General features: G+C 35.3%; 7 protein-coding genes and 1 long non-coding RNA gene across 13 annotated transcripts; 3 read left to right on the top strand and 5 right to left on the bottom strand.

Annotated features, from left to right (window-relative positions):
* Positions 1 to 248: 248 nt before the first annotated feature.
* LOC144544699 (putative disease resistance RPP13-like protein 3) lies at positions 249 to 5,586 on the bottom strand. Of its 2 annotated transcripts, XM_078293254.1 has the most exons (5): positions 4,804 to 5,574; positions 4,414 to 4,635; positions 2,112 to 2,882; positions 1,347 to 1,626; positions 250 to 743 (listed from the first exon to the last, which is right to left on the bottom strand). In XM_078293254.1, the coding sequence occupies exons 1-5, from the start codon at positions 5,199 to 5,201 to the stop codon at positions 381 to 383; spliced, it is 2,034 nt and encodes a 677-aa protein (XP_078149380.1). In that variant the 5' UTR covers positions 5,202 to 5,574; the 3' UTR covers positions 250 to 380. The 2 variants fall into 2 exon arrangements, with proteins under 2 accessions (XP_078149379.1, XP_078149380.1); XM_078293253.1 differs by having other exon boundaries at positions 249 to 1,626; positions 4,804 to 5,586.
* A 5,441-nt stretch (positions 5,587 to 11,027) lies between these two features.
* On the bottom strand, positions 11,028 to 16,525 carry LOC144544119 (uncharacterized). Its single transcript, XM_078292530.1, has 6 exons — positions 16,467 to 16,525; positions 14,876 to 15,151; positions 13,414 to 13,482; positions 12,921 to 12,986; positions 12,249 to 12,340; positions 11,028 to 11,314 (listed from the first exon to the last, which is right to left on the bottom strand). Exons 1-5 carry the CDS (start codon positions 16,523 to 16,525, stop codon positions 12,328 to 12,330), a joined length of 483 nt encoding a protein of 160 aa, XP_078148656.1. The 3' UTR covers positions 11,028 to 11,314; positions 12,249 to 12,327.
* A 4,634-nt stretch (positions 16,526 to 21,159) lies between these two features.
* LOC144544680 (uncharacterized) lies at positions 21,160 to 22,425 on the bottom strand. The gene has a single exon (XM_078293236.1). The coding sequence runs from the start codon at positions 22,156 to 22,158 to the stop codon at positions 21,274 to 21,276; it is 885 nt and encodes a 294-aa protein (XP_078149362.1). The 5' UTR covers positions 22,159 to 22,425; the 3' UTR covers positions 21,160 to 21,273.
* A 3,665-nt stretch (positions 22,426 to 26,090) lies between these two features.
* Positions 26,091 to 29,677, top strand: LOC144544682 (uncharacterized). 5 transcript variants are annotated; one of them, XR_013508301.1, is made up of 8 exons: positions 26,091 to 26,624; positions 26,706 to 26,850; positions 27,143 to 27,203; positions 27,538 to 27,593; positions 27,713 to 27,786; positions 28,182 to 28,266; positions 28,492 to 28,788; positions 29,393 to 29,677. It is a non-coding gene; the product is annotated as an uncharacterized LOC144544682 (long non-coding RNA). The 5 variants fall into 5 exon arrangements; XR_013508299.1 differs by having other exon boundaries at positions 27,102 to 27,203; XR_013508300.1 differs by having other exon boundaries at positions 27,099 to 27,203.
* Positions 29,678 to 31,600: 1,923 nt separating this feature from the next.
* On the top strand, positions 31,601 to 34,298 carry LOC144544433 (Plant invertase/pectin methylesterase inhibitor superfamily). The gene is made up of 3 exons (XM_078292943.1): positions 31,601 to 32,134; positions 32,310 to 32,745; positions 33,332 to 34,298. Exons 1-3 carry the CDS (start codon positions 31,622 to 31,624, stop codon positions 34,000 to 34,002), a joined length of 1,620 nt encoding a protein of 539 aa, XP_078149069.1. The 5' UTR covers positions 31,601 to 31,621; the 3' UTR covers positions 34,003 to 34,298.
* Positions 34,299 to 37,866: 3,568 nt separating this feature from the next.
* Positions 37,867 to 39,105, bottom strand: LOC144544118 (uncharacterized). Its single transcript, XM_078292529.1, has one exon. It carries the CDS (start codon positions 39,103 to 39,105, stop codon positions 37,867 to 37,869), a length of 1,239 nt encoding a protein of 412 aa, XP_078148655.1.
* Positions 39,106 to 41,467: 2,362 nt separating this feature from the next.
* On the bottom strand, positions 41,468 to 43,305 carry LOC144544151 (uncharacterized). The gene has a single exon (XM_078292563.1). It carries the CDS (start codon positions 43,207 to 43,209, stop codon positions 41,656 to 41,658), a length of 1,554 nt encoding a protein of 517 aa, XP_078148689.1. The 5' UTR covers positions 43,210 to 43,305; the 3' UTR covers positions 41,468 to 41,655.
* A 10,732-nt stretch (positions 43,306 to 54,037) lies between these two features.
* On the top strand, positions 54,038 to 56,652 carry LOC144544163 (uncharacterized). Its single transcript, XM_078292574.1, has one exon. It carries the CDS (start codon positions 54,142 to 54,144, stop codon positions 56,461 to 56,463), a length of 2,322 nt encoding a protein of 773 aa, XP_078148700.1. The 5' UTR covers positions 54,038 to 54,141; the 3' UTR covers positions 56,464 to 56,652.
* The last annotated feature ends 769 nt before the right edge of the window (positions 56,653 to 57,421 follow it).

The following is a 57,421-nucleotide window of genomic DNA, read 5'->3' as shown; positions in this document are numbered from 1 at the left end:
AGAGAGATAGGAAGAACAAAAGAGCAGCGAGCTGCTTTTCTTATACTTTTCTAATAAGAAAAGCAGCGGATACACATCCAGATTGGAATGTGCATACATCGGTTCACCGTGGATCCACTTGAAAATAGGAAAAGAAAATTGATTACCATTTTTTAGAAATAAAAATTATCGTGCTATGTATACTTTATCATTAGTGCACTCCCAACATAGTTTTATTTGCACCGGCCGTACGTTAGCAATCTATTTATGTTCATTATTTATAAAAATAAAAATAAAAATAAAATTTTCAATCACCAAATTAAAAAAATACATCAGAGGCAGAGTACAAAAACAAGAAATTAAGAGGAAATTACAATGACAAATATGAAATTGGAGTGAAATTAACGCAAATGGATTTGAACATTTGAAGGAACAACATCTTTGAGTAAGTTCATGACCTCAGCATCTGTCTTACCCCCACAACGCGAGTACACCCACCGCAAATTTTGAAGGTCGGTTAGGTGTCGTAACCCCTGAGGAACACACAATTTTCTACACCTATAAATTTCGAGCTCTGTAAGAATGGGCATAGCACCATCCTCTATCTCCCAATCCTCAAAGGTCATGTCCCAAAGATGCAAGGATTCTAGCTGGTTGAAGCCTTCAGCTGAACAACTTAGTTTTCGATTAGTGAATGCGTTCTCTAGATGGAGCATCTTGAGGCATGGTAGCTTCTCCAGTACTGACATTACATCTTGATGGAACTGGTATTTACTAATGGAAAGATAAGTGAGGTGAGGAGGAAACATGCTAACATCAATGGCTATTTCATGAGGGGTCTCGCATGTATTATAAAATGTGAGACATTGTAGATTCTGATAAAATGGAAAGCACCTCATGTCAAATATGTGTAACAAAATATGATTACCGACTATTTCAAGAGTGATCAGGTGCTCTAGTGTGCCTAGGAAAGCAACAACTGACCCTGCTGTAAATGATTCGTTGTTTACTAATTTTAAACTACGTAAATTGGGTAGATGAGGTAACTCTTTTTCCCATGATTCTGTAACAAGCATCTGTGAAAGTGTTTGCAAATTTGTTAGTTTTGTTGATGGTGGTATTTTGCAAAAATCTTCAGCATTGACATGCCTCAATGTGTTGATGTGCCATAGAGAGTCAGTTACCGGTATCAAATCTCCGACCCAAATCCATAAAGAAAGGGTTTGTAGAAACTTCATAGCACCTAGCTCTAAACATCCCTCCCACTTGTCACTTCGATGCCCAACAAGATGTAGATATCTTAACTGAGTCAATCCCTCAAACATTTTCAATTTTATTTTAGTACTGCGTGAGGTTCCTGTGCTTACCACTTTGAGCAGTCTTTGCTTTGAACAATTTGGCATGTATTTATCGCCAAAGTACAACAAAGTGCGGAGGTTTTGGCTCAGCATGAGTTCATCACAATATAAATGGTGAACTGCCACACGACGCGCCCCACTCATGAATCGTTGGTCATCTGGATTTGAATACACCACGAGAAATTTGTCCTCCTTCGCTTTTTGGATAGCGAGATCCCGTAGGAGATCGTGTATGTAGCAAAACTCAATAGAACCATCATATGATCTAGATTTTACATAAATCATGCTCCTGTACATACAATAAGAAAATTGTATTTAAGTAGACAACCACATCCGATTAGAATTGCTCATAAATGTCATAACTAAATTATGGGAGTTCACATTTTTCTAAGGTAAGCAGTTAAAAAAAGTACTGATTACGTATTATATTATTAACGTTCATAAATTTTCTATACAATTCTGATGAAGGAAAATAGTGAGCTTCAAAACAATTCAATTCAGTTGCATGTTATATACATAACTAATGTGTTGATTGCACTTTTTTTTTCTTTTTGCTTTTTTCGGTGTCATTTATTTATTTTCCCTTTGATTCTCTCGTAGTGCTCCTGATATTGGACTTTTGTTGTATCTAGATGGGTTAGTATCCATCAAAAAATAAATAAGTTGGAATTAGCACTTGCACAATGAAATTAGCATGTTTTCTAAAATGTGTCAAGCATTTTTTGAGTGAAGGTTGGAGTTAAATGTGTAAAGCATCAAATAAAAAAATAATACCTCTGCACAAGATCCTCTAAGAAACTCTCTGCAGTTTCTTCCAATGTTCTGTTATCTTCTTGTGATATGAAACCCTCCGCAATCCACATTTGAATTAACTCTTTAGCTTTGATCGCATGGTCCTTAGGAAATGCAGCAAAGTACATAAAACACGACTTAAGAGCAAACGGTAGGTCCTCATAACTAGTGCCTATAATCTCGCTACATTTCTTTCCATCGGCATGCCAACTCATTGTTTTTAACACCTTACTCCAAGCATTATAGTTGCATGGCTTTTTTGATAATAAACCGCCCACAACCACCAATGCGAGAGGCAACCCACCACATTTATGGACAAATTGATTCATGATTTCAGAAAAACCATGAAAGGCACTATTATTTGGATCATGATTAGGAAGAGCCTTTTTCAACAAAAGCTCGAAGCTTAACTCATTTGTTAAGTATTCAAGTTTGTATGGTTCACATGTAGGATCTGCATCCTTAGAAACATCAGAAAATCTAGTGGTCATAAGTATTCTACTTCCATTATTATCATTTGGAAGCGCTGCTTCAATTTGGATCCATAGATCATTTGTCCAAACATCATCAAAGACAATGAGGTAGGTATTGCTTCTAAGAGACTCATGAATCATGGTAAGAAGAGCTTCTTGATCTTCTGGTTGCTTGCTGGGATCGAGTTGTTTCATTATTTTTCTCAAAATGTCAATTAGTTGGAAATTTTGAGAAATAGTAACCCATATACGAAGTCCAAATCGTTCCTTGACATTGTTACTATATATGAAATAAAATATGTATTAGATTATAGTATAGCCACAATTTAAATATGATAAAATAATAAAGGAAAATATGTAAATTAATTAATGGACAAATTAACGCGCAATTGAAAATTAATTATGATTTTTATTACCAATCCAAAGGACTATGATTTGAATTCTAATTAATAATAGGTGTGACAATGCATGCAACCATTATATTACAATCGAAATAATAAAGGCTCAACTAATTATTATGTTTAGGTTTGGATTGGATCATTAATATCTTATTATTGGACATGTCAGATTCGATCCGACATGTCACTTCCTCCTGAATGTTCGTTTTTTTTGCTAGCTGTAATATCAGTAAAAATTCATCATTATCTAATTAATTATATTTTGAAATACTTTGTTATTAATGATTATGGTTAGTTTTATAAATATATAGATATCTCTAATAATTAGTAAGATATTTTATTCACATAATTTAGCTGTCTAGCTGTTGTAACGACATGAAGATATTAAAGAGCGAGTTAGATAAGATTATTGGACAGTAAATTAATTGAGTGAGTCTATGGTACTATGCATATCACGGGTTGGTCCGTGCTACGGCTCAATATTCGAGTTTTCAAAATCTTAATGGTTGATTCGAACCGTTCATCTTGTTCTCCATATTAATATGTGTTTGGAGACCAAATTTTATATTTTTTGAAACTTTTTTTTACTATTTTTTTAGATATTTAGAAAATCACTTGATCTGAAAATTCTAGACCATCCAAAAACAATGATTTTCAATAAATCTAAAAAAATAGTAAAAAATTTTTCAAAAAATGTAAAATTTGGTCTCCAAACACATATTAATATGGAGAACAAGATGAACTGTTCGGATCGACCGTTAAGATTTTAAAAAATTAAATATTGAGCCGTATTACGGGCCAAATCGTAATATGCATAGTACCATAGACTCACTCAAATTAATTATACACTTCCTAAAAAAATGTACCATATTCTTTTTTTGAGTAAAAAAATGTACCATATTCCTAAAAAAATGTACCACATTCAACAACGTGTCACAACCATTTACTGACGAACCGTTGGATTCTAATTTTGCAAGTTCACATCTGTTCAGTCAATTATTGTCAGCCTTACAATAATGAAACGTCTTAAAAATAATATGGTCTCGATTAACTAAAATTTAAAATTACATGAGACAATCATCGATTCGCAAGACAATTTATTCGAAAAATGTAGTTGAATGAGTTTGATAATTTGGCAAATCGATTTATAATTTCTGTGAATTAATTTATAAAAGATGATATGGTATATAAATTCTGTAAGGCTTGAAGTTGAATACAACGCTAGCTGGTCAAGGTAGCTAGAAGTTAGAATCAAATTGGAAAACACTTCTTAACCAAAATTATATATAACTCCAATAGTTTTATTAATTGTTGCAAAATAAGAGTGTAATTAATCAACTTGAATGAAATAATCAAATTCAATAATCAAAGTAAATCACATTAAATAAGTAAAACAAAATATATGACGCATACCTATTGTATATTTTATGTGCGAGAGTCGTCTTTCCGAGCCCACCGGGACCCCAAATTGAAACCACATAACATTTTTTAGTGGTCTCATTGAGCAACTCTTTGACAATATAGTCTTGATCCTTATTGAAACCAATAACTTCGGGATCAATGTTTGGCAGTACGAGTGGTCTAATGGGAAGTTGGATCTCGCCACCTCCCTCGCCCAGATTATTGATTCCATACCTATAGAGACAAATTTATAAATTTTGGATTACAAACATACATTTAACATTTTATAAAAAGACTGAACTATATAAAAACTTTTAAAAAGTCATTTTATATAATTAAAAAAAAAAATTAAAGGAGTGGCTTTTTTTTGCCGAATTTAAACATAGATCCGCCTCTACATACCTAAGTCTGCTCTTCTCGATCTCTTCCAACTTTGTCTGGATCAGACTTATCTCATCAAGAAGTTTGTGTACATCCGGGCCTTTTTTTGCTATTTTAAACTTCCTTTTCATTTTCTCCATCACACCGTTGAATTTTTGTGGTTGTTGCGGGACTTCCATGAGAAATGTGTCAATGACATCTTCCATTGAGTATGCGATGTCTCTCACCTCCTTCACCCAATATTTTTGTTGCTCATCTGTTATTTGTTTCTTATCAGCATCTTTGAGAAAAGCCTGAATTCGGCCGAGTTCACGGCTCACTGCCTCAACTTTTGCATCAACACCATACAAGAGCAGAGCCTCTTGGACTACAGCGTCAGCGAGCTTGGCCAGCACAAAATTTACAATACACTCAGCCATCCCGTTTCTGTATGATATGTGGCAGGTGAAACTAAGAGAAACCAAAAATGTTGGTGTAATATGAGAAATGATGAGATAAGAGGATCAGAGGAATTTAAATGCATAAAATGACCGGTGGTTGAGGCATCAATTCAAAGGTTAATTAATTAATAGATATTGAATTATTGGTGGTTGATGCCAGCAATATATATTTACTGTGAATAACAGGTTCAGGTTTCATTAAGAATTAATATATATTTGTTCACTTCAATTGACTAATCTTGAGAGCACGTATTTTCAAACGGGAGGTGAACTTAATTATTAAAAATGTTAATCTCTGCGCATTTGCATGTGCTTTCAATCGGGAGGTGCACTTAATTATTAAAAATATTAATCTCTGCGCATTTGCACGTGCTTTCAATCGGTCGGTGCACTTAATTATTAAAAATGTTAATCTATGCGCATTTGAAGGAACAGAGTACTGGACTACTGGTTCAAATCACGGAAATAAATCTGCTATGATCCGAACTGCAGGAACAATAATTCTGAAATTCTTATTTTTTCAAATTCAGTCGTTCAATTTTTTCTGTGCACTCATCTCCAAACAACTAATTTTTCTGTGCACACATCACAAAATAAATCAACAGATGAATTTGAAAAAGCAAGAATTTTGAAGTATTGTTCACATGTGAAGAATCGTAGCAGATTCGGATCCATTGAGTAGGCAATACCGATGTGTACCCAATTAATTCTTCAAATGGCCTCAAATTTGTGAAAAAAAAAGCGGGGTTCTATATAGTGTATATTGATTGACTCATTAAGATTTATATGTTAATATAATACAAAATATTTTCAGATAATATAGTACAAAATACGTAAGTTTAGATAACTTGTTATTTACAAGTGGAAACGTAAAGCTTAAACTAATGTATATCATTGTTTCTGTTTGTATATATACAGAGTCGGAGGCACATAGGTGGCATGGGGGTCACCTCCATTTTTTTTCTAAAACTTTTGTATTTATATATGATTTTTCTATGTAATTTTAGTATGAAAATTGACCCCCATTTTTTGTTGTGGTATCGTAAAATTAACCTCCATTTTTTGTATGAAAATTTAGTATAATTGACCCCTCTTCAAGTTTGACACCCATAGTTTGAAAGTCTAGCTCCGCGCCTCTGCCCTTGTATATATGTGCAAAAGTGAAGTTGCATTTTAATTTACATGTATATAAGAGCTGATTTCAAACTAAAAAGGAAAAAAAAAAACATTAGATAAATTTCTATGCAATGAAATATTTTATGAACAAAAAATTGCATTCTCAATATTAAAATTATTATTCTTAAAATAGTACGTATATCCCTTAAAAATATAAATCTCTGCGCATACATTTGTGCAACTTATCAACACAAAGCTGTATACAGCTGTGCACCATATTAAAATAAAGAAATTTTATGTATACTCCTCAGAAACTTCAAAATTACGTGGTTTTTCTTTTAAATTAATAATATCATATTTATCCTTCCAAATTTAAAAAATTCACAGATTTCTCCAATTTATGAAATTTAATATAAAAAATATTTTAAATTTATAAATTATCTATTTTATTATTTATTGACAACTAAGAAAATATGCAGCATGCTTAAGAAAAATGTCCGTTTTCTAATTAGTCATTTTTTCAAAGACAAAGATGATTTAATGAATCTTAGAGGGGGATATAATAATTTAAAAAAAGTTGAGGGATATACATGATATCCCCTAATTGAAAACGTATATCTATGCGGATTTGACCTTATTAAAAACAAGTAATCAGGATACTTGCACCTGCCTCTGGATAGTCCAGATGGACCTGTAATAATTAAGCATCATTTTCATAATTCTGAAATAAAGAAGTAGAAACAACAATCAAATACTCTAATTTACAGAAATTAAGTCTTCTAAGGTTAAGACAGTGTATTATTTTGTTATGTACTGAGTGTTTAAAGTGTTAAAATTGTGGATTAGTATTAAGCTTCTTCGAAGGGGTCAATAATGCATGAGATGCAATAGGGCTGTGTACAGGCTATTACTGTAATTAGGTTATTTGATGGTAATGGTCAATCTTTCAATATTTGATGTAGTTGTATTTTATTTTTTCCTTCTGTATGTTGTATGACTTTTGTTTCTCCAAATTGTGGCTGCTAAACTGTCAGAAATTATGCGTTGACTTATATATCAGTAAAGTCAAGGAATGACTGTTCTGAGTCAAATTGAAAGGCAAAATGTGCTTATTTAGTTTATTTTACTGAGTTTTGAGAGCAGAGTTGTTTTCAACATCTGCAGATCTCAGACAAAAAGAAGAACATTTATATGTAAACAATATATAGTGGTTGGGTTTAGCTTGCATAATAGATAGTGAGATGCATGATAATAGCAATTGATTAGCTCTGAGCACGTTGGATCCACAAAAATTTCATCATCAGTTAAACAAAGAGAACAAATACATATTTACTTGTTTGGATTATTTGTCTATATTTATGTTGAGGAATCTCTGTTGCAATAATCAATGAAATCGACAATCTTCATCAGCCTAATTAAGTTGGTAGATTATCAATATTGAGAAGTTAATGGAATAAAAAAACACAAAATTAAATGATTAGTTTCGAAGTATTTTAAAAAAAAAATAACTCTTATATCAAGATGGTGATTAACCTAAACAAAAACCCTTGCTCGAAGAAAGAGAAAAAACTGAATTTGCATTAAATCTAACTAAGATTACAATTTTAATTCTGTTTTCAGTATGAATCAACACCGTCTCATGGATGACTAAAAGTTCCAGACCAAACAATAGCTAGGAATAAGCAAATAAAAGAAAAATCTGAAGGAAGCTCACCTCGGTAGTGATTAGGAGGCTAGGGTTTTGCCCTTGCGTTTGCTCCTGGCCTTTGTCTTGTCCTTGCGCTTGGAGGTAGATGTAGAGGTAGAAGGGTGTTGGATGGGGAGCAGAGGCGAAAAAGAGGTGAAGATAGGGGAGAGGGCGGTGAGGGGAAGGAGAGGATCTGGAGGGAGGGGATATGGAGAGGAGTTTGTTTTTCTTTGAGAGAGAGAAACCGGTAGGTGTGATTTTATTGAAACATAAAAGCAGTCTACATTGATGGAAACAGAAAACTTACATTATCTACCTACCTACCTACAAATATCTTGTTTATAATAGTAAATTACAACAGACATGATTATTGCTATCTAAAATTTTAGAACTAGCATGTATTCCTACTCCATATTCATTTTGAACCAATTTGGATCCAATTGTTCTGCGAAATCCAGACATCTTGCAAGTTGTAACCCTTGTATCTCTTGCTCTGTTGTCAAACTCCTCCTGAATATGCTAGCCACCATATGCGTTTTTACCAGATGTTCCCTGTGTACATGCTCTATTGTTGTGTTCGCTTGCACCATCTCATATAATTTCACACATCACATCCACTAGTGGAAAAATTGGAATTAGGATCGGTTATTTACACACATTAGGATCGGAATTTAACCGATCTTGATCTGGATGATAATAATATGAAACTAATATGGATCGGTTAAACAACTGATCCTAAAAGTTTGAATTAGGATCGGTTGTTTCAAATAACCGATCCTAATAGTACTATTAGGATCGGTTATTTTAAACAACCAATCATAATTCTTTTTTTTTTTCAGAACCAACATTTTGTGAATCCAGATATAATGCATTACATATTATAACAAAAAATTTAAATCTAAAAAATTTAATATTACATATCAGGATAAAAAGATATTACACATGATTATTATCAAAGAAACCACCAATATTTCATAGCACAACTATAAAAAATCGCTTAGCAACGGAATTTATATTAGGCAATAAAGGTAGATCATTTAGTAAGCTTACAAGTTAGCATAGAGAACCTAATCATTTATGATTGCTGTTGAGATTTATGTATGTTTATTGTATTAATAGTAACTATAGGGTTATATTGGTAAGAAAGGAATTATAGAGAACCGTAGGGTTACTAATGAAATTTGTGATGCCTATATAGGTCCAAGAGAACAAAAGAATCAATGCAATTTATTTTTCCTAGAAATCCACATGGTATCAGAGCCTTACAAAATCTAAACCTAACCCTAGCCGCTACAGTGCCTCTCCGCTACAGTAGCGCGCCGCTACAGTAACCGATTCGCTACAGTATCGCGCCACTCGGTATTCTCTTCTTCTAAAGTCGGCTGGCCACCAAAGGTAGCCTCTTTGTGTTGATTTGGCCGGCGTGGGAGGCCTCTACCCCACGATACCCAAGAAGCGGGTTTGGATTGAGGTTTGATCGGGTTTTGAACTCGAATCTTGATGAGATAGTGTAGGACGCAGAAAGTTGCACGGCGTCAGGTTAGCTAACGGTGCGGGTTTTATGTGTGGGTGAGTGGAAATGCTCCCAGCTGGGTTCAGTGCTCTGGATGAACATGAGCAGGTCACCGAACTCAGGGGAAGGCATCCACTGGGTATTTCTTTCTGCATTCCTTCTGGTTTACCCCTTGTGACAACCTATGTTCATGATCAGTTGTCGGAGGTTTTATTATTTTCGATTGTGAGGACGTTTAACTCCCGACGGGCGCAAGCCCCTGCCGTTAATTACATCAGAAAGACCTTTCGAGTCAGACTGAATACCTCATGCATTCCAGGATTTGTGCCTATGAGTTGTGAACTGAATAATGGGGCTAAAAGAGGCTCATGTATTGTTTATTTTGGTCATGTGGTTGGTTCTCATTTGACTTTGGATTTCTTTTTGGTCAGTTACCATGATATATGCATGAAAATATGGATTTCATATTTAAAACATGAGAATGTACATGAGAGATATTATTTATGTGTTTTCAATTTGGAAGGAGCATTTAAATATCATTTTTTTATATTTTTATTTATAAAAATATGTCAAGAGAGGGACATTTTGGTCATTTCAGATTATAGCTGGGACATGGATATGTTCAAATGTTGTTTAGAATTATAGAGGATTGAATTTGGGTTTATTTGGAACTGATTTGAGTTGATTTGGACTTAGTATGAGGAAGTTATGGTCAAAAGGACTTGAAAGGACTTATTTATGAAGATTTTATATTTTTAGGGACTTGTTTGTAATTTCTGGAGGGCTTGGATATGTAATTTGGACTTTGAACAAGGTTTAGAATGAGACATGGGCTGACAGGGACCCTTTCATGAATATTTTACTAAGTCAAGGGTATATCTGCAAATGAATAAGGGCTTCGGCACATATTTTAAATTATCAGAGGGACTTATGTACAAAACATATTTCGTGAATTATTAACAGGGATCAAGAGCCATTAGATCATTATTTTGGCTTTGGGATTCGAATATATGGTTTCAAGATATGTGCTGAGCTTTGAGATATGAGTTTGGGGAATTTATGATATCGAGCTTATGGGCCTTGATAACATTGGGCTTCGACATTGGAATATTGACATATAAGGTTCGGGCTTGCGTTAAGATCTGCGCAGTGGCCCGGATAGCCTTATGACATGTAGGGCCCGATGATCAGGAGCCGTGGGTTATATGTTTATTTGTAAATATGTGTGGTAATACGTGCGGCGATACATGTGGCGGATCCAATTTGAACTAAATGTAAACTTCTACACATATAAATGATGTATTTAATCAAAGAAAGGCAGATTATTTGACTAGATGGTTCAGATTAAATCTGAATTTAGATCAATCAATTCCAGCCACACGACTTTTTGTCATCCAATTCAATTTAAGGTGCATAATATAGAGGAGAGATATAAAGTTACATACAATCGATATTATAGAGCTGAATAGACATTAGAAAATAACATGTCTTCATGTTGTTCCAGCAAAAACTGTACAACAAAAGAGGGATAACCATTTTTCATAAGATTAGCATATAAGATATGTTTGGAAGAGGGATAACCACTTTCCATAAATGTGCTATCCCTTTGAGACAAGTTCCAAACATAGTTTTTTTGTCATTGCAAAATAAGTTAAAAGTATTTTGTTGATGGGTATATCAACACAAAATGATAATTAGAGCTTATATACATGAAAGTTCTTGTATGATAACTGATTTTATTTTTCTGTCTTGTCCTTCGCTTTGCTGCTTTCACTACTGTCAAAAAAGAAATGTATTAGTTGTCTTACAATCTCATATTGATGTTTGATTCAAACATGATTTACAATCTCATACTGTGTTTCTTTTTGTTATTTATGGTTTTATAATATGCTTCACAATTGGGATATCAAAAATTATTTGTATTGTAGGAGTTGTGCTATCTTTTGATGGAAAAGCCTATTCCAGTGAGTATATTTAGGCTAGATGGCTACATGTTATATTTTATTTCAAATTCTTGTGATTTTTGGATATCATCAATTCCACGAAATCCAATGCCTTCTCAGTTTAATTTTTGTAACACGACTCATTTATAAAACTGTTGTAAGGTCATGCTCTTGCCAAATTATCTCATCAAGAAAATACAATACCTTTTCAGTTTTAACTTTCTTACAAAACCTATCTATAAGACTGTTGTAGGTCATGACATTGGACCAATACCCCTTGTATGCATTAAACCAATCTATAGGACTCTATGTACTCAATTTTTTTCAGCCACTGTGCATAACTAATATCCCTTCTCTTTCACGCTCTTTCATTGAAAAAATTGGATATGCTACTTGCTTAATAGTACAAATCGAAGTTATTATTTAAAATCGCAAACTTTATTCCAAACACTAAACCCTAAACCACAATTAAGGCTTGAAACATTATAACACAAATTAATAGGGGTTTGGTCTGACAGTGAAATTAAAATTAAGACTTAAAACATCAAATTAGGAGTTCAAACACCACATTACAAATTGTGAAGTAAACTAATATATTCTCATTTTGAACATTAAGCAGCCAAGAGAAAGAAGAGGAATAATCACATGATGGTCGGACAAATACTCGAAGCATTACATAGAAGAATTCTCTTAAATCTGATTTGAGATACAACTTTTGCCCCTTTTTTGTTGTTTAAGGATGTCAATAACAATAGTGTGGAGTTTACCTTATTTTTTGCTTCTTCGATAGATGCTCTGTGAATAGTTGTCTTCTTGTGTCCTTCGTATCCATTGCTGCTGTAGTGCTTAATTATCATATCTGCAAAGATAAATTGGTAGCAGTACTGAGCAATTTTTTTATTTGCCGAAATATTCGTGTTATGTGTTTTCTTGTTATGGAAAGTTTGGTTTGTCATACACACACACACACACACAGATATATATATATATATATATATATATATATATTGTAACCATTTTGCATTAAACAAAATGAGGAAAGAAAAGGGAAAAAAAATTATGTACATTTGTGTGTGTCAAAATTTATCAGTTAGTAGATGTAGTACAACTCTGTGGAAAAAATAGAGGTGTGGGAGATCATTATTGCATTTCCATATTATAACCTAATTTTTTTTTTTCCAAAAATGATGCATTTGCTGTTGAAAGTTTTTTAGAACAGTAGAAAATGTTTTTTTTTTTTTCTAATTTGAAGTTTCGTACCTGTTCTTTTCATAATTTTCAGCTCGAGTTGCTGGTGAAAGAGATAATTGTTTATAGGAAATATATTTTCAGAAATATGTGAAAATATTCACAGAACATTAATTTTTATGTATAGATTCTTCATATTTTTCACTTAGAAGTATTGTTGAAATTTAAAATTAATAATATTAAAAAAATACCTGGAAGGTTGTGCAAACAAATCGAAGAGTTTGATTAACAGCAAGCAGAGTGTCGTAGCAACAAACCTGTTGAGAGAAACATGAGAGAAATGAATAATTTTGAACTTTTTCTTATCAATTATATTCTTTGTAAATTTATTGTAGAACTATTGTCTAAATGTTTAATTAATAAATTAAAAAGTACCTAAAATGCTGTACAACCAAAACGATAGAAGAATTTATAACAGAAAGTGTTGAATTTCCAAGTATGATATTATTATTTTTTTTTAAGAAAGAGTATTTTTTAGATGTAAAAAGATCAGCACCTGATCATCAGATTCAGAGAAGAAAATAATGGCAAAAAGAAGTGAAAAAAAAAAGTGAAGTCCCTATGCTTATTCCTTTTGTAAAAGTTGCCAAAATTGTTTATTCTTTGAAATGGCAACCATTTTTTTTTTAACTTTAGACGTTATGCCTAATGTCAAATTAAAAAAACCTTAAAAAAAAAAAATACCTGAAAGGATTGCACAAACCAATAGAAGTGTCTCTATTTCCCAGCATGCAGGCTATCGAAGCAAATAAACTGGTAAAACAAATGCAAGAAAAAATGGCATCATGTTATGATTGTAACTGTATATACATATTAAAGAAGTCAAAGAGATGGTTATCATGAGTAGATGCTGATTTTGTTATGAATTTATATAAAAGGCAAATCAGAGGACTGTTTACTAATGCAACAATTTATATTTTTTAACAACGAGGTGCATTATATAAATTTAAGACAATGCTATAACAAATTAGGCTTAATAATAAATACAACAAAAGAAGTGTTTTTTTGTCATTATTTAGTAGCTAAAAATGTTGCTGGCAGAGCAGCTTTACTTTTTGAGAATGAAAATTCAAATGTGCCAATAAGCTTGAGATATATCAGGAACACCTAAACCTAAACCCTAAAGAAGAAAATTAAAGATCATACCACAATTGTATCAAAATCCTGCTTGATAAAATTGAAACAAAATCAGAAATCTCAAAAATCAATCATATCTTCATAATTAGAAAAAAAATTAAAGATCATACCACAATTGTGTACAAATGGCTAACATATTAGAAATAGAATATGCACACAGGTTTTGTAAAGTGATATTAAAATAAAGACTAATAATATATTTGATATTCTGATTCGAGAATATTACTGGTATAATTTAAGTTATGTATATTGTTTTTAATTTTTCTTAGAATTTTTGGCTTTATGTAATGTTGGGAGCATAAAAACCAGCAATTTCAACTTTTGAGGGGCAAATTGCTTATCCACAGCCAAAGAGAATGCTGATTTCGATAAAATGATATTACCACAGCCAAAGAGAGCTCTAATGCTTTTTTTTTTCCATTTGAAATCTTTCAAACTAAAAAAAAAAGAAAAATCAAACCACAATTGTGTACAAAAAAAACGCAAATGCTTCAATTGAAAATTCTGAAGGAGAGAGAATTGACAACTCTAAACCCTAAACCCTATATCCCAATTCCTAAGCCATAAACCCTAAACTCTATATCATAAACCCTAAATGAATCAGTTTTTAGCAACATTACCAAAGAAAAAAAATCTAAAGCAATAAAAAAATAAAAGAAATCGGTTTAGGGTAGTTTACCCTAAACCATAAATCCTATAAAATAAAACCTAAATCGATAAATTTTTCGCTATGTTATCAAAGGAAAAATCTAAAGCTGAAATCGATAATTCTAAAACCCTAAACTCTATATCCCAATTTCTAAGTCCTAAACCTTATATCATAAACCCTGAAGCAATCAATTTTTTAGCAACATTACCAAACAGAAATTCTAAAGCAACGAAAAAGTAAAACAAATCAGTTTACCTTAAACCCTATATCATATAACCTAAATCAATCAATTTTTGGCAACATTATCAAATAAAAATCTAAAGCAATGAAAAAGTAAAATAAATCAGTTTGAATTGTTACCTGGACGTGGCAGTGATCCGAAATGTTGGTGCGTAGAGAACTGATAGCGTGCTGGAAAGTGGAAATCGGGGTAGAGACGTATGGTCGGTCGTGCAGATGGTGATCGGACAGTGTGAGCTGGGTAAAGAGCGAGAGTGGTGATCGGACAGTGTGAGCGGGGTAGAGAGCGAGAGTGGTGATCGGACAATGTGAGCGGGGTAAAGAGCGAGAGCGGAGTGTCGAGCTTTTAGGAGTGATCGGATTTTTGCGTCTAGTGATTTTAGGAACGAAGAAGTCCTCAGAGTTTTAATTTTTTTAATTTTTAAGTTAATAGAGAGACGAATCAAGAAGTCTCTAGACTCCAGACTTCAGAGTTTTCATTGTTTTTTTTTTTAATTTAACTTAAAGAGACGCTGGTAAGCTGACTGTGGGATCCATTTTTCGGCTTCACTATTCATTTTACTGTAGATGAACAGTAAAATCGGGATCAAGAATTAGATCTATATAAGATAGATTAGGGCTGCAAACGAACCGAACCAAATCAAATTAGGCCAAGTTCGAATTCAAATTCGAAATTATTTCGAACCAAATCTAATTTAAAATTGAAATAGATTTCAAATCTAAAAGACCAGTTCGAATTTGATTCGGTATAATTCGAACTAGTTCGATTTGATTCGAAATTAGTTCGAAATTGAGAGCAATTCGAACTGGTTTAGCCGATTTTGCAACGCTGTCTGATGCAAAGGAGGGGTTAGCTGGCGCAGTTGATTTCTCGGGGCGAGAGGAAATGCCAAAGGAGCTGGTGCTGGTGGTTGTAGATTGGTCGGAGGAGAGACACTTGAGACGTGACTGGAGACGACAGGGGAGGAAGAGCTTGAAGAAAACACTGCAGAGCTTAACAGCGACACTAGGCATGGCTTTTTAATGGATGTGATGATGAAGATGGGATGAGAATAGACAATTGCTAAAACCCGAACGGGTATGACCCGTTTTACCCGACCCGTACCCGTTACCCGAGGTACCCGTACCCGTGCCCGGGTATAGGCGGGTAAACGGGTACACGGGTACGGGTTTGAGACGGACCGGACTCAAGGATTCGGAAAAAAAACCCGCCCAACCCGTACTTGTCTTACCCGTACCCGAAACCCGCCTACCCGCACCCGTTTACCCGACCAACTTTACCCGTTTACCCGTTTACCCGTTTACCCGTGTACCTTTACCCGTTTACCCGTTTTTTTTTAATTCAAAATTCAAAATTATTTTGCCGCCAAAAAAAATAGTATTAAAAACAGAAAAAAAAAAAACAATATTAAAAAACCAAAAAAATAAATAAATAAATAAAATACCCGTACCCTACCCGACTACCCGTACCCGTTACCCGAGACGGGCACGGGTTTGAAACGGGTAGGGTACACTCTTTTAAAAACCTACCCGACCTACCCGTACCCGTCTACCCGACTACCCATCCTACCCGTACCCGCCCTACCCGACTACCCGACCCGAGTATACCCGAGATACCCGTACCCTACCCGTTAGCAAACCACTAGATGAGAATGAGGTAGGAAGCAGGAAGCAGGAAGCAGGATTCTCTACTACCTATACTGGCACGTACATTATGTGGCGGGTGCACACTGGCAATAAAGGTCCATAGACCATGGGTCCCAATGTCATTGGTTTGACATGCGTAAGTACTGTATCGTAACATTCGGACTTGTGTCAGTGGAGATTACTTTATATTAAAGTAGACACTGGCAAGTGGTTCCCACGTAATGCAAAGGTCAATCTCGAATTTCAGTTCGAACTGGGCCTGGTTCGCGAACCCTACGAATCGAATTGGGCCTGGTTCGCGAACCCTACGAATCGAATTAGGCTTGGTTCGAATTCGAAATTGAATTAATTTCGAATCGAACTGGTTTGAATTAATTTCGAATCGAATTTTTTTCGAACTTTTTCGAATCGAACTCGAATTGAATCACGAATCTTGAATTTTTTGTGCACCCCTAGAGAGAATGAATGATATTTTAGAAAGTTAATCTCTTTATTTGAAAAATAAGGATATTAAGGAGGATCAAACTAAGATTTTTAACTTATTTTATAAGTGAGTATTAATTATTACTAAAATAAAAGGAGGACTGTTATGCACTTTAGTCGATATCGAACTATTTTTTCTATTATTTGCAATTAAGACTACGTTTATTTACAAGTTATTTGCATGATAAATTGACAATTGAGTACATATATTATTTGTAAATGCGCGTCGTATTATGATCTTTTGTTAACTAATTTGATATCTTCTTAATTTGAGTTAATTTTGTCTGATTTTTATTTTTAGTAACTCAAAATTTTATTTTTGAATAACATGTATAATTGTATATTTTTTTATGAACTAAACATATTATAACATTGCTACGATTCTTGAAAAGAAACTCCTAATTAAGGAGCCTTAACCTTTCTCAATTTTTTTTTTTTTTTGCTTTTTCTCCTTTTTTTTAAAAGGAGCCTTAACAATTCCTTTCTTTTATTTTTACAATCATACCCCACAAAAATCTAAAAAAAAAACCGTGACAATGCTATTGGTTCATATAGGGCATTTCTTCCCCTTTTTGTCATTCAATTTTTAAACAAACGGTGACATTACTCGCCACTGTTCCTTTAATTTCGAATTTGTTACGGCACGATTGTAATAAAAGAAGGAACTAAAAGAATCATAGTATTGTTAGGAATTATTTTGATTACTAAAAATAAAGAAACTGTAATTTTTCTGTTGATATATGTAGTTTATTATATATATGTGCTAAAAAAGGACGCGTCACTGACAATTGAAATGGAGAGGATACAGAGGACAGGTCACAAGGGGCACATCACATCACATGGCGTGTCCGTCCGGGATTGCCTAAAAAGAGAGGCATAATAAAAATATAATGGTTAACTTGTAAAGTATGAGATATTCATATTTTCTAAATAACGATATGTATATGTATGAGTATTGGCTAACGTTATCCGTAAAAAATAGTTATAATCTTACTCTATCATAGTATTATTATGGTTTATCAAAAGTACTATTGTCTCTCGTATTTCTATACAAATAATAGTATCACTGCGCTCCTTGATAGAGTAAAGTTATCTGCTAGCGGTATGATTACAAAAGTAATCATATTTGATAATCTGCTCAAGATCAAGAAAATATTAAGTTTGCAAGAATGACACACACCTACTTTGATAATCGGTTTCAAATGACGACTCTGAACCATTGAAACCTTTCTACCTTACAAGTGATGCGTCTACATGTGGAAACTTTAAATATTTGAATTAATTTAGTATAAAGTCAAGCGGTCAAAAAATGTTCTAAAAATGAATGCATCAAAATTAATTTATTAAGCTCCTAATTTTGACTGCTTGACTCTATACTAAATTAATTCGAATGTTTAAAATTTTCACATGTAGACGCATCACTCATAAGATAGGCGAGTTTCAATGGTTCGGATTCGTAATTTGAAGCCAATTTGACGGGTTTTAGACTTAAGTTCACTAAGGAGCTTGGTGAACTTAAGAACACCCTAGTCCTACTCAGCATAATAACATTGTAGTGGTTCAGCTTTAAGATTCGTGCCAGATTAAAAACAACTGCCCATATCTCATTCTACACCGTGAGGTATTGTACTGGATTTGAATTCCATCTACCAAAGGCCAAAGCAAAACAAAAATTCTACTCAAAAGAAGAGAAAAGAAGGAATGACTTCATGAATATTAATTTTAACAAACGCATATAGTTAATTTAAATTTACATTCAATTTAATGTGTATTTTACTATTCATCGAGTGATGATGATGCCTTTTATTAGGGAGATACAATTTAAATGGTACACTTAATTAATAAAGAGAGGTTAATTTCAAGAAATAGATATTTCAATAGTGAACATTTATGATGGGCCTTCAAAGTATTTATTGAGGTTCATGCACCCTCAAATGCATGAGTCAACAATGTGACCACATTAATAATTCGATTCTTTTGTCGTTTGGAGATGGACACAGGTCTCTTCACTGTACAATGATTTGATTATGGTGGTATGAAAAATACTGTTTACACTATCATCTGGGAAACAAATATTTCTCTTAAGATTAAAGTATTTATGTGGCTTGTTAAGGAAAATAAAATTTTAATCAAGGCTAATTTAGTCAATAGGGGCTGGCAGGGTGATATTACTTGTTCATTTTGTTACTTGCTATTTGATTAAATCTATTTCGACATGGATAGCTGATTTTAACAATTTTACTTTTAATTGTGACACTGTTTTAGACCTTCGGCATTTAGATGCTTGAATTCGTCTTAAAGATTGTAAATTAATAGAACTTATTCAGGCTGCTACAATTTGAGTTGTCTAGTTAGCTCGGAACAAAGTGTGTTTTAATAGTTCTGCCATACCTACTTGTAAAGCTTTGGGTTCCCAAATAATTTTCCTTACTTTTTTTTGATGCAAATCAAATATGGATGACTCTTTTTTTAAATTAACTTTAATTTTGTCTATAGATGTTACAAATTTAAATTAAGCAGGCAGCATTATCATTCTGTCGGATTTCGATACCCAGGACGGGGAAAGAAGCCCAAGGGATTCCGAGGAGGATCCAACTCTTGGACTAGAGGGATCTAATTTATCATATTATCTTCAATTCCGAGCTATGGTTGATGCCATCGATGCTGATTCTAGGAATTCAGATCCAGTGAAGTAACCCAATCTTTAGGTTTTAAATCGGGATCGTCTGATTCGAATCCGAGATGATCTATCCGAAGTGGAACGCACATATCCCGAGAAAAATTCGAATCCCGAAGTAATCTTGATCGACGGATTCGAATCAAACGGTCTCGATCCAAAACCCAAAGATTGGGTTACTTTAGGGGATCCGGACCCTGATTCTAGTCCTTCTTCGGCCAGTACTTCTACTTTTACTTAGACTGGTGGTTATTGATTCTCTTACTGTTGGCTGTTTTATTTTTCTAGCTTTATAATATTCTAGTACTTCTACTGCCATATTTGTATGCTCTTATGTTCTTAGATATCCCATGTTGCTTTCCAACTTGTGGATTAGTTCTTTAGATGTTGTTACTTTCCTTTCTGTTGTTGGCGATATTGTACGAACTATTTTGTTTTTAAGGAAACAGGTGGGCGCTCCTCACTTTGTTAAAAAAAAAAAAAAAAAAAAAAAAATCGATTCTTTTGCATATCCACCTATCTATACTAATCTATAGAAACCAAACATCACTGTTATTTTTACTTTAACAAACTAGAATTCTCCACAAAACTAGTTTGATAACAGATAGGGTTTGCCACAAAAAATATGGTCACCAAGTATTGTCACATGACACCAGCAAACTATATCAGTTCTGAACTTTGTAAAAATGCAAATTATTACAAATTCTATCTTTGCCATGAGAAAATTCTGTACAAATAGTCAAATACCAATAGTTTTGATAACATATAAGCACATGAAACAAGACTGGTACCAGAATTCACTGGTGCATGAGACAAGAAATAACATGTAAGAAATTACACACTAATTGATCCGAAAATGATCACTCATGCACAACGCGTCTATATACCAGTACTTGATCAGAACAGAAGAGACGAGACGAAATGTCGTTAGGTGGTCAAAATCTGGAAAAAGAGAAGTTGGATTAATGTGACAATTCAAATCACATGAACCAGTAGCAATAGTGTATAGAAATAATTATTAGGCCTACAGTTAAGGTGGTTGAGGGATCAGGATTTAATTTTTGTTGGTCTGGTCCCATAATCCCATTATGCATTAATACGAGAGGTTGACTAATATCAAATCAATTGTTTCTGATGTCCCGTGCAACTAAGTGGTTTTTCAATTTTCATAGTCCAAAAAATCAATCCAAACCGTTAGATGTAATTTGGTCTGGTTTAGTCTTGTTTTACTGTTTTGTTAAGTCACTATTGAATTTTCAAAGTGGCTTAATAAATAGTAAAAAATTTAAAAAAAATATAAAATTTGGTCTTCAAACACATTTTAATATAGAGATCACATCTAACAGTTTGGATCGACTATTTGGACTTTGAAAATTAAAAAATGACTTAGTTGCACGTGACTTCAAGAACAATCGATTTGATATTAGCCAACCTCTTAATACAAATAGCAATTAGTAAAAATAAAGAATGCTCAACGAACAACATAAAAATCTTAAGGCACAGTCAAAAATGAGCAAAGGCTTCCATTGATTGTACTTTGATCATATCATGTGTATCATGAGAAAAAAAGGAAACATAAACCAAAGTATGTAAAGATACTTCAAAATTTTGTGGATTTGGTGTTTTGATGTCCATGCCATTTAAATTAAACATGTACATACATCATTGAAGAGAAAAAGAAGAAGACCCATTAAGAAGCTGACGATGGGGGCTACTGCACCTTGCAAGCGTATAGAAGAAGCGAAAAGCCAAGATGAGCTTCAGGCATTGTGACTGTACCAGGGGCAGTGTAAAACATGAAGACGGCAGCATTAGTCCGGGACCCGAAGAGCCAGCTGTGGACGTCCCAGAGCACCTCAACAGGGGCATCGTCGACCATGATGGTCTGGTTGCCCCTGAATTTCCAGGGTAGTCTCTTCACCTGCATCACGCGCTTCTTGTCAATGCGGATCTCAAGACACGGCTCCTTTCCCTTGGAGCTGCTGCTGGGGGAGGCATCACATTCGCATTCGATGGCAATGTCATGCCACCTGCCACCGTTGCAAAAGCAAGCCCGGGCAGTGTAGACTTTATTGCCAGAGATATGCTGCTTTTTGGTCACACAGACAGAACTGGGGCCGGGGGAAGGGCTAGGGTTAGAAGCACCGGTTATGCGGTAAGACTCCTCGGCAAGATCTCCGATAAGGAGCACCATCTTTTGGTCGGAGATAATGGCAACATAGAATCCCCCTGATGGCTCTGGCCCAGGGCCGAGGCCAAACTGGGCGGTGGAGAAATCCCAAAAGACATGAAGCCGGAGAGTGGGCCCGCATTGAGTACTCTTCGAACCCTTGGGCTTCGACTTGAGCTTGATGTCAAGCAAGGAAAGCTGCTGCTTTTTGTGAGCAGCATAATCTATGAGAGAAATGCTGAGCCCAATCTGACCTAACACTGTCTTCGACCAAACCACTGTCATCCTGCATTCTCCGCCACGCTGCCTGTTACCATGATCTAGCCATGTTCGGTACACGCACGTCACCGCACTGCTCTGACCAGGGGACGATGAATCCGCGATCTGTACACCGCTCTCACCGAAACAAGAAGGGAAATCTCTCATTCTCTCTTCTTCTCTGATCGATTACAGTGAGCGAGAGTGACTGACAGTAACACCGACAAAGTAAAATGGGTAGTCAAGAATGTTTGATTGCCGCATTGGATAAAGAAATTAAGATCTGATGCAATCCAAGCACAGATCGGAAAAGGGGAAAGTGGTGAAGAGAATGAAAAGAAAAGAAAAGATTTTAATCTGTTGGGAAGGAATGAGAAGAAATCGACGAGAAGGGGAATTCTTTGCTTGTTCGTCGCTTGGAAGAAGAGACAGTTGGGTTGGGTTGGGTTTTGGCCTTACTTTCTTAGTACTATTTATATTCGATTAACCCCACAATATCTAAATATTTCGTTGCTAGATAGGGTCCGGAATTTATCCCATGGCCTGCTGTCCAAGAATTCACATCCTCTCCATTACCTGATAAGGGAATCTTTTACAATTAGTAGATCTCTACCGTTCTTTTTAAGTTGACACGAATCTTAAAGTCCAATAATACTACCTCCTGTGCTACCCTGAATCTCAACCCGACTGACATTTAATCTTAAACTGTAAAGTGAGAATAATCCTCTACAATATTTGAGAGGATACAAATCCGGTGTTCAAACTCCAAAGGTTTCCTGTTTCGTTAGATTAGGATGATATTTATAATTGAGAAATAGATCTTTAATTGTTTTGGAAACAAATATAAAAATATTTTGTCCTTCATTTGATAACATAACAAATGGTGAAAAAACAATTTTCTATATTTACCTAATCACTCAATTAGACGGTGTAAAAAGTCCTTTGGATGAGCTCCGGTTCAAAGGGCATCAGACAATACATTATTTTAAAAACCAGATTACAATTTTTTTTTTATAAAAACTATCACATCCGGACTTGATATTCGGTATTGTATTTTGGAAATTGAACTTCATACTCGGTATTGAGTTTGAACCCATTTTAATCTATTTTTCTCATTCAATGTCACTGAAAATCTTCGCTTTCATTTAATTAGTCAATTTAGATTTATGGGGGAATTTCACGTATACCCCTCAAAAACTTCAAAATTACGTATTTCCCCCTCTAAAGTTTGAAATTACATATTTCCCCTCTAAACTTCAAAAAATCACAAATTTACCCATTTTGTTGTATTTTATATTAAAACTCATTCTAAAATCTTAAAATACCCATTTTACCCTTTATTAAAAGCATATAAAGCCCATCAAACTCAAAATTGAATCTGGACAATTTTTCTACCGTCCAAACTGCTTTTAAATATGCGTGCGCAAGATCAACACGAATCTTGATGCGAACAGGCACGTATATTGATGTGACCTGCACAGATCTTAATGCGATGCGCACCAATCAATATTGCTTTAAGATCTGTGCATGCTAGATCAACACGAAATTGAAGCACTATGCACAGATCTTAATGCGATGCACACGGATCAAACAGTAGATGAACCCTTTAGATTTAAATTTGAGTTTGATGGGTTTTATATGCTTTTAATAAAGGGTAAAATGGGTATTTTAAGATTTTAGAATGAGTTTTAATATAAAATACAATAAAATGGGTAAATTTGTGAGTTTTTGAAGTTTAGAGGGGGAAATACGTAATTTCAAACTTTAGAGGGGGAAATACGTAATTTTGAAGTTTTTGAGGGGTATACGTGAAATTCCCCCTAGATTTATAGAATGTCCCTTGCTATCACATTGTAAGCGCCATGCGCATGACGCTTATACCTGTTGGGTGGAATTCGTATCCTGATATCTCAAACTTTGCGTGACTTTATGAAAATCCTAACCATTTAAATACGTTCTGCACGAATCTCAAAGCACACATAATACTGACCCCTACATCACCCCCGAATAGGCACCGGACACGTCATTCACGCACTCGTTGGGGTGCCGGGCAGGGGCATAATGGGAATGGAAATTGGTCGCGGTCACCGCCAACTATGGATTTCAAATTTTCAATTCCTCTCCTGTAGTCCTAGATAAATCATGGGATTGTTGAATTTTTACAGAGGCAGAGTTGAGCCAAATTATTTTTATGTTTATAATTATTTAGAATATAAGTATGATTTTCTATTTTTTTATGAGAAAAGCGTAGGAGATAGAAGCATACTTTGGAAAAATTATAGAGTTGGGTATAATTTTATAAACTTTGAATTTGAAGTATATTTTTATAATTTATTTTGAGAAAAATACAGTAATAGAAAATATATTTTCAAAGCTTTTTTGAACAGCTTTGCTACTGAATTTTAATTGGAAGGACCAAATCAGATCATCAGATGTTACCGAATTACCTAGGTGCTAAACTAAGCTGGCTTAATTTAATCGGAAGTTCAACTCCACGTGAATCATCTGATCTGAAATATACGGTTTAGATCAGTGTGGAAAAACCCAAATCATGATTTCTCAAAGCTGGAGTCTGGAGAGGAGAGTCCTTGTAAAATTAAAAAGGCCCAAAAGCCTGGAAATCCAAGTATGGATGGGCTTTTATGTTAGTAAATAAATATTAATAAGAGTTTGAGGGACTTTTGGGCCTTTAAATAGACTTTTGGGCCTTTATTCCAGTGCATTACACGCACTCCACGGGGTAAAGATTTTAACAGATTAGGTTTGGCTTCATGCAGCGCACTGACTATAGAATCAAAACAGGGCTGCACATGGTTTGTGCGTTGCATGAAGCTAAAACTAATCTGTTAATATCTTTACCCACTCCACGTGAGTCTGGAAACTTGAGAACATCTCTAGTCAAAAGTCAAAACCAAATGAAAAAAAAAAAAAATTGAGACGGGGTTTAACTGTTAAAGATTACAGTTGCTTTTCTTACATTAATACTATAGCTTGTAGCATAGAGCTGAGGTTTTTTGTTTTGTGATTGGCAATTATATAAAGAGTACCTTGTGCTCTGAAAAAGTATTCCTTGAGTGTGTTTGGACTTTGGATCGTCAAACAATATTCTTTGAGTGTGTGCTGATAATATTAGAAGAATAATAATTTAGTGTAAAAATGTTATTTGGAATAATACAAATATGGGTTTGATTGTATATTTTGGAAATGTGCTTTGATGAGAAAGTGCTGAAAATATTTCATTTAGAATGAAAAAGTGGGCATGGAAATATATATTTTTTATATAGAATTCGTATAATCAAAATTCTGCAAATTAATTGTAGTACATCAAAATAAATTCCATAAATTGCGAGAAAAGCCTGGCATTTTTATTATGCCGAACAATTAAGGTTTTTTTTTTTTTTTTGAGTAAATGTTGCAAGTTCAGCCATCCAACTATTTCAAATATGCAAATTTTCACACAAAAAGTATATGACGAACAATTAAGTTATTCATCCCATCCTTAATTTACAGAGAGCTCAGTCTCTTTTCCATCATTTTCCTTCGCCCCTGATGAATTGCTAAGATAAAAAAAAAAAAGAATTGCTTAGCAAGAGAGACTATGAGAGTTTATACAGAGAGAATTTGTTTACTTTTATAATATGACAATGGAGAATAACAAACCAGGTTTAGATACGGTGTTGGGTCATGTCTCATTTTTCTTTTCTTTTTTTTTAATTATTTTTACACAGTTTCTAAACTAAAAAACTAGTCTATCAAGTCATGTAACCAATTTTGATTAATACAAATTGGAACTATATATACTCTTAATTTTCTTTTAGAAAAAAAATAGTTTACTTTTATTATATCTCATGTGTGGCTCAATTTTCTCCCACTTATAAGGGTTCATGGACCGAATTCACATCTCCTCAGTTACCTGACTGAGTACAATTGAATTGGACGGTCTGAAATCTGAATTTTTAACTTGGCACGAATATCAAAGCACAAATAATATTGCTCCCCTAATGTCATCCCGAACACCAACCGACTGAAATTAAATCCAGACCGTCCATTTCAATTGTGTTCCATAATGAGGTACCTGGGAGGATACGGATCCACACTACAAGAAATATGCCATTTTCCGGCGCTAATCTCCCCGGCGCTTGGAGACACGCCAGCATTCCACGTAAGTAGCGACTACTGAATGGCGCAAACGCCGGCTTTCATTCGCTGAAAATTTTAGTTAAAAAAATAATAATATAGCCCCAGAGTTCTCGCCCTAAAATTCTGTCTCCCCCTCACGATATGCGACCCAAACTAGACCCTCGCCTCCCCATCTCTCTCTTCGCTAGTTCTACGCCGCTGACCCAAACCTCTCTCTCGCTTTCTCCCCTCAGACCCCGACCACATCGCCACCTTAGACCCAAGCCTAAACCCTCTCCGCACCATTCCCTTCTCTTTCTCCCAAGCCGCCATTTCCTTCGTCCTCTCTCTCTCTCTACTGATACCGAGCTCAAAATCTCGCCCCGCTATCCCTCTCTCTGAATCCGAGCACCGAGCACTGTACTCAACTGTTACTCTCTCCCTGCCAGATTATCGTACAGATCGACGCTCAATCCGGTACCAACTTGGCCGAGAGCTTGGTCGCGGTGAATTCGGTACAATTGTTATTACTCCTTTCTCCAATAATTAATTTTTGAGTTGATTCATGAATCTATGTCAATTTTGCTGTGGTGTAGAAACAGAAAAAAGGAGTGGCGCTAGCTATTATCAGATCAGTAGTTGAAGAACCTTGGCCTAGGGTTTCTGACAATGCAAAGGACCTGGTACAATGGATGATAAATCCTGAACCAGAGAAGCATCTGACAGCTCAGCAAGTTATTGGTACGGAAATCCTATTCAGTAAATTTATTCTTACGAAATGCCCTTGTTGATCATCCATGGTTGCAATATTGTTGAGTGGACCAACTAATTGACACAATGAGAGATTCTAATTCTCGTGGGGTTTGTAAAATTTGTAAGTCGGGTTAAAGTGACGCTAAATTGTTTAAATTGGAGGCAAAATCGAGGGTTGATTGAGAATTAATTGTATAATTGATCAATTTAATTGTAGCATTTGGTCTTTTCTTAAGTAGCTCGAGCAAGTTGTGGTTGAAAATGTGTTTTCATCAACCAGAGAGCAAGAAGGCCACTTTGATGAAGGTTTTCTCTCGGAGGTTAATGCACAGTTACGACAGGTTAGTATTATATTCAATTATGACATCAATTGTCACATTTATTAAAGAAGTTTGGTTGTAATGTATTTCTTTTTCGTGTTTACATAAGAAAAAAGAGGAATCACTTGATAATTATTCTTATTGACAATTATGAAAATAGACTTTTAAACTGAAATCAACACTTAGGCACAATAAAAAGAAGTTGGGTTCCAGGTTGTCACCTCTAACCGATACCGAAGAGAAGGATGAATGTGAATTTGAAATGTAGATACTATAACGTTTATGGTTCCACTGATGCTGGTTGTCTGCTATTTGTTCATCATGAGGAATTCATATACTATCAAAATTTACACAGACTATAGTGCTGAGAAGCTACTATTAGGAAAGCTTAGCAAATCTACAATACTAAAGGTTAGGATTACATATAGCTCAAGTCTCTATTTGAGATTATGTTATTTGGTACATTACCAAAATATGATTTTTTATTTTGTGATATATGTTTGAAATACTTAAGAGTGGCATCTATACAGGGGTATGAAGTATTAAAGAGAATTTTAGATGTGATTTGTCAAGCCAGAAGATCAACACTTGAACAATTGAGAAGGTAATTTTTTTTCTCTCCTTGTACCAGGAAAATACCAGACAGTACTTGCTGGTCCTTAGTGATTTTTTTTTGTATTGTTTTTATTGATGCATAACTTGACATCAAGCCTCTATCTAGCTTTCGGCTCTTAATAATAGTATGGTACCCCTCTATCTAACTCTTGCTAAAGGCATCATAGTCGCCTATGTCATAGGTTTGTACAGGTCTTGTTTAACTTTCTTGGCTGTTTCAGCACATTATATCAAGGTAAAACACAATATAATAAAAGTTTACTTCCCCCAATTTGTTGATGTTTCGTACTTGAATTACAAAGGGTGCTTATATTAGCAGTGATTAGTGTATTTATTTATTTTTCTAACAATTAACTTGTTTCATACTGATGATTTTGTTGCAAGGACCAAAACGGAGTTGCAGCATAAGTAACTGAAGATATTATTTGGTTGATATCTACTATTTAATTCTTGCATGCAATGTTAATATGTAAGCTTCATAAGCTCTTAAAGTACTTGAAACTTTTTTTTATGGGGTGTGGTGATATCTAGTCTGACAGACAATGAGTTTATTGGGCACGGTTTTGGAATGTGGCGATATCTTATCTGACAATGAGTTGTACTGTCAATCTATTTAGAAAGTATAGTTTGGCTTTTAAATTTCACTAATTTGACCCAATTGTCTTTTGTAAATTATTCATAATTTTATTTTCAGGGGTTGAATTTAGTGGGCCCTGAAGTTTAATGTCTCCAAGTAGGGAGGTATACCTGGAAGCACAAATTCAGCAGATACAAATGAGTTTTTGAGATTATGCTTTGTTAATGTTATACTGCTCTACTATAATTGTTCTTATAAAAGATTTAATAAACAAGCACGGGTGGTGCCAGATGTGGATCTGGTACTGTCAATTTTGTCACAGAGCTCCATACCAGCGTGTGTAGAGCAGCTTCTACCAGTACTAAGCAAGTACTGGGTCCTTTGGTAGACGGGGAAAGAGGAAGGAACGTGAAAGTAATTTCTCTCTCTTCTCTCTCTCTTCTATAATATTGGTACCAATTTTTTTTTTTTGATGATCCTACTTTTACTGTTGTACCACACTGATACGTGTTTACTGTTAATTGTGCTATGTACCTCTATGTAACCTGACCAAAATGATACAAAAATAAGGACATCATTATTGACCCCTTTGCCGAGAATTTGAGAACTGTCCCCTACTTCAGTTTTATTGGATAGTTTCTTGATATAAAAACTCAAATCTTGATCTCACGCTAGGTCACACTACTAGTTGTCTTAGTGGGTGTAATATCACTCAAAGCTAATATTCAGTGTAGTGACAATACACACCAGGGCCACCACTATTAGGAAACATCAGTTCACCTTGAACCCAAATAATTGAATTCATAGATGAAATGATTCAATTACAAAGACCAAGCCCTATGATTAATATCAGAACTCGATTAGAAATCCTGGCTCTCCAAAAACACTATAGTAGTATGAGAACTCAATTAGAAATCCTGGCACTAAAAACTAAAAAAAATAACTACGAGTAAACGCCGGTTTACATAAGAGTTGATGTTACAAGACTAAGATTTTAAAATTACTATTCTACTTGCAGATGACTGTAGAAAGATTGGAGCAGGACTATTGAATTATCCTAGCAGCAAGAGGTTTCTAGTTTTTGTATGATTTTCTAAAAAAATTTATCAACAAGAAGGTTATGGTTTTCTTTTCTTCCAGCAATTTTAGTCAAGTATTACTCAGCTTTTGAGATGTGATCCTTATTTTGCGTGATGCATTCTTTCATATGTGTAATTATTCATATGTATAAACATATTTTGATTGGATTTGGCGGTGTCAATGTATGTTAATATTTTATAAATAGCAATACGTTGTTGATGCATCTTGCACAATCCAGTACGCTGCTGTAGCAGCATTTTTTTTTTTAATATTTTAATAATTTTTACCGGCGTTTCACATAGCGCCTGAAAAAAAAGCCCAAAACGCCGTACAATGTCAAAACTTTCGGATGGCGCTACGAGACACGCCGCTAATAAATATTTCGGACGGCGTTTGTTGAGGCGCCTCTAAAAGTGAACAAAAACGCCGCTATTTACTTTTGCCGACACGTTTATTTCCGGCATTGAATGAAACGTCGGAAATTGGAATAGACGGCGTTTACTCAAGCATTTACTGGCGTTTCTTAGCGCCATTAAATGTTAGATTTCTTGTAGTGCCATATTAACTTCTATACTTCATATATACAGAGTCGCATGGAGTTATAAAAAAATAAAATAAAATAAAATAAAAAATATGACTTGTGTTGTTAATATATAAACCATCAAGAAAAAAATAATCCAATCCTATGATTAATTGTAGTTGATTAGTCGTATATAGGTTTATAATTTAAATACTATTTAATTCATCATTAAAATAATACATTAGTAGCGTTGCATTATTTTGGAGAAACATGCTCTTTGTGTGCATGCTTCAGTTGCTGGTTTTGGAAGGTTTCATGAGGTAGTTTGTTTTTGGGATTCAACTAATTAATTAATTAATACCGTGTTAACATGGGTATCAATTAATGTATATATAAGAGCTGGTTTTATGTCTTTGAAATTTGTATAGGATTAATATTTAACTTTCAAATTATTAAATAATTAAGTTTGTATTTAATTTGTTTCCGGCAAAATACCTTAACCCTCGGCCAAATCTTTTATATTGATCAAAGTTTAATTCTTATTAATTTGTTATAAAATATTATGACGATATTTAATGGACTAATTGAGAAAAAAAAAAAAAGTCTTTTGCACGTGCGGATCTGTGGACACGTGTTCAGTGGAAGAAATGAAGTACAATTTCCTTGCTGTACTCGGAGTTAGATTTTTTTTAAAATTAGAATTAAATTTAAATACTTTAACGAAACAAACAAGTTGAACTTATTTTTTTTTATGAAAAACAGTTTCACCGATTATGTGAATCAGTGCATGCAGCTACTCTGCTTACTATGCATGCTTACTATGCTTACTTTTTTGTCTCCATCGATCCACAAGATCTCCACTGATTCATAAAAACAAAATACAGTGTGCTTGTTTTGTTGATATCTTTAAATTTTATTCTATTTTAAAAAAATCCCCTCGGAGTAGTTAGTCTTTTTTTATGTTTTTAAACTTTGAGCAAGCAATTGACATAAAACTCAAATTTCATCGTTATATTATTAATTAAAATAATTCAAACCATTCGCCTACTATAAGAAAACAAAGACAATCCTTTATAAACCATTGGCCACTTTCATTATTGTTATTTTCACACTTAATCAATTTCACTAAATTTCAATATTTGTAACTTCACAAAGAAAACATAGTACTTAGGAGGTTGAAGGAAATATTGAGCTCAATTAGGGAAAATTAAGAAACCTAAATTATTAAACATGAAACAGAAGGAAGAAAAGCAAGGAAGAAACGTGACAAGCATGTGTGCAAGTGAGAATATATATAATTGTTGCGAAAATTAATATTTTTAAATAGAGGGAAGGTTTATAAATATGAGTATAGAAGTTGCTGTAATATATATAATCACATTAGAAAGGTTAAAAACTTAACTGAGTTTAATTACATTATAGAACAAATTGCTAATTACAAAACCATCAAAAAAAAATTTAAACAAAAATAGCTAGGAGTTTAACCAAAAAAAAAAAAGCTAGGAGAAAGCAACAACCTTTCTTCCAACGCAATCAATACCTTAACCCTCCATGCAACCTTAGAAGAACTCTTTTCTCTCTATATTATTCCAAAGGGTATCATATTAAACCTCCATTCACTCAAACCCTATACCATCTCCAAATTAAATGGCTTCAAAAATCATCATAACCATACAAATTCTCATTGCTCTCTGGATAATACTACCACTCATCAAAGCACAATGGCAGCCAAATTCCTTTGAGGCCTCCTTGTTGCACCAAGCATGCTTCAACACGGAGAACCGCACCGCATGCCTATCCCGCATCAGTACTGCACACCGGCAAGGTGCCAACGGTCCCATACCGATCCTACATGCAGCAATAAATGGTGCCCTTGAAGAAGCGACCGAAACCATTGAGCACGTGTCAGATATGTCAGCTGTGTCAAATGACCTTAGGGAAGAGATGGCGGTGCGTGATTGCGTGGAACTTCTTGGTTACTCGTCAGATGAGTTGAAGTGGTCCCTTGAGATGATGGAAGAAATCGACCCGGAAGTCGGGAATTCGCACCGTGAAGAGAGCTTACGTTCGTGGCTCAGTGCGGCATTGTCGAACCAAGAGACATGCATGGACGGGTTCGACGGGACCGACGGCCGCCTACATGTCCATGTGGAAAGCAAGGTTGGTTCATGTTTTTGTCTGATGATTAAATTATGGAAGACAGTTTTGTTATCTAACTTCTTAAACTACCTCATTTATTAAAGGAAATAAACACCTTGCTGAATTCATGCACAGAAAAAAGTTTTCATATATACCTTGCTAACAAAATAATAAATCTAAATTCTTATCTTAATAGGTAAGGCAATTGACACAGCTAGTGAGCAACATCCTAGCTCTGCATAAGCGCCTGCGAAGCATCATTCCACACACCGTGCACGAAAACAACACCGGTAGCAGCGCAACCTTCGATTTGCCGCCACTGCCAGACTGGCTGACAAGAGATGACGAGGAACTGATGCGCAAAAGAAGGAGATCGGTCCATGCCGATGCAGTCGTGGCGTTAGATGGTACCGGACATTTCAGGTCGATCGGCGAGGCGATTAACAACGCGCCGAGTCATACCTCAAGGAGGTATGTGATATATGTGAAACAAGGGGAGTATAAGGAGAATGTGGATGTGAAGAGGAAGAGGAGGAATATCGCATTGATCGGGGACGGCATTGGCAAGACGGTGATATCGGGGAGTCGGAGCTTCGCCAGTGGATGGACAACCTTCAGGAGTGCTACTTTTGGTGAGAATTCTAGCTAATAACTGGTACCATACTACCATCATACCAAAAATGAACTGGTATTGGGTATGTGTAGAACCCAAGTTTAGAATGAACTGGTATTGGCATCCAGGCAACCTCTAGGTATATTAGACATTTAGACACCCCAATTTTGTTGGAATACAAAAATGTTTTTAGTAAAACCAACATTAACCATTTTTTTTTTAAATTGAAATGGAGATTTTTATCTTTCATATCTAATATCTTATTATTACAACAAATAATATTTCTCATTCAAATTTCAAACCTATATAATCTTTCACATAAAAAAATATGTGACTTTATCATTATATCCAAAACCGGTGATTCTTGAACAAAGATTAACCAAATTTTAGTAACTACTTTTTTTTATTGATGTCTAAGGCAAAACATTATTTTGGTTATATTTGGTGGTTCTAACCACAATGAAAATCCATTTTGTGCAAATCGAAAATGTAAATCGCTTCCTTGAATATATATTTCATAAACCTTTTAATTATCGAAGTAATTAACAATAATTAACCACCAATAAAGACACTTCAAATTTCTAAAAGTTCCTTTTCTTTTGCAGCGGTCTCAGGGCCGGGATTCATGGCGAGGGATATAACCTTCCGGAACAATGCGGGCCCACAGGGTCGCCAGGCGGTAGCATTGCGTGTCGACTCTGATCGCTCCGTCTTTTACCGATGCAGCATCGAGGGATACCAAGACACTCTATATGCACACTCCCTTCGCCAATTTTACCGTGACTGCAACATTTACGGCACAGTCGACATAATATTCGGGAATGGCCTCGTTGTAGTTCAGCACTCCAACATCTACAATAGGATTCCGTTGCCGGGCCAACAGGTAACAATCACTGCACAAGGTCGTAAAGACCCGAACCAAGACACCGGTTTCTCAATGCAGGACTGTTTTGTGGATGCCACGTATCCTACGTACCTTGGTCGCCCGTGGAAACCCTACTCGAGAACGGTTTTCATGCAGTCGTATCTGGGCCCCCAGGTCGCACCTGCCGGGTGGCTCGTGTGGTACGGGAATTTCGGACTTGATACTCTTTTCTACGGAGAGTATATGAATCATGGCCCCGGCGCAGGGCTCGGTGGGAGGGTTAAATGGCCTGGATATCACATTATAAAAGATCCGGCGATGGCGGCTATGTTTACCGTGCGCCGGTTTATCGATGGGCTGTCATGGTTGCCAAATACTGGGGTGATTTTCACAGCTGATTTGGATGGATGAGTACAGAGTACATAAATATTTTGATAATTTTTCTCCTTTGTTTTTCTTTTTTTTGAAGCCTGGTTTAATAATATATTTCTTCTTTCATTTTTTTTTATTAGGATTATCATAGAGAAAGTTCTTAGATTAATATGGACTAGATGTATTCAATTGCTTACAAAATGTTTGTTGACTGTTCAATTTAACCAGAGAGGTACAGTATCAGAATAATTATTTTAACAAATTAGTCCTGTATTTGTTTTTGATACAGCATGTAGAAATATTTCTCTGTGGATAAATGCTAATTTATGTCCTTTCATTTTTTTCTCATTGTTTATGTTGGCATAATTAGCAATTTAGCAATTGACGAGACATTAGAGTGCCTTTTTTTTTTAATCTTAATACCAAAAGATTGCTGTAATATTTGATTACAATTATTTATATTATTAAATTTCAAAATTATAACACTTTAAATAGTGGGGATGCATATTTAAATGGCAATATAGAAATGAGCCCAAAACCCTAAACTGAGAGATATAGGGGTGCAAACGGATCGGATATGGATCGGATAGTGCTCAATTTATATCCGTATCCATATTTTTTTTTCGGATACGGATACGGATACGGATCGGATATTAAACGGATACAGATACGGATCGGATATTTTCGGATACGAATACAGATACAGATATAATTCAGATTTTTAATTCAAAAAATATATATCTAATTAACTTGTTACACCATTACAAAATATACCTGATTAACTAAAATTCACCAACATAACTATAACTTTAATTAAAAATACCAATACAAAAGATACTCTTTAAAGATATTCTAATGCAAAAAATAAATAGACACAAAAAAATTCTCTCAAATCTTAACATATCTGGATATCCGAAAAAATAAAATATCCGGATCCGGATAATTATCCGTATCCGTATCCGAATCCGCAAAAATTCGGATACGGATCCGGATTCGGACGGGTAATATCCGACCCGTTTGCACCCCTAGAGAGATATATATATATATATTTAGACATAAAGATGTGTGCTTATACATTGGCTTTCTAAAATGCTCTGTTAAAATTTGAGAGAAAAAAATATTATTTGAAATCACAATACAATGCTAGGCTAGAAAGCCTAAAAGTTGTTGAAGTGGTTTCTAATATTTAGGGCTGGCAAAAAAGCTCGTGGCCCGCTTGGTATTCGCTCGTGACTCGATCGGTAACAGCTCGTTCGTTAGTGGATCGAGTTAAAATTAGCTTGCTCGCTATATACTCGAGCCATAATTAATGAGTTTGAGTTTGGCCTGGCTCGGCACGAGCCAGCTCGGTCGTTAACGAGCTATTTAATATATATAGTTTAATAGTTTAATCGGATCCGTTCACTTCATATTGGGGATATTATGGTCTATGGATGTTATAGCCAGTGTTGTGGTAATTGCACTTTGGACTGTGTTTAAGTTGATTGGTAATGTTGTATGGAATACGTGTGAATTAATTACAAGCAACTAAGTTAATTTGATTGAATTTGTTTGATTTGATATGCATGAATTTATTTAGTAAATATGTTTGTATGAATTTAGAATTTTGATATATTTGTATGTATGAATTTAGCTGTAAATTTAATTTATAGTAGTTGATTTGCTTAATTACAGTTGAATTAAGAGTAATCCTCAGTAATTAGTCATATAAATATTATTTTGTTTTAGCCATAATTGATAAGATATGTTATGAAAATTTAAGATATAGCAGGAAAGAAAATATACAAATTTATAAATATGCCAAGCTAGTAACGAGCTAGCTCGGCTCGCTCGGACAAGTCACGAGTCGGCCTTGAGCAATAGTTTTAGCTCGGGACCTAAAATCCAAACTTGCTCGCTCAGCTTGATACACCAACAAGCCGAGTATGAGTGTGGCCTAGCTCGCTCGTTAACAGCTCGTTGCCACCCCTACTAATATTATCTTTATATGTAGTCATTCAGATGCGACTGCGTGAAAACCGTTATATTAAATTTGTAAATTAATACTAAAAGTAATTTACAAAAAATTAATATATAAAATTCTATTTATTTTAATGCACGATCATAGTAAATTTTAATTCAGAGAAACACTGAAAAGGTACCTCCAGCGTCCAGTCTCCACGTTTGCGAATTCGCATCCTCTGAGATATCTCAAATTTTGCGTGATTTTTTGGAAAATCTCAACCGTTCAAATACTTATGCACGAATCTCAAAGCTCAAATAATATTGGCCCCCCAAGCTATCCCCGAATAGGCACCGGACATGTTGGTCACGCAAAACATGAGATATCTCAGAGGATATGCACTCCAGGTTTGCGTATTTTTGGACTTTGAGATTCGTGGCAAGTTAAAAAGAACGGTTCAGATCTAGTAATCATAAAAGATTCCCTTATCAGGTATTGGAGAGGATGTGAATTCGTAGGGTAGGAGAAATGCTTTCTCACAGGCTCATCATAACACGCACGCTGGATTATCTTTTTTATCCTCACTTCTGAGATTTACGACTTTTCACCCTGACCAATAAGCCTCTCAAAGCATTGGAATCCAGGGATTTTTTTATTTATTTAGAATTACGTTAAAATAATTCATCCAAACAAGCCTTCCAAGGCTTGATTTTCTGTAACTAGCCTCCACCGATCCCTAGGATCGGTGGAGCAAAAAAAATCAAAACTACACCGGTCCTAGGGACCGGTGTAGCTCACTTTTCCTCAGCGCAATCACTCGGCCACAGAAGATCCCAGCAAGCCCTACACCGATCCCTAGGATCGGTGGAGCTTTGTTCTCAAAATCCATCCCGCAGACTCGCCCATTTCTCCTTCTTCTCCTCCATTCGAGCCCTTCTTCTCCAAAAAAACGGTGAGTTTTTCTATTTTTTTTTTATTCTTTCAATATACTCAACCATTTCTCCATCCAATTGTTTCAAAATGTTCAGATCGTCGAAGAGAATTAGAAACTCTTCAGATCTACGATTTTGATAAGGTAAAAATTCCTCTTTTTTAATTTTTTTATTTTAGCCGAATTAAAATAAATAACTAATTTAATTTAGTTTGTTTAGTATTTTTAGATTGTTTTTGTGAAATGTAGTGTCAAATTAGTATTTGGTGTAATTTAGTGTTAATTTGGAGTATATTTAGTGTTAATTTTAATTTAGTGTAATTTAAGCTAATGTAGTATTAATTTAGCGTTTATTTGATTTTAATTTAGTGTAATGTAGTGCTAATGTAGTGTTAATTTATAGTTCATTTGATGTTAATTTAGTGTAATTTAGTATTTATGTAGAATAAATTTGTGTAATTAAGTATTCATGTAGTATAATGTAACTTTTTAGTAATATGTATTATAATTTGTATAAAATTATAAATGTGTAAAATTAGTAATATTCATGAAGTTTAAAATTAGATAAAATTATAATGTATAAAATTAGTAATATTTATGAAGTTTATTATTAAAATTAAAATTAGATGATATGTTGTTTACATAAATTTTGATTATTGTAGCCATATGCTTGAAAAAAATGTTTGTTTATATAATTATGTGTGATGACTCTCATTAGTTGCAAAAATATTGTTTATCAAATTTTCTAACAGAGTCAATGGATAATGTGAATTATCCGGAGCTGTTGAAATTAGCACCACAGAACCACAGAGCATGGAAAGTTCGTGATATGGTAATTTTGATTATATCTATTAATTATTTGTTGCAAATAAATATTATATGAAGTATTTGAAGGGTTTATAATGTTTTATTTCTTTTTGGCAGCCTTCCTCTTCATTGAACCAGATAAATTCACATAAGACTCGTATTACTTACAACAGTCGGATGGAAGATGCTCTGAAGAGATTAGGGTTGTATCAAATTGCTCGCCTTAATGATTGCGGAGCCGTTTACCAAATTTCATAATGTAGTCATGTACAGCTACATCTCTTTGCTTAATCAAATCCATCCCCTCTTCAAATCTCCAGATTTTTTTCTTCTCAACAAATTTCTTGAATACCTTTTTGATCCACTTTTGAGGGTATCTTTTCCAAATATTTTCACAAATATGCTGTGAACACAGTCGGTGTACAGCTTCACCTTGTTCCTCAGACCATCCCAGATTAGGAGCCTCAAACACCCCTCGTATACCAAGATGCTGGTCCGAGATGACACATATTTTTCCTGGTCCGACAACATTGATACGCAACCAATTCATAAACCAACCCCAATTTTCTATAGACTCTTTTTCACAAATTGCAAATGCAAATGGCAAGAGTTGTTGCTCTGCATCGTAAGCACAAGCCATAAAAAGTTTACCCTTATACCTTCCGGATAAGAACCCAGCATCAACACTGATAACGGGTCGAAGATGAGGCCATGCCTCAATGCATGGCCCAAATGCCCATGCAACCCGGTTGAAAATATTGATATTAAACTTGGTTGATAGTTCACTTTCTAGTAGGTACTGTGTACCTGGATTAGACGCTTTGATGGCAGCCAAAAACGATGGCAGCACCTCGTAAGACTTCTCCCAACTCCCAAACAAGTCCGCAATTGCAAGTTCTCTATCTCTCCACAACTTGTTAAACAAGGGCACTACTGTCCCAAATTTAACTTTAACCAGATGCTTGACCATTTTAATGCTTAACTCCAGATCATCTTTCAAAGCCGGTTTAATAATATCAGCAATTACTCTAGAAGTCATTTGATGACTATCCAACCTTTCAGCACTGCCAAAACATGTGTGGATAAACGGGTTGGTGGAAATTGTCCATGCACCTGTTGGTACTACAATTGCATACAGCTTCCATTTGCATTTAGAAGATTTACATTTAACTCTATACTTTGTTCTGTTGCTGTTTAGCACATCTAACTCTGTGTTTTTGTTTAGGTGAAATTTAGCAAGTTCTGATATTAGTTTGGCTTTGGATTCAAACATTTGACCTTCAGCAAATTTTTCATCTAGCCTGAGGGGGTTTGCAAAAAATGCACGATCCGCGTATGGCATTGGCAATTCATCGTGGAATGAGGAACATGGATGCTTAGGTCCTCGATTGAGGAATGGGATTGAGTTGTGCCAATCCTTCAATATTTCTCGGTCGTTCATTTCAGCCTCCGCTTCATCCATATCTGCATTCCATTCTTCATCCGAATCATCATCATCAAAAGAACTTCTATCAGATTCTGTGTCTTCATCTGATTGCTCACAAAGGCCGTCACCTGCCTGAACCGGAGGTGTGTAGGTGGGTACAGGTACACTGCCCGAGTTAGGATCAAAGCCGGTCTGAACCGACGGTGTGTTACTACCTCCAGGCAAACTATCTGGACACGGATCATAACTGGTTTGGTTTCTAGCCTGGTGCGCCTCAGCTACCAATTCTATAACCTTAAATCCAGCCACTTGAGCTGCAGTTTGTTTAATGACATCCCAAGTTTCCTCATTTTCTATCAGAAATAGTGAGAAATGGTACGATCCGGGCGGTGCTGTGTTCATACGTACCCTGATTGTCAATTTGACTCGACTCGGAAGCAATTCAAGTCCAACGTATATTTGCCGTCTTATAATAGCAAAACTGGTAGAATCAGATACAGTAAAGGTAAATGCAGCCCCTATGTCATAACCAACACCTGTTGAAGTGCTTTGGAGGTTACCACCATAATACACATTGATCAATAGCAGTGACATTTTGCTGAACAAAAATCAAACACTAAATTAATAAACATATGAGTAAAAAAAAATACTAAATAAACATATGAGTAAAAAAAACACACTAAATATATAAACATATAAAAAAACACTACATAATATATGAGTACAGAAAAACAATAAATATTGAGTAAAAAAAAACTCACAATAATAATCAGAAGACGATGCTGAGTACAATGGTGGTGGCGATCTGTTCATATGACAACTCCTCTACTGAATCTGAAAAAAAACAAAATAAGAAAAAATAGAAGGAAGAAGAAAGAAAAATGGAGATCGGGAAGAGAAGAAGAAGGGTGCGGCTGGGTAAATGGTATAGTGTGAACCTACACCGATCCACAGGAACGGTGGACTAATTTTTAAGCTACACCGATCCACAGGATCGGTGCAGGTTTGTTTTGGTGTAGCCTGCGTGTAGTCGGTGTGGCAGACACAGAATAGGCTCCACCGGTCCCTAGGACCGGTGTAGTTTTGATTTTTTTTGCTCCACCGATCCTAGGGATTGGTGGAGGCTAGTTACAGAGAATCATCCCATCCAAGGCTTGTTTCAACGAAATTTTTTTCATTAATTCTAAATAAAAAAAAAAAATCGAATCCAGGTAGCGTATATTTGTGTTCGGTTTTTGTGATGCTTAAGATAAAAATCAAGATGAAGTATAGTCTAGAATAAGCCAATAGATTAAAGAGTTGAGTAAAAGTCAAACATATGTAATTGGAAATAGGATTAGTGTAACCATTTTTTTATGTTAGGTTGTTACTCAGTTAGTTAATTTGCTTGTACAAAAGTCTAAATGTTATCAAGGTTCAATAAATACAATACCATTTATTTCATGAACCCAACATATCAAATAAATACAATTTTTAAGAGTTCAAGAACATTAGATTAGGCATGAAAAATATGATATTATAAAAATAATAGTAGTAATAATAATATAAAATATCAGATTGAGATATATTTTTTTTTGGCACATAAATAAGGATATTTATTAATATCCCAAAATTGAAAATAGAAAAAATGAAATGGGCTAAAGCAGTGGGCTTGAACTAGATCAAAGTTTAAAGAAAAATATAAATCAACAGCTTAAGCCCAATTGAACGAAGGAATCCCACAATCTCTAACGCACAGGCCCCCTTATTCAGCGCCTCTGCCATGCGGAACCCACATTCTCTTTAACAAAATTAATAATTTTGTATTTATTTTTTAAAAATATAAATTTGGTTTCCTATTTAAATAATGTGTATGGTTAAAACAATAATTTTGTATATTTTAATATAGAAATCATGTTGAATGGTTCAGATCAGCTGTTTGACTTTGAAAACAGAGAAATATATGGCACATGATTAGGGTACAAAAACAATGAGATGTTTTAGCCATACACATCTATTACTGTTCAAACAAAATTGAATTTTTTTAATAAACTAGTTTGAACAGTTAAAAATGAACTGAAAATTATGAATATATGAAAAACCATCTACTACAAAAGTGCTGAAATATTGAAGCCTCGTTGCTGTAAGAAATATGGTACAAATGATAAACATGATTCAAATAAAACAACTGATTGATATGTCTGAAAATGAAATAAATACAAAAACAACTTATATATGCAACTTATTGATACAAATAACAACAACAATAACAACAATCACCAAGCCTTTAGTCTCAAACAAATTGGAATAAGCTAAAAATGAAACTCAATCACAATCATAAAATAAAAATAAGTAGTAATAAAAATAAAAATAATAAATATAAAAGTGAAAGTGAAAGTGAAAGTGAAAGTGAAAGTGATAATAATAATACTAATACTGGTATTAACTATATTATACCTAAATTTATTGATACAAACTAGAATTATATTAATAGGCACACAACACAAACAATTTATATAGAAAAGCAAGAGTACATATATACAAGGACCCAACATACAACTACAATATGCCAAGAGGAAAATAAGTGGTACAAATAACAGTGACAATTCAAACATTCGTATCACCAGTAACCGCATTGCTCTCGCTCTCATGATCCTGATGCTCGGTTGGTTTGGGCCTAGTAACAATACCAGCATGGGTAAGTAATGCCCATAGTTGTGTGATCAACTCTCCGCTTTCTAGAAGTTTCTCATGAGCCTCTACATTATCAGATGGAGCGATGAACAACATCATCTCTGCCCAAAAATCAGCCAACATTCTCCACACCTGTGCTCTATCAGCACAATTCATGAGATCTTTCGCCAGCATGACACCCTTTCCAACAACAGAACTTTGAACCCACATGGCCTGTAGTATATAGCTGCAGAGATATTTTTCCCTAGGTTTTTTATTACAGGACCAAGGAATGATTAATACCTCTTTTGTCACAGTTTCGTACACTCCTTTTGTCCACTCAACCTCATCTGGTAAGAGTTCTGGAAGGTACTTTACTAGATAGTGGCAATAGCTGGACAACTCTAAGGCCACCACTTGTGCCTTATCAAAGGGATTGTTATTTCTTCGGGGTGTAGTTTCTTGACGGGGATCATTATTTTGGTGAGGTGAGCATTCCTGATGGTGAAAGAGGGTTGTTGCGATGTTCCAAACAAGGATGGCCTCTGTTGTACTATCATTAGGATGGCAAACCAATTTCAAATGCTCCATGCCATAGATTTTTAGTGTAGTCTCTCCATTGGTGAGTTGACCAGTACCATTGTTTCTCAAGGATCTTAGTATAGCTTCTTTTGTATCAGTACTGTGATGTACAGTTGGGGTTGATGTTGGTATTATTCTTCTGATCCACTTTGGAAGGTGTGTTAAAATTGATACATCTACTTTTATACAAAACAAGATAGTCTCCGGTTTCAAATCAAGAACAGAGGAATAAAATCTAGGTCCCTTGAAATTCTTTCCTCGTGCTTTTCGTGACACCTTCTTCATACAATTTGCAAGACAGTAACGTAGTTTCCTTAAATAAGAATGTGCCAGTAGACGGTAAGATCTGTTCCACTTGGCAGGGTCTTTAATGTACTTTTTAGTAAAATTAAAATTTGTCCAGCGTTTGGAATTAACCGCTGTTAATACTCTGGCTATTTGGATGTATAATGTGCATGCAAAAACCAGTAACTCTGTGATGGCTTGATCAAGAGAAGAGAAAATTTCCGCCACAACTGAACCTTTTCTAATAACATTAAAAAAGCATTGATTCAATGCTCCTTGTGACCCAAGAGATTTCCATGAAGAACTCCAATCAGTAATGTCTAATTCAAGATGAGACCCAATAATGTAAGAAACGATGATAAAACCAATCGAATCAACTATAACAAACCAGTGAAAATAATTATAAGTAGGTACCTTGATGTGCAAAAAATCAGAAACAAACATTAGCTCAACTTGGATAATGCTAAATACCCTCTCAATTGAATCTTCTTTTAGATTGCGGCCTGTTTGAATATCTCGATTGCTGCCAATATAGTCAATTAGGTCTTCTTGGACAAAATCAAGTGCCTTTCTATATCCGGCCTCATCTAGTGGGAGCTTGGCAAACCTACGCCTCAACATTTTAGCGAGGGCAAGGGAGACGCATGTGTCACGCCAGTCGGGATATACCCAAGTAACCGCTTCAGATAAGTTGAACTGGAAAACTCTGCCAATCGTCAGCACCAGGGGCGGAGCTACTGTTCATCACTGCCTACCCCTGGAAAAAAATAAATAAATTTTGGACCAGGTTTTCTAATGGGCCTGAAAAAAATCTGCCTACCCCTGACCCAATTTTTTCACAGCCCGTTAGGAGAAGAGTGCTTCCTTCGCTCCGCTTCGTTAGCGAATAGAACCAAGTCACCAACCACGCTTCTTTGCTCCGCTGCAGCCTGCACGCACGCGAGACGCGACTGCCTCCGCGGCTCTGCCTAACCCTAAACCATGCGACTGCCTCTCCGCTCCGTGACCACTGACCACGCCTCTCTGACCTCCGCTCCTTGCCCCTCTCTGCTGGTTAGAGTTTCTTAATTGATATCTTCTTGAAATGGGTATTGGGGCTAGAATTGATTGATTCCTTACTTGTTTGGGTGATTGGGTCAAATATATTGGATTCAGAAATTAACTTTTGTAAAATAAATTAGTTAAACATGCATTTTCAATTTAACCACTGTGAACTAAAAATTTTAGACCATTGCTTGAATAGATATTAATGGCCATATCGTTGCACAGCAGACACATTATCTTTTTTTCCTTTTTTATGTTTTATGTTTTATTGTTTTTGTTTAAGGTTAGCTTGGAATTGTCAGCCAACACCGTATCAAGTAAAACATTTATTGTTTTGGAGTTTTCGGTAACATAACAGATTATTCTATGAGGGTTGGCAGTTGGCACCAAATTTATTGGATGTTATTTGTTGTATCTCACATCAAGATGTTAGTTCATTCAATGTATATGTGATGTGCCATTTAGTTTGAAAGCATATTCTTGAAGGATAAGAGTTTTTGTTCTTGTGGAAGTTGCCATTGCTATAATTATTGTTTTCTTTTTTCAACTTATATATTTCTTTCATAATTTAGGTTTGCCCTGTACATTTGCATTCTCGTCTCCTGGACTTCCTTAATGTTGCAGCTAAACAACTGGTATCTAATATATTGTTCTTTTTAATTTATTTTGACAATTTTTCATTTGCATTTAGTTTGTGTTTTTCTAATACTTGCTTATTTTTTCACAGAATCCTACAGCTGTAAAGGGAGCTGTCTCATGGCAAACAATGCTTGTTGGGCAATTGGAGAAATAGCTATCAAGGTCTGTGCATATTTTTCATTATCGCATGGATATGCAAAGTGATGATGATTTTTTAGAGTTAAAGGGCATAGTTGAACTTTCTCAAAAAATAGTGGAAAAGAGAAAGCACAATGTTTATCCATTAGTTTACAAATTAGTGAAATTAGCATTGATATTGCCGGTGGCTACGGCTAGTGTTGAAAGGGTATTTTCGGCGATGAATTATGTGAAAAATCGAGTAAGGAATTCAATGGGAGATCAATTCTTGAATAATTGTTTAGTGACCTACATTGAGAAAGATTTGTTTGATGAGGTATGTGATGAACGGATTATGCAACGATGGCAAAATATGAAGGGTCGTAAAGAAGTGCTCCCTCCATTGGCTTGACTATGTAACATTCATATATTTCTTTTTTTATATGTAAACGAATATTTGTTATAAACTTTTGACTTAGTTGAATCTTTTGATGTTCAATTATATATATTGACTTCTTGTTTATTTTGATTGGTATTGTAGTTTTTGTTATGTTAAATTTTTTTTTTTTGCAACTATATATATTCCGCCTACCCCTGGCAAAATTCCTGGCTGCGCCACTGCAAACACCAATTTCTGCTATTCCCACAAAAGTAATTTTATACAGTTACACCAACTGTAGCCACAGACGATCAGAGATTCAGGCCAGCCATCCCTAATTCAGAACTTCTTATTTTTAGAAATTATTTAAAAATAATAGAGCACATTAGATAGATTACGGTGAAATTTTATACAATAGAAGAAACCGAAGCATTATTTAGATTCCTTATAATTTTTTAAGTCCGCATAGTCTGCATTAACTCAAAAGAGCAATTTTTTAGTGAATGCATCTTGGCCGTCTGATTTTGAACCGAGCTAATCCAGCTACATCCTATAATTTAAGTCTTTTAATATTAGTGCAGATCTAGTTCGTACGGATCTTAAAGTAGATTGGACAGTTCAGATGTATTAACTTAAAAAATTCTTCTTTGAGTTAATTCACAGGATACGAATTAATAATTTTTATGTTGATGCAGCCTAGGGCTACACAAAAAGTTCATAGTTCGTGATTCGATTTGAGTTTTGTTCGGAAAAAGTTTATAATTAATTCGATTCAAAATTAGTTCGTTATGAAACAAATCAAACCAATTCGGTTCGAATCTTATTCAAACTCAAACTGAGTATAATTCGTTTGAAATTGGTTCGTAAACTATTTAGATTCGAATTTCAAATAATGCAACTAATGGCTTCAACCATCAATCTTTAATATTATGGTAACTTATAATAATAGAAAAATGCTTCAGCAGCGTAACAAGTTAACAATGGAAATAAGTTTCATTTGTCTAGAACCATGCCGTTATTTTAATCAATTTAGCAGCGTAAAAGGTAAGAAGATTTTGGGTTGGTCCATAATTTATCAGTATAGATTTGTGATAGGTAAAAAGTAAAAGGAAATCGCGTGAAGAAAACTAATGCATAATTACCAGTGACCGCTAAAAAAGTCCGTAGGTTGTGATTCGATTGACTTCAATTTGATTTGAAAAAAATTACAATTAGTTTGTTGATTAAAGTTCATTCTGAAACAAATCAAACCAGTTCGGTTCAAATCTTATTCAAACTCAAATTCAAAATAGAGTAAGTTTGATTTGGTTCGATTCGTTTGCAGTCCTAATTCAGTCTATATGTACCATCTTACCATCGCCGTTGAAAAATTATATTTAAGGGCCTATTCGACGGACGGAGGGAAAATGGAATAGAAATGAGATTGCAAAATTTTTGAACTGATTTTTACTGTTTGCGTGAAAAACTAAAAATTCACTATGAGTGAATTTTTTTTTTCACGTAAACAGTAAAATTTTTTACTGCTGTCGAACAAGACCTAAAGGAACTGAACTGTGTGCTTCATTCTAGTCCATTAAATTTTGCAATGCAGCCTACATAGTGAATTTTTATTTTTTTAATGTAAACAGTAAAATTTTTTACTGCTGCCGAACAAGACCTAAAGGAACGAGATTTTTTTATAAACTATAAATAGAAAAACAATTTTTAGGGAACCAGCATGATTGTTTTTTTTTTTGAAAAACCACAAAGACCGAGTGGAGCATTCGGTCTCCACTTTTTTTTTCTCCAGACCGAATGCTCCACTCGGTCTCACCTTTTTTTTCAATTTTTCACAGATTCAGCCACATAAGATCCGAATAATCCTTTTATGTATATTTATAGAGAGTGACTTGAAATTTTAAAATCCAAAAAGTCGATCCGAACCGTTCATCTTGTTTTCCATTTAATATGTGCTTGGAGACCAAATTTTACATTTTTCTGAATTTTTTTACTATTTATTAAGTCACTTCGAAAATTGTTGATCCAACGGTGGCTTAACAAAACAGTAAAATTAGCAGCCACCGTTGGATCAACAATTTTCAAAGTGGCTTAATAAATAGTAAAAAAATTCAGAAAAATGTAAAATTTGATCTCCAAGCACATATTAATATGGAAAACAAGATGAACGGTTCGGATTGACTTTTTGGATTTTGAAATTTCAAGTCACTCTCTATACATATACATAAAACATATGCCACACCGTTTGCCGCACGGAAAAGTTGAAAAAAGTTAAAAAAAGAGTGAGACCAAGTGGAGCATTCGGTCTGGAGAAAAAAAAAAGTGGAGACCGAATGCTCCACTCGGTCTTTGTGGTTTTTCAAAAAAAAAAAACAATCATGCTGGTTCCCTCAAAATTGTTTTTCTATTTATGGTTTATAAAATAATTTCTAAAGGAACCGAACTGTGTGCTTCATTTTAGTCCATTAAATTTTGCAGTGCAGCCTACTTTTTCTCTCCCTTTAAATTTTGCGGGTCCTTTTTAAGTAAAGAACCGAATTCTAGTGTTACAATGCCCGTAGGCTAAAGTCAAATTAAGAACATTTTTTTTTTTTTTTGCGTGTTACAGTGCCCGTAGGCTAAAGTCAGATTAAGAATTGATAGGGTTAATAGCAAAGTTTTAAGTTTTGACCTTGAAACGCCAAATAAAATGGAAACACATTTTAATATTTATTATGGAGTAGAACTAGGGTGTTCTTAAGTTCATCAAGTTTCTTGATAAATTTAAGTCTAAAACTCATTGAATCGGCTATAAACAGCGAATCTAAACCGTTGAAACCTACCTACTTTACGAGGGATGCGTCTACATGTAAAAAAAATATAATTTTAAAATTAATTTTGCATAGAGTCAAGTGGTCAAAATACATTCAAAAAATGAATGCATTAAAATTTATTTATTAACTTTCTAATTTTGACCAATTCACTTTAAACTAAATTAATTCGAATATTTAAAATTTTCATATGCAGATGCATCACTCGTAAGTAGACGGATTCCAACGGTTCGGATTCGTCATTTGAAGCCAATTTGATGAGTTTTAAACTTGAGCTCACCAAAGACTGGGTGAACTTAAGAACACGCTAGCTCTACTCTTTATTATGTATTTCTTTATTTTTTTCCGGATTTGTCCCAGTAACATTTCCTCATCTTATATCATATCAAGCAAGTCGTCCGGCCATTTTTATTAATATCCCCTTCAAAAAAGAAAATTTTAAAAATAACCTTGTTTCTTATTTTTTTTTATTTCTACCCTGACCGCCAGGCTTACGGGCGGCCCATAATTCTAGTGGAGCGCCTTACCCTCGGGCAGCCCAAACCCCCTGTGAACCGCCCCCATCACGGGCGGTCCATAGCCCCAATGAGGCGCCCGTAACACTGGCGGTCCACGCCCCATGTTATACCCGAACCTCTCTGTCTCTTTACCCTTCGCACCAGTGAACCAAAAAAAAAAAACCGGCAGTTTCCCTCTGCCATTGCCCCACCGGCGCCTGCCCTGCACCTCTCCTCCTCCCTCTCTTCCCCACCGCCACACATAGCTCCTCTCCCTCGCTCCCTCGCTCCCTCGCTCCCTCGCTCCCTCGCTCGCTACCCTTCACCCCCGCTGCACCACCGAGCCGTTGCCTCCTCTATTGAATGTATGTTTATTTTATTGTGATTCGATTAGTTTAATTTAGGATTAGGGTTAGGGTTACGGTTATGGTTATGGTTATGGTTTAATTGTGGATGTGATTCGATTCGATTCGATTAGTTTAAATTGATTGTTGAATGTGATTAAATTGATTGTTAAATGTGATTCGATTCGATTAGAGTGTATGGTTGAATTGCTTGAAATGTTGAATGTGATTCGATTCGATTCGATTATAGTTCAATTGCTTGAATTGGATGCTTGAATTGCTTAATTGTTCGAATTGGATGCTTGAATTGCATATTTTATTGTCGAGATGGACTCTAAAAAAAATTATTTGGTTTAGGAATATGATTTACCATTCTAAAATTGAAAAAAATTACAAATTTATCCATTTTGTTGTCTGTAATGTTAAAACTGATTTAAAATTTATGAAGTACATATTTTACTCTTTAATAAAAAATAAAATTTAGTAACATAAATCTGAAAAATGTTTGACTTCTAATTAATCAATTTATGAGGACAAATGGGTCATTTCTCTACTTCTGACACTTATACAAGCATATACAATAAGTTTTATTTTAACAAGTAAATTTGACAATAGTTTTTATATTATTTATATAATTAATATGTTATATTCGTAATATATTGAATAATTATTATAATAATAATATAATATATTATGGTTATTGTATAATTGTTGAATATATTAATATCATATAATTAGGAGTTTATTATAAATAATTAATCATTTTACTACAGATCAATTGCTTGAATTTGCAGTTGAATTAGAGTTTGAATTTAGTTGAAAATATTTAGAAATTGTATAAAATTGCGAATAAATTTTGATTTTCTTAAGTTGTTACTGAGTAGTATATATTTTTTGGTAAATGTAGTATACCTAGAGCTAGACGGTGGGGAGTACGACTTGAGCCTGCAGCGGGTCCGGCTGGAGCGGGTCCAGATGGTGTGGATCCGACTAGAGCGGGCGCATCCTCGGTTGATCCATTTGGAGAGGGCCCATCGTCATATGAGGATACGACTGGTAGGGGATTTGAGGATCCGATTGGAGCAAGTTCGTCATCTCAGGCTGGTTTTACAGATGGCGTGCATGATCCTGACACATTTAGTCCTCTCCTATGGACCCATCATGTTAAGCACCGCGTCTCATTGGCATCTCTCAAGGTACGTGATTTTTATACTTATTGTAAATAATACTAAAAAATCACACGATTTGAGTCTGACAAATTAATAATAAATACATGATGATGTCATGCTTACGGTGAGGCACCGCAGGTCAGAGATTCCATTCGTGCCCTATAAAGAAATGCAGCGATACCTCTTGAACCTTGGGTTGTATCAGCTTGCCACCATGTCGCAGAGTAAGATCGATCAGTCTCTGATGCATGGTTTAGCTGAGAGATGGCGACCCGAGACCCATACATTTCATCTCCCGGTCGGAGAGATGACAGTCACCCTTGGTGATGTGAGCGTCTTATGGGGTTTACGTATCGATGGCGACCCCATATGTGGCATCTTAGATTATCCAGAGTTGCAGAGGATGATACCGGAGTTGTTAGGGTGTGATCCGAAGAATCTACAGAAGAAATATAAGAAGAAGAAGGGGGAGGAGGAGGAGGAGTTCCGGTATTATGGGTACTGTATTTCTTTAAAGGCACTCCGGTCTCACTTCTTCCAGAATCAGATATTTCCTGAGACTACTGACATTGAGACGGTCAGGAGGTATTATTACACTCTTTAAAGTAACTTAGTAGTTTATCAACAATCTCAATTATTTATATTGATTATTTTATATTGCAGGTATACTAGGGCATATGTGCTGGATTTGTGTGGTGCTGTCATGTTCGAGGACTCTAGCGGTGACACTGTTCCGATTATGTATCTCTCCCTGCTGAGGAACTTGGAGATAGAATCGAGATGGAACTGTGGTGGAGCTGTCCTCGCCCACTTATACAGAGGCCTGTGTCATGATTGTCTGGTAAGTCTGTATTAATATACGTTGTTCTTGAATGTTGGATAAGAAGCACCCAGTTCTTATTTTAAGTTAAATTTTCAGGTGAAGAATAAACAGATTTTTGGATCGCTTCTTCTGCTCCAGCATTGGTTGTGGTCACATCTGCCCGTAAATCGGCCAGTTATATCATTGCCACATCCCTAGTGGGGAGGTCCTGACCCAGACAAATGCCCCACGTACGGTGCCATATGGGGCAGTGATCACAGTCATGAATAGAAGGGCAAGGGGATTTCTTATGTCCGGGGTCAGCTCCAGATGCTTCGAGATGCGAATATCGACTGGTTTTCGTATCTGATATCTCCATATTATATCTAAATTACGGCCCTGATTTACACTGAAACCTATGCTTTAAAGCCTATAAATGTGGACAATCTTTCTTGGAGAAGAGACAAGACGAGGAAAAGAGGAAGAGAAGTGAAAAACGCGAGTTTGCAATGGATCTTCGGATTTTCCACTGTTTTTCATGAACTTTTTCATTTCTTGTTATTTGTGTTATCTTGTGAACATGAGTAGCTAATTTACTTTGTTTCTAGGGCTAAGATGTAGTTTCTAGTTTGGTTTTGTTTGCATGCTACTTGGATTTTGTGTTGAATGCTTTGTTTTTACCTTGTTGTGTAGTATTTCGATTGCTTTATTTGTGCTTGCTTGAATTCATTAGTCATCCTGTTAGATGAATACGCACATCTAAGTGTTAGGAGCCAAGTCTATGACATTTAATCCAACCGAATAAAGTATATGAAGTAGGGTGAAACCAAGGAGTACCCGAAAGGTGAAACTTTCCTTGAGGCGAAAGTCCTTGGATACTTTTAGTAAACCAACAAGTAACTTAGATAAATTAAGTCAAAATGCGAAAGTTGAGGTTTAACGCATCTAAGAGGGGAGTATTTGAGTCCGGTAATCGGGTACCAGGCCAAAATGCGAGAGTTGAGGTTAGGTATCTAGATCTGGTCGATAGAAACCATAAACACTAGTATCAACCCAGAAAATAGTAGCTGCAACATCAACTCGGGGTCCCATACGGACCGTACGGGAATCTGTACGGGCCGTATGCCTCGGGGCTGAACAGAAATGAAATCTGAACCCTGGAAACGCCTTTTTATCAATTGAAAACAACTTTAATTCTCTTTTGTTGTCTTTTAAACTTGTCATAAATCAGTAGAATTGTTAGAACTAAACCAAACCAATTTCTCTCACTTCTAGAATCTTAAGTGATTTTAGGATAAGTCCGGTCATTTTCTTCCGTCCCTGTGGATCGATACCTGAGCATACTCATCGATAGGATAGTACACTTGCTATCTGATTTGACAGAGTATAACAAAGGTTTAAAAGGTATAGCTTGCTATACCGAAACTTTGTAGCATATATTATGTGCGAACAGTATCGTGCATTCTATCGTGCATCCTTTATGAGCCGGCTGACATTAGATCCAGAGCAGAGATGACTATGGTATTATCGGGGACCGGTCGTTTGTTTCTGGATAGTGGAGTACCACTACCCCGATCGGGTATCTCGACAGTTTGGCTATCTCGACAGTTTGGCTTAGATGCTTTCATCCCGGAGTACCCGTTGATGGGTAAGGATGATACTGAAAAGTTCCACAAGTAAGTACTGTGTACTTAATTTCATTATCACTTTAATAATGCCACCGTTTATATCTTTTCTAATTAATTGTACCTGCAGTACGGCGTACACTAAGACCAAAGTCGACTGGAGCCAGCATTTCAGCTTGGAGTACGACCGGGCTCGACATCCGGAGCAGCATTTATGGAGTCCACCATCAACTGCGTCATTCGATGCTGGTCCCGGGGATTTGAGATATGCCGTATGGTACCAGAAATGGGGCATGTCTTCAGTCTACCTTACGGGCCATTATGGCGACACCCTTCGACATAGACTGATGGATTCATCTAGTAATTACATGCCTTAAGGTCCGATCAATGCTCGTGCGGTAAGTACAACTGAAACATACTTTAATTAAAAATTGCAAATTTCAATTACTTACTGTTGTCGTCATCATGTTGTGTGCAGCTGTTGACAGCTATGAGAGGAGTTGGACATAGCCTGGTATGCATGGTGAGGGATGCTTGGCGATATATAGGATGCCAAATGCTCGAGCACACTGCACCAATCGTGGTTTCTAACCTAATATGTCATTAAGGGTCACTTTCGTGAATTAATTGCTAGGGTCGTAATCTAGAAGTCAATCATTTGTTCATGAATTGGATGATTAATATAAATCATTTTGTTCCTTGAGTGTTATTTCTTTTATGAATCATTTGGGTTCATGACTTGAATTGTAAAACTTCATAATATAGATGATAAACACTCTAAATTGTCATTAACCGTGGTAATTAGCAGGAACACTAATTAGCCATAAGGAGGTTAGTATGTAGATTAAATGATGGTCAAGTTTTACAGACCATAAACAAGGAGTTGTCATTTAATCACATAGATACATGTTGTGAACATGATATTTGACTGACCCAGAATGAAACATTATATGGTGATGTGTTTGTGTCATTAACAGTTTCATTCGTGTTAAGTTCTAAAGTATGAGGTGTGGTCTTTCCTACATGAGAAGTGTGTGCTCGTAAATGTTATCAAACGCTATCCGTAAAAGAGAGTTATAAAGGTAGCATTTCAGTATACATGACTTATGCGGAGGAAGAGATGCTCACCAAAAGTATTATCGTCCATCGTATCATTATACGAGTGATAATAACACTGGGCCCCTTGATAAGAGTAGGATTATATGCATGCAGTATGATTAATAGAGATTAATCATATAAAATAACCTACTTAAGATCAAGAAAAGATTTGGTTTGCAGGGATGACACACAGTGGCGTAGCCAGGAATTTTGCCAGGGGTAGGCGGAATATATATAGGCGCAAAAAAAAAAAAATTCAACATAACAAAAACTACAATACCAATCAAAATAAATAAGAAGTCAATATATATAATTGAACATCAAAAGATTCAACTAAGTCAAAAGTTTATAACAAATATTCGTTTACATGTAAAAAAAGAAATATATGAATGTTACATAGTCAAGCCAATAGAGGGAGCACTCCTTTACGACCCTTCATATTTTGCCATCGTTGCATAATCCGTTCATCACATACCTCATCAAACAAATCTTTCTCAATGTAGGTCACTAAACAATCATTCAAGAATTGATCTCCCATTGAATTCCTTACTCGGTTTTTCACATAATTCATCGCCGAAAATACCCTTTCAACACTAGCCGTAGCCACCGGCAATATCAATGCTAATTTCACTAATTTGTAAACTAATGGATAAACATTGTGTTTCCTCTTTTCCACCATTTTTTGAGAAAGTTCAACTATGCCCTTTAACTCTAAAAAATCATCATCACTTTGCATATCCATGCGATAATGAAAAATATGCACAAACCTTGATAGCTATTTCTCCAATTGCCCAACAAGCATTGTTTGCCACTGAGACAGCCCCTTTACAGCTGTCCATGAGCAGAAATTTTGTCCGTAATTAATATACATTCCCAATAGGGAGCTTGATATAATATTTCATTCGATGTTGGTCTAGAAAAACAAATTCACTGATCAAACCAAGCCAAACTATCCCCTCAATTTGAGTTCTAAATTGTATCCAGATAAACAACCTTCAAGAATCCAACAAAGCCAAGAGAAAAATTGAAGCCATGAATATTATAGACCAAAAATATTCTTGCACGAGCAATCTTGGAGCTGAGATCTTAATGGTTATCTCCTCCTCCGTCATAGCAATATCAGTACTGTCTATTTGTTTGATGTCCTTCCGTTCTCGAATTGATAGAATAAATTACCAAAAAACAAGCCTCTTCATATCTTCAGCTTATGCCCTTTTCCTCCCACTCATGTCCTATGAGTTTTCGCAAGTCAAGCAATATAAGCTAGAAGGAAGAGCTCAAGTTATTCTCATCTGGATGGTGCTCATCGAGTTCATTCGTATACTTGATGATCCCCTCTTCAATTGGGGATTAGGAAAGTCGGCCGAGAAATTGGCCCGATTATTATGGGTGGCTTTTCTTGTCTGCAGCTATGCTCCTCTAAATGAAATCAGGATGAGACTCTTGGGCCTCTGTATTTATGTTGCTGCTTATGAGGTCGTGAAGGCAATTATGTTCTACACAGCCAAGAACTCTTACCTAATAGGAAAGAACACCAATTTAATACACAATCACGTGAAGAGAATTATGCTCCAAGATGATCTTCACACAACACCAATCAACAGTTGCGACTACATTGTTATGGGTGAAACAAATCACGAGATAGATGTTTGTAGTAATGGCTACCATCTAGGCCAGAAAAAAGCTAACTCTGAAGGGGTGCTGACGATTGGCAGAGTTTTCCAGTTCAACTTATCTGAAGCGGTTACTTGGGTATATCCCGACTGGCGTGACACATGCGTCTCCCTTGCCCTCGCTAAAATGTTGAGGCGTAGGTTTGCCAAGCTCCCACTAGATGAGGCCGGATATAGAAAGGCACTTGATTTTGTCCAAGAAGACCTAATTGACTATATTGGCAGCAATCGAGATATTCAAACAGGCCGCAATCTAAAAGAAGATTCAATTGAGAGGGTATTTAGCATTATCCAAGTTGAGCTAATGTTTGTTTCTGATTTTTTGCACATCAAGGTACCTACTTATAATTATTTTCACTGGTTTGTTATAGTTGATTCGATTGGTTTTATCATCGTTTTTTACATTATTGGGTCTCATCTTGAATTAGACATTACTGATTGGAGTTCTTCATGGAAATCTCTTGGGTCACAAGGAGCATTGAATCAATGCTTTTTTAATGTTATTAGAAAAGGTTCAGTTGTGGCGGAAATTTTCTCTTCTCTTGATCAAGCCATCACAGAGTTACTGGTTTTTGCATGCACATTATACATCCAAATAGCTAGAGTATTAACAGCGGTTAATTCCAAACGCTGGACAAATTTTAATTTTGCTAAAAAGTACATTAAAGACCCTGCCAAGTGGAACAGATCTTACCGTCTACTGGCACATTCTTATTTAAGGAAACTACGTTACTGTCTTGCAAATTGTATGAAGAAGGTGTCACGAAAAGCACGAGGAAAGAATTTCAAGGGACCTAGATTTTATTCCTCTGTTCTTGATTTGAAACCGGAGACTATCTTGTTTTGTATAAAAGTAGATGTATCAATTTTTACACACCTTCCAAAATGGATCAGAAGAATAATACCAATATCAACCCCAACTGTACATCACAGTACTGATACAAAAGAAGCTATACTAAGATCCTTGAGAAACAATGGTACTGGTCAACTCACCAATGGAGAGACTACACTAAAAATCTATGGCATGGAGCATTTGAAATTGTTTTGCCACCCTAATTGTAGTACAACAGAGGCCATCCTTGTTTGGAACATTGCAACAACCCTCTTTCACGATCAGGAATGCTCACCTCACCAAAATAATGATCCCCGTCGAGAAACTGCACCCCGAAGAACTAACAATCCCTTTGATAAGGCACAAGTGGTGGCCTTAGAGTTGTCCAGCTATTGCCACTACCTAGTAAAGTACCTTCCAGAACTCTTACCAGATGAGGTTGAGTGGACAAAAGGAATGTATGAAACTGTGACAAAAGAGGTATTAATCATTCCTTGGTCCTGTAATAAAAAACCCAGGGAAAAATATCTCTGCAGCTATATACTGCATGCCATGTGGGTTCAAAGTTCTGTTGTTGGAAAAGGTGTCATGCTGGCGAAAGATCTCATGAATTGTGCTGATAGAGCACAAGTGTGGAGAATGTTGGCCGATTTTTGGGCAGAGATGATGTTGTTCATCGCTCTATCCGATAATGTAGAGGCTCATGAGAAACTTCTAGAAAGAGGAGAGTTGATCACACAACTATGGGCATTACTTACCCATGCTGGTATTGTTACTAGGCCCAAACCAACCGAGCATCAGGATCATGAGAGCGAGAGCAATGCGGTTACTGGTGATATGAATGTTTGAATTGTCACTGTTATTTGTACCACTTATTTAATTTCCTCTTGGGATATTGTAGTTGTATGTTGGGTCCTTATATATATGTACGTACTCTTGCTTTTCTGTATAAATTGTTTGTGTTGTGTGCCCATTAATGTAATTCTGGTTTGTATCAATAAGTTGCATATCTAAGTTGTTTTTGTACTTATTTCATTTTTAGACATATCAATATAAGTTGTTTTGTTTGAATCTTGTTTATCATTTGTACCATATTTCTTACAGCAACGAGGCTTCAATATTTCAGCACTTTTGTAGTAGGTGGTTTTTCATATATTCATAATTTTCAGTTCATTTTTAACTGTTCAAGCTAGTTTATTAAAAAAAATCAATTTTGTTTGAACAGTAATAGATGTGTATGGCTAAATTATCTCATTGTTTTTGTGCTCTAATCATATGTCACATCTCTGTTTTCAAAGTCAAACAGCTAACCCGAACCTTTCAACATGATTTCTATATTAAAATATACAAAATTATTGTTTTAAGAATACACATTATTTAAATAGGAAACCAAATTTATATTTTTACTATTTTTTTAAAGAGATATAAAATTATTGATTTTGAATGTTTCAAAAAATTTCAAAAAATAAAAAACTTGTTTTCCAGAAGCACTTTAATATGAAGATAATGTTGAGCGGTTCACATCAAATGTTTAACAACATATAGCGGGGCGCTCTTCAGTGGAGCCTATTCGGTCAGAGGGTTAAAGAGAATGTGGGTTCCTCAAGGCAGAGACGCTGATTAAGGGGGCCTGCGCGTTAGTCTTAGAGATTGAGGGATTCCTTCGTTTAATTGGGCTTAAGCTATTGATTTATATTTTGAGTGAGTCTATGGTACGTACTATGCATATTACGATTTGCTACCGTGCTATGATTCTATATTTGAGTTTTTAAATCCTAACGGTCGATCCGAACCGCTCATCTTGTTC

The sequence above is a fragment of the Carex rostrata genome, chromosome 26, assembly GCF_964058835.1.
Source record: "Carex rostrata chromosome 26, lpCarRost1.2, whole genome shotgun sequence".
Classification (NCBI taxonomy): Eukaryota; Viridiplantae; Streptophyta; class Magnoliopsida; order Poales; family Cyperaceae; genus Carex; species Carex rostrata.
Note: the sequence above shows the minus strand (reverse complement) of the source record. Positions and strands in the feature narration are given on the sequence as shown.

What these genes read in the sequence shown, in the direction of transcription:
- LOC144544433 (XM_078292943.1), top strand. Translation starts at nt 31,622, where the DNA reads ATGGCTTCAAAAATCATCATAACCATACAAATTCTCATTGCTCTCTGG. An exon ending in ATGTCCATGTGGAAAGCAAG is followed by an intron (nt 32,135 to 32,309) that starts GTTGGTTCATGT and finishes TTATCTTAATAG; the next exon opens with GTAAGGCAATTGACACAGCT. An exon ending in CTTCAGGAGTGCTACTTTTG is followed by an intron (nt 32,746 to 33,331) that starts GTGAGAATTCTA and finishes TTTCTTTTGCAG; the next exon opens with CGGTCTCAGGGCCGGGATTC.
- LOC144544151 (XM_078292563.1), bottom strand. Translation starts at nt 43,209, where the DNA reads ATGTTGAGGCGTAGGTTTGCCAAGCTCCCACTAGATGAGGCCGGATAT.
- LOC144544699 (XM_078293253.1), bottom strand. Translation starts at nt 5,201, where the DNA reads ATGGCTGAGTGTATTGTAAATTTTGTGCTGGCCAAGCTCGCTGACGCT. An exon ending in ATCGAGAAGAGCAGACTTAG is followed by an intron (nt 4,636 to 4,803) that starts GTATGTAGAGGC and finishes TTGTCTCTATAG; the next exon opens with GTATGGAATCAATAATCTGG. An exon ending in GCACATAAAATATACAATAG is followed by an intron (nt 2,883 to 4,413) that starts GTATGCGTCATA and finishes TTTCATATATAG; the next exon opens with TAACAATGTCAAGGAACGAT.
- LOC144544118 (XM_078292529.1), bottom strand. Translation starts at nt 39,105, where the DNA reads ATGGATGAAGCGGAGGCTGAAATGAACGACCGAGAAATATTGAAGGAT.
- LOC144544163 (XM_078292574.1), top strand. Translation starts at nt 54,142, where the DNA reads ATGAATATTATAGACCAAAAATATTCTTGCACGAGCAATCTTGGAGCT.
- LOC144544680 (XM_078293236.1), bottom strand. Translation starts at nt 22,158, where the DNA reads ATGAGAGATTTCCCTTCTTGTTTCGGTGAGAGCGGTGTACAGATCGCG.
- LOC144544119 (XM_078292530.1), bottom strand. Translation starts at nt 16,525, where the DNA reads ATGACATTGGGACCCATGGTCTATGGACCTTTATTGCCAGTGTGCACC. An exon ending in CGGATCACTGCCACGTCCAG is followed by an intron (nt 13,483 to 14,875) that starts GTAACAATTCAA and finishes TTGTTTTACCAG; the next exon opens with TTTATTTGCTTCGATAGCCT. An exon ending in GGTTTGTGCAATCCTTTCAG is followed by an intron (nt 12,987 to 13,413) that starts GTATTTTTTTTT and finishes TTCTCTCAACAG; the next exon opens with GTTTGTTGCTACGACACTCT.